General features: G+C 38.3%; 1 protein-coding gene across 1 annotated transcript; it reads right to left on the bottom strand.

Annotated features, from left to right (window-relative positions):
* Positions 1 to 16,314: 16,314 nt before the first annotated feature.
* On the bottom strand, positions 16,315 to 52,824 carry TNFRSF17 (TNF receptor superfamily member 17). The gene is made up of 3 exons (XM_044088898.1): positions 52,500 to 52,824; positions 51,010 to 51,168; positions 16,315 to 17,428 (listed from the first exon to the last, which is right to left on the bottom strand). Exons 1-3 carry the CDS (start codon positions 52,822 to 52,824, stop codon positions 17,076 to 17,078), a joined length of 837 nt encoding a protein of 278 aa, XP_043944833.1. The 3' UTR covers positions 16,315 to 17,075.
* Positions 52,825 to 72,089: the final 19,265 nt, after the last annotated feature.

Raw genomic sequence — 72,089 nt, 5'->3', positions numbered from 1 at the left:
GTAGTTTTTCTCCGTTCACTTGGTACAAAACTTGTATGGAGGCTGAGACTGAGCAGTGTTGTTAGGGGTGTGGCTGAGACTGAACAGTGTTGTTAGGGGTGTGGCTAAGACTGAACAGTGTTGTTAGGGGTGTGGCTGAGACTGAACAGTGTTGTTAGGGGTGTGGCCGATGCATCCAGGGATATTGTTAGGACCCATCTGTGTAGTATTTTTAGCTTTTGATAGCACTTTTAAGACTTGGTCTTGTATGGTAGCTAGAGGTGAGCCAGTTTCAGGTATATCTTGAGGGACAGACAGAGGGAAGAGAGGAAGGGGTAAAGTTAGAGCTGAATTTATCAGCCAGTAGGTTAGCTATATCTTCAGACTCTGTGTAGGTAACATAGTTCACAATCAGCTCACTGCAATAATTGCTGGAAATTATTTTTTTAATTTTTTTGAAAACATACTATATTTCCCATCAACATCATGTTAAATTAACTGCATGGGTGAACAGTCTTATCATAGTTTTCCATTAGGTACTCACATATTCATAAGTATAACAATTAGTTCCTGCGTACTTGAATTGATTGATTATGTAAGGTCATTTCAACTCATTTGTATATACTTTAAAACAGATCATGTAGCAGAACAGCTAGTGTATAAGTGTGATATAAAAAAACTTAGAATTTCAAAGTATATTTGGAGACTATCAGTCCTGTTTTGGTGTTTCCTTTTGAACAATACAGCTTACAAGGGAAGCCATTCTCTTCAGATCTGATGTCCATCATTCCCACTGCTGCAGTAACCCTTAGGCTGTATGTGTTTAATACCAAATCCTACCATCCTGTGATAAAGACAGATATAGAGCCAGGAGTCCCTGGAGAATAGTCCTAAGAAAGTTTGACCTAGACCCAGAAAAATAATCCATTATGTAATGCTTTGTAAAAGTGCAGTGGATATAAAAAGTGTACACACCCCTGTTAAAATGCCAGGTTTTTGTGATATAAAAAAAATGAGACCACAATAAATAATTTCAAAACTTTTCCCTCCTTTAATGTGACTTATAACCTGTACAATTCAATTGAAAAACAAATCTGTTAGGGGAAAAATATAAAAAATAAAAAACATACAATACACTGTTTGCATAAGTGTGCACACCCTTAAACTATTACTTTGTTGTGTGCGCACACCCTTAAACTAATAGTTTGGTGAAGCATCTTTTGATTTAATTACAGCATTCAGTCTTCTTGGGTACACACCTGGCATCAATTAAAGAGACTGATTAACCCCAAATAAAGTTCAGCTGTCCTAGTAGGATTTTCCTGACATTTACTCATTTGACTGCAGCAGCAAAAGCCATGGTTCGCAGAGAACTTACAAAGCATCAAAGGGATCTCATTGTTGAAAGGTATTAGTCAGGAGAAGGGTACAAAAAATGTCCACAGCATTGGATATACCATGAAACACAGTGAAAACAGTCATCAAAAAGTGGAGATAATATGGGACAACCATGACGTTGCAAAGAACTAGATGTCCCTCTAAAACTAATGAAAAGACAAGACAAAAACTGGTCAGGGAGGCTGCCAAGAGACCTGCACCAACACTGAAGGAGCTGCAGGAATTTATGGCAAGTACTGGTTGTGTACTACATGTGACAAGAATCTCCCATATTTTCCATATGTCTGGACTATGGGGTAGGGTTGCAAGACAGAAGCTTTTTCTTACATAGAAGAACATCCAGGTCCAGCTAAAATTTGCAAAACAATACATCAAGTCTCCCAAAAGCATGTGGGAAAATCTGATGAGACCAAGGGTGAACTTTTTGGCCAAGATTCCAAAAGGTACGATTGGCGCAAAAACACTTCACATCACCAAAAGAACACCATCCCCACGGTGAAGCATGGTGGTGGCAGTATCATGCTTTGGGGTTGCTTTTCTTCAGCTGAAACTGGGACTTTACTCAAGGTGGAGGGAATTATGAACAGTTCTAAATACCAGTCACTTTTGGCTCAAATCTTTCAGCCGTCTGCTAGAAAGCTGAAGATGAAGAGGAACTTCACCTTTCAACATGACAGTGACCCCAAGCATACATCCAAATCAACAAAAGAATGGCTTCATCAGAAGAAAATTAAAGTTTTGGAATGGCCCAGCCAGAGCCCAGACCTAAATCCAATAGAAAATCTGTGGGGTGACCTGAAGAGGGCTGTGCACAAGAGATGCCCTCGCAATCTGACAGATCTGGAGAGCTTTTGCAAGGAAGAATGGGCAAATATTGCCAAGCCAAGATGTGCCATGCTGATAGACTCCTACCCAAGAAGATTGAATGCTGTAATTAAATCAAAAGGTGCTTCAACAACAAAGTATTAGTTTAAGGGTGTGCACACTTATGCAACCAGTGCATTGTACATTTTTTCTTTTTTTATATTTTTTTCCCCTAACAAATTTGTTTGTTTTTCAGTTGAATTGTACAGGTTATAGATCACATTAAAGGTGGGAAAAGTTTTGAAATGATTTATTGTGGTCTCATTTTTTATATTACAAAAACTTGGCATTTTAACAGGGGTGTGTACACTTTTTATATCCACTGCATGTCTAGAGGGCATGTAAATGCCTCTAGAATACGTAGTCTTTAGGCTACATGGGTTGTTTTCTGCCCAGGAAACAATGACCAGCCAGCTTGAAAAAGCTCTGTTTCCCCTACTTCTTCATTCTGACTACTGACTGACTAATCCTGTGGAGGGATGACAGCAGTCAGATCGAAACTTTCAGTACTTTCTTGCTGTCTTGAGACAAAGCATCTCTTGGACGTTACAGGAGCAGCAATTGGCTAAGAACATTACTTCTGGCAGCTAAGTCCACATTGGGGGAAACCCTCCACACAGAAATTATTGTCCTTTTATAAAAATATAATTTTATCTATTTTATGACTAAAAGTAGTATTTCCCCCTTAGAAAATGCATATTTTTCACAATATTGGAAGTTCGTGCCGGGGATCACTATTTTTATCTTAGCATGTTTATTAAGGGATTTGGGGTTAATTTTGTGAAAAATGTGTATAGCTTGTGTAAACTTTGAGTTTCGTGGAAGAAGAATGTTTATGGTGAAACAGGCTTGGAACTGGGTATCATTGTAATGTTTATGAAGATTCGTCTCTCCAAAAAGCCCTTTTACCCAAAACAAGGTGATTCATTATCTGGAATTTTTCTTAAACTTTTCAAATTAGTCTCAGACTTTTGCAAGAAAATTTCTCAGGATACTAGAGTTCATGTCTTCTATGATTATCATGATATCTTTTGCCAGATTACATATGAAAAAAGGAAAAAAAACATGGACTCAGCATTTGCATTGTCTGGAGTACCATATTCCAGTTTTTGGCCTTTATAAAAAGGGATCTGCATTGGTGGGTACAACATATTCAACTAAACTCAGGTCTCTTCTTCTTTCATCAGACCCCCAAACCAGTCTGCCACCACAGGTGCAACAGATTTTACTTGAAGAGTTACCAAAGGGGTAAAGGTGCAAGCTCTGTGGAATCCTTCAAACAGACCAAACCACATAAACTAAAAAGAGATATTGGCTGTGATCCATGCCTTGAAGTTTCTCCATTACTTTTGGTCCTCAGGACCTCTTCAAGTGATTACAGACAATACCACAGTCATGTGGTACATCAACAAACATGGAGATGCAAGGTTGTACCTTGTATGCAAGCGGGCATTTCTGGTTGGGGTTAGATCTTGAGCATTTCTTAACCCTCCAAGCATCTTACTTTCCATCAGAGTAAAACATAGTGCAGACTAGCTGAGCAGCATCAAGCAGACCCAAATGAACAATGGGGTCCTCCAGGAACTGATCCAGTTGTGGGCAACTTCTCAAAAAGATCTGTTCTCCTCCTTTCAAAACAAGTTTTGTTCCAGGGCTTGCAAGATAGATGCGTGTTCATTCCCTTGGAAGGGAATGTTCTTTTATGTGTTTCCACCTTTTCTACTGATAGCCAGGGTAAATTCTGAAAATTCAAAATGATACCCCCAAAATAATTGTTGCTAGCCCCTTTTGCCCTGGACAACATTGGTTCTCCCTTCTTATGGAATTTTCCAAAGGCAATTACCACAAACTTGCTCACAAACTGGATCTAGTCATAGAAGACATGGGAAGTTTGATACACCCCAGTATTAATAAACTTCAACTAACTGACTGTATGATTCAATTTTAGTACATTTTAGGCATTTATTTCACAAGGACATGCAGCAGTACTAAAGGAAGCAATAAAGCCTCCTAATAGAAAATCCGGGTTTATATCATGACATCAAAGTAGTAAAAATTTGAATGTTATAATATGGAACCCAAAACAGCGAACGTTGAAAATAGTGAAGCTGCAGAACATTGACTTCTTTCCTAAGGAAAGAATTCGGTGGGCTGTTTCTGCTGTGTCATTATTTTCTCCACTGTGGTGCGAAGGTTATGGACCGGGTTAAGGTAAGTGTGCGAACGGACCGGGTTAAGGTGAGTGTGGGAATGGGATAGTTAGGACCTTAGGGTTAGGGAACGGGTAAGGTGAATGTGTGATATTTAGGGGCCTTAGGGTTAGGGAGCGGATAAGGTGAGTGTGCCATAGTTAGGGACCTTAGGGTTAGGGAGCAGGTAAGGTGAGTGTGCGATAGATAGGGACCTTAGGGTTAGGGAGCAGGTAAGGTGAGTGTGTGATAGTTAGGGACCTTAGGGTTAGGGAGCGGGTAAGGTGAGTGTGCGATAGTTATGGACCTTAGGGTTAGGGTTTGGGTTAAGGTAAGTGGATAGATAGTAGTGTATGTACGGTTTAGTGTAGGGTTAGAAGTAGGATTTTAAGTGTATATATGTGGATTACTTTTTTTTTTGTTGTGCTTGTGTTGTGTGTGTGTTTCTCGGAACAGCAAATTTTTTTCCCTGGGAAAAAGTTCACTGTTCTGAGCTTTCGATTGTATCACATTTCGAAATTCAAAGTTTGAGCTTATAGTGTTCGATATTTTGGGATTTCGATTATGTGATATAAACCTGAAAATCCTATGTTGTTAAGTGAATTTCTTGCTGGAGCCTAACCCATAACCATGGGCCTGTCAGGGATTTTGTACCACTGGTGCTCAAATATCTGTGTGAATTACTTGGCTCTGACTTTGTTTATTTCTCTGTAAAGGCTCATCTTGCAGCCATTTCAGCATGCCTACCCATGGATCCTCCTCTTTCTTCACTGTTTGTTGTAAAACAGCTTCTGAAGACACCCAAACTCTTCGCATAAACACGTTGCTCCTCTCTGGAATCTCAACTATGTGCTGTAGAAGTTGGCTGTGTCACTTTTTGAACCCGCTCATCAAGCTGATTTAAGGTTCTTGACTGTACTCATCATCACTCTGTAAGGTTCTTGACAGCACTCATCATCACTCTGTAAGGTTCTTGACTGTGCTCATCATCACTCTGACATCTGCAAGAAGAGCATCTGAGCTGCACTGTTGTAGTAGCCTCAACCACCCTCCATCCCTCTTGTAAATAATCATAGTTGAGATATAAAGCAGGGTTTTGGTTGGTTTCTACTTTATATAGGTTCATAGGTTAGTACTAAGCTAACTGCCCTTGCGAGCCATTTTAAGCCTAGCCAATTATCCCTTGTGAGGCTCAAACCCTGCACCTTGTGTTTGCAAGGCAAACACCTTAACCATTAGGCCACCCTCTTGTTAATATTGATTAGTTATTTCAGGATGTTAGGTTCTTCTCTCATTTAATGGATAAGAAAGTCCTAAAAGTAGCTTCACTCTAACTGCCTGATTTTCCTTCATGGGATTAGGCAATCAGCACCCAGAGTGAAGGGGTGGGGCAGAGATTTTTGAAGTTGGACAGTCATCATTTCCTGGGCAGGAAACAACCCATATAGCCTAAGGGCTACTGCAGCAGTTAAGAATTCAAACACCTACTGTTATGGGTAACCCAATTATACTTTACTTATGGAATGTTCATGCTGTTGGGTACATTTCTGTGGAGATTTATTTTTCTTCCTCAGAATGTACTACTTGTATTACTATTTCAGTTAATATCCTAGCTAATTTTTGAGGAGAAATGATTAAATTCTATATTTCATGGATTGTTCTGTTTAAGTCAGAAACATAGTAAAGAAATTTTGCTCATAAATTCAGTAATCAGTTATGTATTCATGAATATATTCTCTATGGAGTTTATTCAAATTGTGAGATTATGTAAAGCCATCTAGGGCCGAGCAGTTTTGTTATAAATATTCCTTAGGTAATTACATATTCATGAGTATAACTAGTAATTTGTATATATATGAATTTACTGATTATATAGGGTCATTTCAGCTCATTAATATTTATTTTACAACATGTTAGCAAGCAAAATAGTGAGAGCATGTGTACAGGAAATGACTGCAATATTTTTAGTATATCAAGAAAAACTCAAGGGATTCAGAGTATATTTGAAGTTTATCATTCCAGTGTTTACATTTCATTCCTTTTAACACAGTGTGGCTTATAAAAGAAAACCTTCTCTTCGCATCTAATTTATATGGGAGGTTCGTGCTGTCAAGCATATTTCTGGAGATATTTTTTCTTCTAAGAATGTATTACCTGTTTTATCATTCTGATTAATGTTCTAACCATTTTTAGGAGAAATTATTAAATTACATCTCTCAAGAATAATCCACATTAATATATTTACTGATTAATTATGTATTCATGAATGTACTCTCCAATATGTCTATGCAAACTGAGATTATGTAAATCCATCTATGCCTGAAAATCTTATCATAAATATTTATTAGAAAGTTACATATTCATAAGTATAACCAGTAGTTCTTGCATATATGAACTGTTTAGTTGGGTTATTTCAAATTGTTTGTATATATTTTGACAGTTGTCATCAAACAGAGCAGTTAGTGTATAAAAGATGGATATTCTTTCTTTGTGTATTATGTCAAGAAAAACTCAGAGTTTCAAAGTATATTTAGAGTTTAATGTTTTTGTGTTTCCTGCTGTTTGAAGCAGTGCAGTTTATAGGTGAAGACATTTTCTTCTTGTTTGCTCTATATAGAATATACTATCAGGTGCGTTTTTATGGAAATTGTTTTCCTCAGAATGTACTACTTGCATTAGCTTTCTAAGTAATATTCTAACTGATTTCTGAGGAGATATTATTAAATTACATCATTTATGAAGTGTCATATTTAAGTCAGAGATGTAGCAAAACCATTTCTGTCTCATATACTCACAAATCAACCATGCACCCATGAGAATATTCTCCAAGGTGTCCGAGCAAGCTGTGAGACTAAGTATATCCAACTTAGTATGCCAGTTGCTCTTTTTATAACTTTTAAACCATTTCAACATATTTCACTACAATATATTAACATATCAGAATGTCTTACCCTTAGTATCAGAAGAAAAAGCTTTAGCAGGCAAACATTTTATTTGTAAAATGTACCTGTCAAAATATTTCATTTTCATATCAACTAATTCACAAGAGTTCAATCTCATATGTATGTATATATAGGACTTCCAGTTATTTAATAATATTTCTTTTTTCTTACAGTCTAACAGTATGTGATGTTCTTATCTCTTCTTTCCAAAAGTGTTAGAATATCAGTGCTTGCTTTTTCCTTAGATGCTACCATAGTCCAGTCCTCTTTATCAGATGTTGTATTAATTGATGTCTGTGATCATTTCACTGAATCACTTTCTGGTATCGGTTTATGGTGTCATACATAACCAGCAGTTTCTTCTAGTGAATTAAATGTTTTAGCATCTGCTGCCGACTGTATTTTTATTTTTGCTTTGAAAAACAGAATGAGTTTTTTTATATTTTTTTTCAATGTTTTCACCAAAGGCTAAGCAAGTTTCCTTGGTTCTGTTGTTTTCACTGAATAGTCATTATCAAATCTCACAGCATTTGTAACAAGTATTATGGGAGGGCTGTTCAATACAGATTTCACAGTTATGCTTCTAAATATAGAAATTTAACATTTATGTATCTTGGTCTTTCATTTCCTTTATTTGCAAAGATTGATCTTATAGTTCTGTGATCCCTTTCAATGCCTCAAGACAGTCTTTCAATCAGTTTTAGTGATTCGAGAATCCATTTTAGAAGGCTTACCATATAATTCCATTAAAAAAATTCTGATATGCTAATATTCTGATATTATTTCATCTCTCTGTTTTTAAGTCTTTCATCTTCTACATTAGTCACGTATCTTGTGTTTAGTAGAAATTCTGTTGGATGTTCCTTGTCCTTAACAAATCTATCCAGTTCATTTAACGCATGTTCTATTTCTTTAACTATGTATCATGCTGAGATGTTATTTGCTTAACAGTTTGTTTTGCATTATATAGTTTTGCTGTAAATTGTTTATTTTTCTCTTTTTGTATTGTTGGTTCTTATATTGATGTAAGTAGTTGTACATTTTTTCTTAAGGTACACTCTCTTTGTGATAATTTAGTTGATCTCATTCTGTCTGCCAGTTTTCTCATTTTCTTTATAAACTCACAGGAATGTTACTTCTTTTTAAATTATTTTGTTCCATTAAAAACACTGATTCAGTCAGAATACAATATTTTACTACCATCTAGACAAATTTAGTTAATTTGTATAATGTTTTACATAAATTTTCATACCAATGTAACAATTTTGCTGTATAAGTATTACATTATAGGGGTTTAATTTTAAATTTATCATTATATTTGGTGCAGGCAGAGACTGCCTTATCAATGCAACTACTTAATTGGGAATAGAAGTCAGACTCAATGGCTGCAGCTTTAGCAATGAGATCCATCAGAGGAGGTTTACAGTAAAATTTATTTAGGTCATAAAGTAACTGAAGAAGGTTTGCTTTTCAGAGGTCCCTAAACACAAAGGTTTTATAAGTGAAATATCACCACTTTCAAAATGGAAAGGTCACTGATTTATGGTCTGATTTTACAAGGAAAAATGGTACATATGGAGGTGTGCAAGAACTGGACTTATTTGTGACTACAAGATAGGACCCCTAGTAGGATTGTTAGCTATTTGTATAAGGGAGCATTTATAATGTCAAGGAAGCATTGGGAATACCAACCGTTGGCAGTTAGATCAGACAGGTTATTGATGGATAGATGTAATATCTCAGCTGAAAGGCAGGTGTGTACCCAAGATGACTGAATGGTGTAGTTAAATCAAAAGGCACTTCAACAAAGTATTAGTTTAAGGGTGTGCACACTTATGCAACCAGCTTACTGTATGTGTTTTATTTTTTATATTTTTCCCCTAACAGATTTGTTTTTCAATTGAATTGTACAGGATATAGGTCATATTAAAATTGGGAAAAGTTTTGAAATTATTTATTGTGGTCTCATTTTTTATATCACAAAAACCTGGCATTTTACCAGGGGTGTGTACACTTTTTATATCCACTGTATGCAGACTGCCTCAAGCTCTAGTCAGCAGAAACTGTTACAATTAACACAGCCAGTTTTACAGTCAACTCAATTATTTCAGAAGAGGTTGAGTATTATTTATATAGCTACAGTTTTAAAGTTGACATATATGATAATTTTATCATAAGTTGTATTAGTTGTAAAAAGACATTTAACTTACTGTTGACTTGCCTCTTCTGCTCTATTACACTTGGCTTAGTTTTCATTCTTATAACTAGTATTAATTTCTAACCTTTCTCTGTAGAAGTCTTTGCCTTATTCTTAGCTTGTTAAAGATTTTGCATTCTGATGGGTTATGAATTTTTAAATTTTAAAATACTGTGAGTAATACTGGACCATGTCGTTTTTTGCTTTTTGTCATGGAAGTCATTGTTATATTGTTTTTGTTAGAATTTCATTAAACAGTTTTTGCGAATTATGTTTTCGAATTGATCTGGGTTTGTAGAAACCTTATTTTAACACTATAACTAGGAAGGGTTAATTATATGACTAGTTTTTTATTTAAATATCTCTTATCTGTTACAAGAAGAGTATAATCTTAAAAAAAGTCAGCTTAATGACAGAAAAACTGTTTTTGGCATGGCGTGCATTTCCTCAAAGGACCTTAAAGATTGTTTGCAAAATCACGCAGGTAAAACATATGAATGTGGAAAGACGTTTAACAGCTTCTTATTTTAATGTTCAAGTGTAGATTTTTTATATAAGACAAATGGGGCCAGAAGTTATAGTAAGAGGATTTATTCTCTTTCTAAGTACATTATCTGAAGTTTTTTTTTTTTTTTTTTAAATGAGACCTGGCACATTATGTTATACCAGTTCACTTCCTCTTAAGCAAAAATTTGAAAGTAAAACACTTTGTGTCTCTAACAGTTATCAAGTAAAGACAGTGAGTCAGTTTGTACCTCACTTTGAAAGTGAGAGGAATGAAATAACCCATCTGCAGATGTCAGTTTTTTAAATACATTTCTTAAACATTGACTCACTCTTTGTGGTAGATTGTCTATGTCTAATAATTTGTATTTGAAATATCTAAATATATGGTAAGCTAAAGTGTGCCTCAAAATGATTCTTTATCATATGGAATTCAGTTATCTTATAGCACAGAAGTAGCAGTCTGATTCTCAAAAATACTTTTATTTTATTTTTTTTCTAAGTCCATCAGGAAAACAATGATGCTAGAAAATCCTACTGGGGAAATTTTTCTTGTGGATATATTGCTGTGGCTCGTGGCTCTGTCTTTTTACCATGCTTTCCATGGGATCCACACTTGCACTTTACATTGTGATTGTTGTATTTTTCATGAAAAAGGGGCTGTATTTTAACCCTCCAGAGAGGACTCCTGTACACCTCTGGAATTTGAAATTTGTTTCCAAAAACGTGGCAAAGTCTGCCTTTGAATTGGTGTATTTTTTTTTTCCTTTTAAATTCCTGTCTTGAAAAACAAACATTTTTATTAGCAGTTACTTCAGCAAGGAGGAGTTTGGAGATATTGTTCATTATTTTCTGTGATCCCTGTACCATTTCCATAAAAAGAGTAACTCTGTCTAATAATCCTTCTTTCAAGTCTAAGTTTAATCTGGATATTACCTTAAACTGAAAGATTTGATTCATGTCTTTTTTTTCATCTTAGGTTTGAAGTGAACACATTTTTGCATGAGCTGAATCTCCAAAACCAGCCAGATGCTTATTTTTCCAGAACTAAGGTCATCTGAAATTCAGATCCTTGTTTTGTTTCATGTGTTCCAGCAGATGATGTTATGCTGAGAGAAAACAAACCATCTTTAGTTTGATATCTGCATGCACAGGATTTTGTTATAATTTCAGAGGTAAATCCCTCCTTGAGGTAGTCAAATTACAATCCACTAGACTAGATCAGTGATGCCCACTGCTGCCTTTTTCAGAGGAGTGAATACCAAAACCATTTGAAGGGTAGGCATTTGGTTTGAAGTCCGTATCTTTAGCAAGCACTACAAATTAGAAGTGCTGTCCAAAGCCAGAGGTGTTTTGCAATATCTTTTGCCTTATGCACGATTGCTGTGGCCTGTACTTGAAGTGTGAATGTATAGCCTGGTAATCTGCCTAGCCAATATCTGTGCAAACAGGAGCTGCTGAAATATCATTGCACAGCTGAGTGAGGTACTCACAGTAACATTAGATGACTGAAGTGGCCCTGCCTTCAAAGTAATGCCCCATATTTCTTCCAGATGTATGTGCATTTGTTTTGCTTACAGGACTGCATGTTTTATGTTGTTAAACCCATCCAAAAAAAGTAATCTTTAGAGACATGAATCTGATGAAATAATAATACTCAGCTTTGATAAACATGTGGACCACAACCAGGAAAGTATGACGGGATTGGTCTTTTGCCAAGTAAAGGTCCTAATGGGCAGTATAACAAATGGCTTCAGCTTATCTGCAGTGCTTCACCAGGACAGTATGGTCAGTTAGTCTTTTACCTGGAAAAGGTCATTATTTGCTGGCAGACAAAGTGTGATGGCTATTGTTTGGTCTGCCTAAGCCATTCTTAAAAAGTATGGTTGGATTAGATATGTAGTTGATTCTTTGTCATTCGCTACAGTGGTCTGCTGTTTGCCAGAAAGAGACTATTCCCCCACCCAGATACTAAGTAAGGAAGTTGCAAGGACTGACATGCTGCAATTTCTGCCTCGCATAAGTTTGCCTAGACTGGTGTTAGCCTTTATGACTTCAGATTCTGCATTTAGTGAACTACTTTTGTGTATATTCTATATGCAGCCATTCGCAGCTCAGGAACCGTATATTATGGCTCATCTAAAGGAAAAGCCGAAAGAAACAACAACAGCTGCTAATGGAAATATTTTTATGTCAGTATAAGACATCTTTGAAGGCATTTGAGTACTCATCTGTTTACAGTAAAGATGGAGACATTTCAGCTGTTATAGGAGTACCTCATAGACATGTACATGTGAGTGAGTGGGGGGGTGAATGAGTGATGTGTCTGTAAGTCTGACAGACTTTTGGGGTGTTTGCTTGATGTTGGGTGGATGTGTATATAGCTGGAATGACTGGAAGATAGTATGTGCATATGTGTACGTGTGAGTGTGCGTGTGTGCATGTGTGTGTGTGTGTGTGTGTATGTGTGTGTGTGTGTGTGTGTGTGTGTGTGTGTGTGTGTGTGTGTGTGTGTGTGTGTGTGTGTGTGTGTGTGTGTGTGTGTGTGTGTGTGTGTGTGTGTGTGTGTGTGTGTGTTTGTATGTGTGTGGGCACATGTGAGTGCGCAAGTGTGTGTGTGTGTGTGTGTGTCTCTCTCTCTCTCTCTCTGGTTGTATGTGTGGCAGTGTAAGGGTACCTTTGCCAACCTGATGTGTAGGCCACCAAGGTAAACACTACAGCTGGGACAGCACTAGTTTCAAGAAATATGTTAATGAATCAGCATTAAGGTCTTTCTCATTGTGGCCATAGCTGTCTCTGAATCACATTTTCTCGTGGTCACCTAACTTGGCCTACTGACAATGGACAATTTACACAATGGACAATTTATGTAAGTGGTGAGATTCTTTTTGAATCTTGGGATATATGCTTATTATCAATCTATATATATATATATATATATATATATATATATATATATATATGTATATATTTACACTTGTTTACACTAATCAAAAATGACCTTTTACAGGTATAAATCAGGTGAAATATGTTACAAAGATGACATAAGGTATATAAACGACATTAAAACTTATTAAAAATCATTGTACATAGCTGAAAACAGTATTTCCAACAGAGTGAGAGATGTGAGTTTCCCCTGAAAAAAAAGTTTTTGTAAATTGTCAAAAGGTGTTTCAGCATTATTTTTTTTAGCTGCCTGCAAACAAAATGGCTGTATATATATATATATATATATATATATATATATATATATATATATATATATATATATATATATATATATATATATATATATTGGTCTATGACATTTCGCCAAAAATCCTGACATAGGGTCCAAATCACCAAAAATCCATTTAGCCAAAAATACTACTAACTTTTCCCTAATTGTAGTGTGATCTCAGAGTGAGAATATTAAAGTAGGGCGGGTGTGGGGGGCGTAGCCCCACACCTACTCAGCTTATAAACTACTTACATACATTTTAATAGGGATTGGACAATATCAAACAGTACTATACAATATTAACTGTACTGGGTGGGAGGCTGTGCCCCCCACACTCCCCTACTTTAATATTCTCACTACAAGATCGCACTACAGTTGGGGGAAAGGGCATATACACTGTCAGTAGTATTTTTGGCAAAAAGGATTTTTGGTGATTTGGACCCTCTGTCAGAATTTTCGGCGAAATGGATTTTCAGTTAAATGACACTGATACACACACACACACACACACACACACACACACACACATATATATATATATATATATATATATATATATATACATATACATATATGGGTCTATTTTACATGATCGATCTTTAAATGTTCGACTTTCATATCTCTGAGACCATATGACGAATATTTAAACGTTCAAACATGTTAAAAAAAAGAAAACAAACAAGAAAATAAACTAAACATTTCTAGCAGGGGAGCAAGCCTCCCTGCATTGCGGAAAAGAGAAATCTTCATGTTCCGCGCTGTATGGAGATCCCTATTCAGACCGTTCAAACTTTTAAAAGTTCGATCATATGGTCTTGGACATATGAAAGTCGAGCTTTTAAAAGTTCGATGATCTGAAGGGGACTTCCTAAGGTGCCTTACATACGTTATCATCTCTCCATTCTTATCTACTTTTTCTATACCTCTATATTTTCTTCAGTTTCTCTCTTCTTTTCCTACACTGCTTCCCATCTAGACCTCCTTCTTACTCTCTTTTATTCCTAACCTCCACACTATCTTTTCTGCTTTCTCTTCCCAGCCCACCTTTCCCTCAATAACCCTCTCACTTTTTAACTGCTATCCACATGAATTCTCTTTGTAGTATATGTTCATATGTTTGTCTTTTCCTCTTTGTTTCACCTGCTTGTTCACATTTTATATTGCAGCGATGCTTGTATTAATACCTACTAATACTTATTGTAAAGTTTTATACCACTTTGTACTTGCTTACGAAATGTGATGTATTTGGAGTTTTCCTCCCTGGGCCTCCACTGAAAACGGGTACTGTGGACTTTCCCGGTAAACAAATGTCAACAAATAAAACACAGACATATATATGTAGTGGAATTTAGACAGCAGCCATTCACAGCATTTTAGTTAAAACATATGTTTTATTGTGCAAAACATGAACATTCAGGCCAATTTCACCAAAAAGGAAAAAAAAATAACTGGTGAAGTCTTGTCATTCAGTCAGTCGGTCACTCTTTCTGGTAAAAGTGAATATTACATAGAATTTTGGTACTTATAAACATAGACTAAAACTTAGCAGCTGATAACCTCAAACAGTACTTTGGTACTGGCAGATTTATAAACAAACCATAAAGTATCTCACAAGTGGTCTTTGTTTCATACACAATTTTTTTTTACCAAGACTTCCACTGGCATAACAGTCTGTGCATTCTGACCCAAACTCAGAGCCATCTCTCTGACCTTGGTTTGAGTCTCCTTCAAAAGGTATACTTTAGCCTTCTGTTGACCTTCTCTCCAAAGACCTTTGATTCCTTGTCTCTGCCATCACCATATGTAGGTGCAGGATCATACCTGCAGCCACTCTCATCCTTGTTCCAGATGTTCTGCCAGGTGTTCTCCCTTAAAGGGCTTTGTTTTCCTTCACTTTTCACTACAGTGAGTTACATTCAGGAAGTGCAGACAGGTTTTCTAACATTATCATCAGGTATATTCCACATTCCACATCAGGTACACACTGGTAGACTAGGTTTTGTTATGTTACTGTGCACATATATTATAAATATATAGATGTGTGTAACATATATATGATTCTATTGTTTCATCAAAGGTACACGACTAAATCACACATGGTCAAAACATGATTGAAAGTACATTTGACTGAAATGCCATTTCATTGAAAACATTCTAAACAACATGTAGACCATAAAATGTTTTTTGCAGGGTGCAAGCACCCCTGCACCCCCATATCCCCCTTAATTATATAGTCTAACTTTAAAGTCACACATCCATGGAGAAAAGAGAAAACAACTCACACATCAATGAATTAGTTATGGAGCCCAAACAAACATCTACAGGTCTGGGCGTACAACCTAATGGTGAGCATTACCAAGCCACACAAAATCTTCTAAATTACTAACCTTACAACTTCCATACTCAGAACCACACCATAAATAACATATCTAGGCTTTTATAGTTTTCAACAAAATGGCTTTTCAGTCAAATGGCTTTTTAGGCCAGTTTACTTTCATTCATTTTTTTTCAGCCATATGTGATTCATTCGAAAGATAATGGAACTATATATGGGCCAATAACTAGTAATAGTTGTTCCACACAAATGACAACATGCTTAACATCAACACTGCACTGCTCATGCTCCAAGGCTAATCCTCAGAACATGTAAAAGTAAAAGAGTGTTTCCATAGCCCTTTGCTTTTGTTATATGTGCACTAACTCCAGGACCGCACGATCCTTGGGGAAGGGACTTATGTGTAACTGCTGACCATAGGCAGTGTTAAACAAAGTAAGTTGACCATAAACAGGTCAATCCTAGCCACAATTGACAAGTCTGATAGAAATATATGGTGTCTTACATTTTGACAAGTTACAGTTTCTTTGAACTGCACCTCAGTGATGAAAACAGAGTCACGATGCATTGCCCGCAAGTACTGGAGTTGCCATCCCCCCAGAGGACCCATTTTAGCTCTCATTATCTTGGTTCTCTGGGGTGTTTGTTTTTTTTTTTTTGTTTTTTTTTTGTTTTTTCCTTTTTTATTGAGATGAAGTTTAGTGATGCTGAAGCTTGAAGAAACTATTAATAAAGATCATATAAATTATACATGCATGCCTGTACCTATGCTTATACACAAGCTTTAGTACATGCCAGAAAGTCTTGTCTTCCTTGGGGGTCCATACTGTTCAGCTGCCAGCTAAGCCTGTCTTCACATCCACATAAGGAGAACTTCTGTTTGGCATTTTTATCCTTCACCACATAGCTGGCAGGGTCATTCTCTGGTCCATTCACAAACCCAGATTGCTGGTGTGAAGCAGTCTTTATTTGCTGTGCAGAGTCTTTAGGTGAGCTGTCAGTATGTGCTGTTTTTCTTAGAAAAGAATATTACACACAAAAATACATATATAAGTACATTTTCTTCATAGCAGTAGCAAATAAATTATCTTAATTTTGATAGCATATAATGAAGTATAGCATTAATTTTACATTCTGTTCCAAATGTTATCATTATGCAGATGTCTGCCTTTTACTGTTTATTTTGTTCTTAGATTTAAGTATGACGTTTTTAGCTAATAAATGTTGAGACACAGTTTTTCTTTATTTTTGTCCCAGGGACATGCACTGGAACTTAAATGAAATTAGAAAGCATCCTTGTTCAGCTGAAATAGTTTCTTTAACCATGACAGTTTGCTACAAAAATACACAATATATTCACTGTTTTGAATGTATGTTAGCTTGATATGCTGTTGTTGGTATTTTGCTTAGAGCAGGCCAGAATGAATGTGTGACCTGCACATTTTGTTTAATAGGTACCAAAAATAGATGTCCAGAGTCTAAGGAATGCATCGTTCTTGGCATTTGGTGTATTGCTGCAGTACTCATTTGTTTTTGTGGTCACAAGCACAGTGGCCCCCTCTTCAGTGGCAGGCAAAGGAAATGATGTATCACATACAGAACTGTGAACAGAGGTGCTGGACTGCAGTCGTTCTTCATCTTGGCATGTACAAATTTCAACTTGGCAAAAGACAGCAGTTTCTGTTTTTTCTGTTTCTTCTGTTGTTTCCACATGAAACTCCTTTGGCACATCACAGGAGATATTGCTGTTGTGAAGTGTTTCACCTTCACCTGTCGACATATTTACGTGTAGCTCTGGATCTGTGGAGCATTTAAAACAAAGAAGAGGCAGTTTAGCTGCATGGGTACTCTTTTTAGTAGATCAAAGGCAATAAAGTACTTTAATATTAATCAGTTACCCTGGTTTTCTTGTCTGTGGAATATGTGGCAGGCCATTGTTAGAATTGTATAGCTCTTTAACCTGCGTTATAATATTTCTTAGATTCTACATGACATATCAAACTGTAAAAAGTATTCCTCATCTGCCTGTGTGCCAGCCACCTCACTGGATCGTAACAGGTTCAAGTGGCTATAACATCCTAAATAACACAAGTGAAGAGCAAACACCAAGAAAGAATAGTCTGCGGATCCACCAATAAGTGCCACACGTCCTGAATGGTAAAAGCCGATTTATTGTAACAAAGAGAACTAATCACGGACTTGCTAAAATGTAAACTCCGAGAAATCAGAATACATACTGTTGATATAATACATTCTATGATAAACTGTTAAGCGCTTTCACCCATAGCATCTGGACTTCATCAGAACTGAACGCCAAATAAAAGAAAACGGTTTAAATACCTTTTTTGGTGTGAAAAAATTCAAACTTCTTAAAGAAACAGTTGCGCTCAGTTTTCAATGGCGCTAAATTTCTAATACATATCATCCTACAGTTGCAAAGTATAAAACAGATCATACCTAATAATCAACAATCAACAATAACTAAACTCCACTTAGTAATATGTAAACTTGTTTTAAAAACATATCTGTTAAAAAATACCTTTTAAAAAGTTTGTTCAAGAACATATGTACATAATTAAAAAATGTGACATTTCCTGTAACTTCAGTGAAAATCACATGTACCTCCCAATACTAAAAAAATATATTGGAAATAATAGTGAAGAAATAACAGTAAAAATTTTAAATCGAATGAAATGAGTATGTCATATTAATATTTACATAATAACTTCATATCATAATACTCTAAGACAGCAAAAATAATAATACAATAAAAATAGATACATCCACTGAACTCTGATTAACCCACACAACTGCAATACATATAAAACCCTGTAAATATGATTTTAAATTGTTAAAAATTGTTGTAATATAAACATATACATGTATAAACAAAAGTATGCTAATACACTAGTAAAGCTAACAACATAATGATATATATATGTTATATGTAAAATATGAATATATATATAGTGTATACAATATCATCATATTAATAATAGAGGTTTGACTGATATAAATTCATTAAGACCAGTTGGAGTGGTGGCATTTAAAAATATTTGCCACCACACTTTTTTGTAACTTAGTAAACTTTTAAAATCGCCACCCCTAGGGTCAATAAAAATACTGTCTAATATAATAAATTTGAACTGATGTTCATCGCCTTTTATTTCAATATGTCTGTATAATGCGTTAGTCTTATCTCTCGTTCTAATACTGTAGGTGTGATCATAAATTCTCTTCTTAAGACTCCTCTCAGTCTTACCTACATAGAAACTGGGACAAATCTCACATTTAGCCAAATAAATCACCGTTTTTGTATTACAGTTGCCATTCTTGGATCTTATAAGGGATCTATGTCTGTTTTCCAACAATATTTTGCTCTCATTTGACATGTATTTGCACTGATTACAAAATCCACATTTCTTACTTCTCTTATTGGGATCTTTAAAATCTTTCTTTAATTCATTATATCTTTGTTCAAGAAGTTTGAATTTTTTCACGCCAAAAAAGGTTTTTAAACCGTTTTCTTGTATTTGGCGCTCAGTTCTGATGAAGCCCAGATGCTATGGGTGAAAGCACTTAACAGTTTATCATAGAATGTATTATATCAACAGTATGTATTCTGATTTCTCGGAGTTTACACTGTAGCAAGTCCGTGATTAGTTCTCTTTGTTACAATAAATCGGCTTTTACCATTCAGGACGTGTGGCACTTATTGTTGGATCCGCAGACTATTCTTTCTTGGCTATAACATCCTAGGAATACGTAAAGTGATCTTGGAGGTGAACATAATTAACTGCTTTCAACACAGAAAACCCAGGAAGATGTTGAACTTCTATCACTGTTCAGAGGATGGTGTCATTCTGTAGTAACTACTTTATATTTATACCATAATGAATACTCAACATTGCTTTTTATATTGTAAACTTCATTAGTATTATTTCTTTATGTATTGTTGGAGCTTTTGCCCCTTGATCGTGATCATACATTTGGCCAAAAAGAACTTGAGCAGTCAAAAAAGTACAGTCAAGAAATAAAGTACAAGATATTATTAGCAAAGAAATGTAGAATTTGTGACTTTAAAGAAATTACATATCACTGACATAACATCGAGTTATGGCTGAAATAAAGGAGGAGATCCAGCCTTATGTTTTATGAGCTATATATTTAATGCACAGTCATGTGACCAGAATTGATTATGCAAAATCTACCAAAGACTGCTATGTCCTGGAATGTAGTCTCTGCTCAAGTCTCCTTAAATTGAGAAGTCCTGGAATGTTTGTGTTATTCCTGTATAGCAGAGTTACAGTATTGCAACCAGGTTTTTCTTTTCATCCATGAGGGTGTTTCTGGTTTCCCAATGTCTGTATGACTGTGGTTAGATCTTACATGAACTAGCCACATGTGTTCCCTTGCTTCTTGTTATGATTGTTTTACTCCTGTCCTGTGCATTCTTGAATTTTTCCTTTGCTTTTAAACCCACTTCTTCCTCATGGAGGCTGTTCCATATATCTGTCTCTGATTTTGAGAAACCTACTTCCTTGGACAAACTAATAGTAGAAGTGTCAACAGTGGGCTCATTTAGTGTAGACGGATAAAACCCTGACCGTGATTCATACAAGCAGAGTTCCATTAGCATATCAGGTGCCTGTTAAAGCTGGAGTTGGGAGGATTGGTGTGCCCATCCAAGGGGGGGGGGGGGACACTCCAGGTTGCAGCACTGCCATGATCTTCTCAGAGGAGAAGCAAGTATAAATCCAGGGTATGCATTCAGCTCACCAAGCCACGTTTGCATGGTAGCTTTCCATACCAGTGTACAGGAATGTGCATTTGCATGAAAAATACATAGATGTCCCTGCAGTGAGGCTGGTTAGGGCCAAGCAATGAAGCCCTTATTGCCAGGATGCCACTAAGATTGCAAATTATCCCTGTGGCTGCCTGGATGACAGCCCTTATTCACAGCTTTCAGCCTTGTGCTAGAGATACCCCGTATGAGGAAATGAATGTGCTAAAAACTGATTAGGGGAGACTTGACAGTTTGCAAGCATGAGAGCAAGAAAGCATGTAGATAATAAATAAACACATAAGCGAACAAATAAATACAGCAGAAACACGTGACAGATACATCATGCAAGCCAGCCCAGGATCATTCAGGAAGCTTCTCTTTAAATTTAGACTTCAGTCTGTCATTAACTTGGTAACCATTTGGACCTTCAGTGGTGATTCCCGAAATATGGAGACCAAATGGCCAAAAATCTGGACTTCCATATACTAAATCAGAGATTACAATTTCTTAGAATATTAATTTTTCTCTGAGGTATGGTGATCTCAGAATTGATTATACACACACACACACACACACACACACACATATATATATATATATATATATATATATATATATATATATATATATACACACACACACACACACACACACACACACACACACACACACACACACACACACGTACATGTGAGTGTGTGTGTGTGTGTGTGTGTGTGTGTGTGTGTGTGTGTGTGTGTGTAAGTTCAGGGGAATTGCACCCCCCCCCCCCAGTCATGGAGTGCACAGTGGCAAGTCCCATGTAAAAAAAAGAAATTTAAAAAAGAAGAGCAATGTTCTTCCTTTAGTTGAATCTCTTTAGGTGCACATCCTGTACCATTTTACCTTTCTTTCTCTGATTACTTCCATCCTTTATTTATCAGAGTTGAAAGCTTCAGAACTGCAGATGTATGAAATTCCCGTGTCTGTCTAGGTGGTGTGCCAACAACTTACTCCTTTGAGATGGTATTGTATGTAATTGCATCATTATTCTTTCAGGCCCTCTTACTGCCTTTAGAGACACTGTATTTACCGTTATATTGACTTATACTTTGGGAGAGAACGACAATGGGATTTAATACATACTCTGGTGTCCCAGAGCAGATAAACCAGAAACTCATTAATGAAATACCAAAGAATGTGTAAATAATCCTTTTGTGATTACCACCCAATCCTTTACTTTATATAATTAGTGGAAAGTTTTTTCTTGTACAATCTACTATACTAACATAGAAGTTTATTTCTAACTTGAGGTAGTTGTCAGTGGCAGACTACTAACCCATGCTGTTGATTACATTAGAAACACACTTCTAATTATTAAAACCAAACCAAAATGCTTCTTATCACTATTAATTCAGGTAATGAATAATAGAATCTCCACTGGAGGCAGGAACAGAAGTACCAGAACTGTAAGTGAGGTGAACTAGGCACATGCATCATCGCCACCATCATCATCATCATCATATGAAAACTATTGTGGTTAATTATAATGAAGCCTATCAGTGGGAGAACATGATCTGCCAACTGTTTCAGAAAAAATACATAGAAATCAGTATTTTTTTTTTCTAATTTTTTGTGTATATCCAGCCTGTGTGGTCACAAAGCATCGATGAAGTCTAAAAAATGCTATAGGAAATGGTCATGTGAATGCTGCTATTTTAATAAGTGAAATATGTTCTTTGCTGTACTATAAAAGAAACCAATGTATAAATAAATGGATGCAACAGCATACCTGCATCATATGATTTGGTTACTTTGTTGGTAATGCCTTTGTAGCTGTACTATGATGACAGTGACACACAGGAATATATGATAATCCTTAAAAAATTAAATCTTAAGGAGTGTAGCAAACCTTCACATTTCAGAACCATAGCATGCTTGTGAAGAGACACTATTTATTTCTATTTATATTAATGCATTTTTTTTACCCAGGTTGCTTGCCTGCTACTAGAACTACCCCCGCCCCCCATCTCCTACTCATATCTTATAGCCCTAATCCAGTTCCTGCTTAGCATGCACAGTGGAAACCTACACCTGTTTTGCTGTGAATATGGCATGTGCTGTAGTAATGCAGAACTAGCCTTTAGTAACAGACGGAGGAATATTCTTGCTTTTTGCACCAATAAAGGACATCTGTGAATGTCCACATCATGTGACAGTGTACAAGAGCACACAAACATGTCCCAGTAATATCACCACCTGGAAACTGGAAGCTGTTATTTATGGCTATAGATAGTAAGATACAAGCAGTGAAAATGTTTTTAGTCCCTTTAGTTTTATATCTAGGTCAAGCATATTTTCATCAACCAGTGGAGAAATTGTACAAAATAATTAATAAAGAGATGAAGGAATTTATCTGTAAGAAGAAGAGTTAGAGGAGAAGTTGATCCTTCCAACAGAACAGGTTGGTTTAGGATTACCTGATTTCAAGGGATATTTTACAGCTACACAGTTAAGGCTCATATATAACACAAGCAGAAGGTTATAGTTCAAAGTGGAAAGGGATAATGATGAAGTAGGGGGAAGCGTAAGAAACAAAGAGAGACTGGGATTTTGGATGCAGATCCTTAAGAAGAAGAATAACAACCATGCATAACATTGCATTCACAAAATAGCATAACGTGTTGTAAGAACTAAGCCAAAACGAGAATGGTGAAAGGACATTTTGCCAATGGGGATGACCGCATGTAGTGGTATAAAAAATAGGCAAGAGGGGGCTGGAATTTACTGGAGAAAACTAGAAAAGGAATCAAGGTCGTGGGAGCAAATAACTAGACAGGGATAGGTAAAAGAGTGGGAGGAGACCAAGAAGACATTTCAACTGCAGGTTAAGATTGATATCAGAGTATAAGCAAAGAGAAAGGGACAGGGGGACTCCTAAGTGAAAGTCCTGCTCTGCTACAGTTCCTTGTTTAATGTAGAGCAGACATTGCTGTAAAAAATGGAAATATAAATGAAAATTGTGGAGACGCTGTTTATTTCTATTTATATTAATGGAAATTATTCTTTTAAGTTGTGATACAGGGTGTGTAGAATAATGTTCAAGGGGAGAGGGGCTTAAGAGAAGGCAGGAATTGTTCCCTCAGTTTCCATTTATTTCTATGTAATTTGCTCCTTCCATTTTCTTAAGATCCCACTTCCAGTTCTTTTATCTCTTTACAATATTCAGTAAATCAATTATAGTTAGTTTAGACTTTGGTTTCCATTTTTCTACTAATTGCTTTTTTATAATAATTAGAAATAAACTTAAGAAGGCCTTACTATTTCTAGGCAATTCAGATCCTGTATCCCAACTCAAAATAATAATTTCCATAGTTACATCCATTTGATCACCCAATATTTCTGACAGAGTACTCTGTAAGGAATTTGTAAAATCTGCCAACTCAGTACACGCCCAAAACATATGTCCCCAGTTATCTCTTTGTTCACATTATACCTTCAACATTTGCAGTCTGCCTGTGGAGAAATTCTTTGGAGTCTGCTTGGGGAATAAAAATACCTATGCAAACACCTCCAAGCAAAAATCTTAAATCTTCTAGACTTTGTTGCATATTTGGTTGACATACGTATATCCCCCCATTGTTTCTTTGTGAATTGCTTATCCAGTCTAATTTCCCAATCTCCTCTAAATGATTCTTACAAGTTATCATGCAATATTTAGTACGCTGTACTAATTATTCCTTTTTTAACAGCAGCTTCTGTTCTAGAGTCTACTAAAAACTATACCAGTGCTGGTCTTCTGCTTAGTTTTAGTTTTTTGTCTTTTGGCTTTTCCCAATTAGGGGCCGCCACAGCGGAACTCCGGTCCACTAATGATTGGCAGTTGTTTTTTTATGGTGTCGAGTTGCCAGCCTGACGCCCAACCTTCAATGAAGGCACGCCCATTCAACGCATGTCTTGCGAACGCCTACTCGACCGTGGGGAGGACATGCAGACTCCACACAGAAGGCACTCCCAACCCAAGCCATGAATCAAATGGGAGAACCTCTTGCTGTGAGGCAACAATGCTACTGCTGCACCACCATGGAAATTGCTGGTCTTCTGTTTAGGATCCCCTTATTTCTTTCTCTTTGCTTATACTCCTAAAAACCTTTCTTATGTCCAGTTGAGCCTATGTCACATCTTACTTCTTCATTCTCATATTGGCTTAATTCTTAGAATGTTTTTTGCTACTTTAGGAATATAATATTCTGTAAAGCTGTCATTATTCTTCTAAAGGATCCTCATCCAAAATCCTACTCTCTCCTTATTTCTTGAATTTCCCATCTGCTTCATCATTATACCTTTCCACTTTGAATTATAACTTTCTGCTTGTGGTATGTATATGAGCATAAATTGTGTAGCTGTAAAATATCCTTTCAAATCAAGTAATCCTAAACCACCTTGTTCTATTGGAAGGATCAGCGTATCCCACTTAACCTTTGCCCTCCACCCCCTCCCAGATTAATTCCTTCAACTCTTTATTTATTGTTCACAACTTCTCCACTGATTGGTAAAACTATGCCTGGTCTGTATATAAAACTAAAGGGACTAAAACATTTTCACTGCTTGTATTGCTATCCATATCCATAAACAACAGCTTCCAGTTTTTTCTGTTTTATGTTATTGTTTGTTTAGTCTCTTCCCACATATCCTTAGCTGCTATAACAGAAGCATTTTTAATGAATACTCTTAAATTCTTCATCTTATTGTGTCCCCATAAATATGGGTATTGCAAAACCAGTTCATGTGTGGGTGCAGAATTTGCAGCTATAGCCTTTGTTTTATCTTTGTTAATTTTATACCCCAGAAACATTTGAAACCACCTCAAAATGTTCCACTGCACTGAGATGTCCTTTTCTTGATTTATTAAATACAAAATAATATCATCTGCAAATTAAACCAACTTTTCTTGATTACCACACCAATCATATTATTGAATTTCTGAATACCTTACTTTTTGCCAGTGGCTCAATATATAGAGCAAATAAAGGGGAAAGAGGACACCTCTGCCTGGATCCTTTTCTCAGACACAACGTATTAAAGTGGAACCCTCCCACTTTAATTCTTGCCTCTGATCATTTATATATCCTGCTAATTAACCTTATTATTGCATGAGGGAATGCAAATGCTTGCACTGCCCTGCTCATAGAATCCCAGCTTACTCTGTTGAATGCTTTCTCTGCATCAAGATCCACCAACAACAGTTGTATTTTCTTACATTTTGCTTTCCTCTGAATCATCATTGTTCAATTAATATTGTCAAATGTTTGCCTCCCCTCCACAAAACCACATTGATCCATATATATTAATTATGGCAACACCTTTGCCATTCTTTTAGCTAGTACAGACATAAACACTTTACAATCAAGGTTTAAAAGTGAAATGAGCCTATATGAAGCTGGGTCTGATGGGTCTTTACCATCTTTAGGTATTACAGCCACAATAGATTTCTTCAAAGATGTTGGTGCTTCCTGTCTTTTTCAAATACTGTTAAACAAAACCTTCAAGATGTTGATCACTTTCTTCCCTCCTAACTTCCAGACTTCTACAGGCATGCCATCTGTGCCGGAGACTTTCCTGCAGATTAATTATACATCACCATTTTTATCTCATCTCCTCTTATTGTAACTGTTAATTGTTGATCCTTATCTACCGCTAACCTTGGCATATAGAACTCTTCTATAAATATGTCCATTTGTGATGTTTCTTGATTTTCACATTTCTCTGCTTTATATAAAGTTTCAAAAAATATCATTAATACCTCTACAAGATCTCTGGTTATTCTTCTTGTTATAGACTCCCTAAGTTTGATGACAACCCTTTCTACTTACTGTTGCCTATGTCATTGTACTAAACATTTTTGTTCTCTGGAGTTATTATCAAAAAACAGTTGCTTAAAAGCAATCTTTCTAAACTCATGCATATTATCCAAATACTTCCTTATTTTCTCTTTAGCACTCTGAAATTGCACCTCTTGTTCTCTGAGATTTCCCCTTAGTCCACAATACTTTAACCTTTGTCAGCCCTTTTAAATAATTTGTATTACTTTCTAACCATATATTTCTTCTTTTACTTCTACCCTGTTTTTAAACTCCATTTTCATTTTATGCCCCGCATTAGTTATAACCTCTGAAGAAATTTATCTTTCCTAATAACTCCTTGATAATTTCCACTATTCATTCCTTACATTCCTCTCTTTTAACAGATAGGTGGAAAGTGCCAGTGTCTCATTTTTACTTCATTACCTTGCATTTTATTTTAGTTTTTATTGGTGCATGATCTGAAATAGTTATTGGATGTATGTCAGAGCTTTAATTAAATACACTTGTTCCCGCAAAATTCAATTTCTGTCTAGTCTAGCTCAGTTATTATACCTTGAGGAATATATGCAAATTCTCTATTAGTTCCTACCACTGAATTAATGTCTTCCATGCCAATTTTTTTCATAGATTTCTTCAAAACTCTATCCTTTTTTGTTACATTTGCCTTCTTGATCCGCCAGCTACATTCTCAGTATTGCAAATTAAGTTCCAGTCCCCATCTATAAATAATATTAACTGCTGAAAGCCGATTATTTATCCCCAGATTTTCTTAAGCTCCATAATATGAGTTTTTGGTAGAATATAAATACATGCCAGCTTAATCATCCTCCCTTGCCTTGCCAGTAGCAATTAATATAATTGTTCCCCTTTTCAATTGCCCCAGATATTCTGCTGAGTATCCATAATGAAATCCTTTCTTTACCAAATTCATATGCTCATTTCTTTCCAACTGTGTCTCCTGCAGCATTGCTATTTCCACTCTGCATTTCTTAGCATAATTCAATCCTGGTACCTTTTTGTCACCAATAGACATTACCTAACCTAAAATTAAGGTTATCCGTGCTAAAGTGCATGCTACAGCCTGTTTTCGCACTTACACCAATTGCTGTCTATTCTTTTCTCATCTCTGCTCCCCTCCCAGAATAGACAGCAATTGGTGTTAAGTGTGAACACAGAACAGGCTGTAGCATGCACTTCAGCATGGGTAACCTTAATTAGTGCTCTGGCTACCTTTAAATAAAACTGAATTATACACTGTTCTATTAAATGCACTGAAATATTAAAGCTGATAGGGAAGATGCTGTCTCTTATTCATTTCTAATAATTTCAGACTTTATTTTTTACTGAACTGCTTATCCTTGTACCATTACATTTTGCATTTTCCTCAGCAAACAATGTCCAGAACTCTAAAGATTAATTGCACTTGCAGACAGCTTGTGTCCATGAAAATGTAGCCAGTAATGAAAAATGGGAGTTTTTGTAAATTTCACTCGGAACAAAACAGAATGTACAACTGGCTGCAGCTGCAGACTTCTTGTCTCCCACTGAATAGTTACTAAAGGAAAAACAAAACAAGCTAATACATGCAAGAAACTTATCAATTCCCATGGCATTCTTCATGTTGTCTTATTTTTCAATTATAGAAAATATTTGTTTTTAGATTAAGCCAAGGGCATAATCCAGACATTCACCTATGTAAAAATAAGAGAAAACATCTGAACTCTACAGAGGTATACACAAATGCCCTGTATAAACACCGATACAAATGTATGGACTCGGCTGTATCTGAATGGATCAAAGCAAGGCCCTCACAAAAAAACAAGCCAACCTGGTAGACGTCAAGCATAATTAAGTTATATATACAACAAGAGGAAGAAACTAATGTCTAAGAACAAGAGGGAACTGACTCAGCAGAGGAAGGACACCATCCACAGCTTGAACAAGCAAATTAGATATCTTGCAAAGCCCTCTAAAGCCAATTACGAAGCTAAGCTAGCATCCCTAGCTAAGGATAATCACAAGGCATTCTTTAGCTACATCAGAAATCTAAAAGGGAAGGCCCAACTTCGTGCCAAACTAGTAGTGGACAATACCACTCATATTGACCCTGAGGACATTGCCAATCTGCTAACAGATAGATATGGTGAAACGTTATCCCCCCTGTCCCCACAAACGTACCCCAAAGCATACCTGTCACCAGTCATCTATCTAGTATCTCCAAGGAGTAGGTCATAACCGCACTCTCCATGGCCAAAAATACATCCTCTATGGGACCGGATAACATCCCAGGCTGCCTAATAAATGGTCTAAAACAGAACTTAGTGAAACTACTTGGCTCTGTCTTCAACCACAGTCTAAGTACTGTCTTTGTCCCAGAAGAGAGGAAAACAGCAACAGTAATTCCCTTGCACAAAGGGGGTTCATCAACCAACCCTGGGAATTATAGACCCATAAGCCTAACCAGCTTTATCTGCAAGGCCATGAAGATAATCATCATCTTATCAAGAAAGACATATGTGACCTTCAAACTCTGGACCCGACGCAATTTGGCTTCATTAAAGGTAGATCAAGCTTATTAAACCTGTTGGACTTCTTCAAGAATGTCACCAATGCCCTGGATGAAGGTAAAACAGTATATATAGCCTATTTCGACTTAGCCAAGACTTTCAACACAATTCCTCACTCAGGCATCATTGAGATACTCACCCAACTGGGAATTAATCCATATGTCACTAGATGGGTAGCCAGATGGCTCACTGATAGAATACATACAGTCAAATTTGAGGATTCCACCTCTATCAGCAGACCAGTTACCAGTGGTGTACCACAAGGATCTTTGCTGGGCCCCCTACTGTTTGGAATCTGTTTCACAGAATTCCAGGCAAAAATAGATGGCCTGCGGCTTACCACGTTCGCTGATGACTGCAAACTGGGTGCAATCATTGAGTCCCCCAATGATGCTGACATACTACAAAAAGGGCTTACACAGGCAAATGATTGCTGCCAAAGTCACTGACTTAAACTAAATGCAAAAATATGTGTTATCCCTTTTGGCAAAGGGGAAGTCCCTGCAAATTACAATGTTAACAGTACCCCCCCCCCCTTAGCGCAAACCCTGTGGTGAGAGATTTGGGAACACAGGTTGAGAGCAACCTTAACTTTCAATCACCATGTGTCCACATTGGTAAGGAAGGCCTTCTATATTTCACATCTTATAATTAAGGCCATTGCATCCAAAGCTAAGGATGTTATAACTCCCCTGTACTCATCCCTCATCAGGCCACTAATAGAGTACAATGCTCCCTTCTGTATGTACCTCACCAGACACCTGCAGCAGCTGGAGAGACCTCAGAGGTTTCTCACCAAGAAGATTCAGGGCCTTCAACACATGACCTACATGGACAGACTGAAATCCCTGTCACTGTGCTCTGTATCTTATAGGCTGCTGAGAGGTGATTTGTGCCTGGCCTACAGAGCAGTCTTGAACCTTGTCCTAATGGAAATGCTGCACATCCACCAGTCAAAAGGGACAAGATTCACTCACTCTATGGTGGATTTTTACCTAGCCTGCAACATTAGCAGGACATGCTATAGAGACAGATATGTCTTCCAGAGATTTCTGCTCTTCTGGAACAAACTCCCAGTTCACGTAAAACAGAGCTCCTCAATGACCATATTTAAGCATAACTTAGACAACTGGATGGGAGGTTGTAAATTTACCCTAGGGTGTCATCTGTGTCCCTCTTATATAAGGGCAGCTGGTGCTGATCATAGACTTGCACTGCAAATATAGACCATACAACTTGGTCAATAAGGGAACAAGGGTATAACATGGCTAGTCTTATAAAGCCCCTATGGCCAATAGCTTTGTAACCTCCTATGAACCTATATAATATAATCAGTGAACTTTTACACCACATCTACACACCAGCAGCCCAAGATTATAGCATATTAAGTTAAGCTTGCTTTTGTTCAGTCTTTCTTATCTTTTCACATTGTAAACCCTGTATTTCCTAAAAGTTAAAAAAGTACTTGTTTACATTAATATCTTTATCACATATAACAATCACTGAGAAGACTCACCCTCACCCTGTCATTTAAAATTCCCCTAACTACATGCTACACAAACTTATTTACTATATAACATTTAGTTTATATACAAAATGTTTTATACAAATACTAATAAGAACAATAATTATTTTACTTAGTTACTTTGTTCCATTTTAGTGCCCTTCTAAACATTAATGAGATAGAATAGGGTATATGCTTTACAGTCCACCTTCAAGTTTAACAAACTCAATCAAAAAGTCCAATCTTTCTCAGCCACTTTTTCTTACAAAGCCATATTTCACAAATGTGATTGATGCTTTATTTATTCACTAATTTCAGTGTTGCTTGTCTTCTTCCTGTTCATCTCCATCTCCTAAAACCAGACTCTGGTACAAGTCCAAGGTTCTCCTGATTCTTCTAGTCAACTCCTGTGCTTTTTTCTGTCAATCAAGCATTTTCCTTTGGGACATCGGAAAAGGTTTCACTGGCAAAATCTCTCTGTGAGCTTTATTGTCAGAAGAATGAGAAGCAGCATCCCCTACTGTTTGATAGCTTACATTTTGTTGGATACATTTTGTACTTCTTCCTCAGGCTGTTCTCCATCAAAAATATCTTTGATCCTCCATGAGAAAATACTCTGAAGACAGCTGGATACAGCAGCCTGAATTTCACACCTGCCTCTTTCCATTTACTGAGTGCTGGGATAAACTTGCTTCTCTTCTGCCTGGTGGACAGTGAATAATCATTTTCTACAAACTCTCTGCTGTTTCCAGTTTTTGATACTTTTCTCTTCAGCCACAAATTTGTCAGGATCAGCTTTTTCTGTTGGCATGATTGCATCCTTACTAATACAGGCCTTGGCTGCTTTCTCTTGGCCAAGTTTGGAGCAAACACTCGATGTTCCCTTTCAGTTAACAAATCCTGCTGTGGAATACCAGTCCAACTGGTTATTTCTGCATTCATAAAATTAATACAGTCCATTCCTTCCAGTTTTTCTGATACAGCAGAAAAACTCATGTTTTCTTTGACTGCTCTGTCTTCTAATTCTACTAATTTTTGAAACAGCTCTTCTTGAGAAGTCTCATATGCAGCCAACATTTTCCTCATTTGGCCCTCTGACTTTTGCAGTTTTATCAGTTCAGCTAAATATCTAGTTAAAGCTTCTTCTATTTTCCACCCTTCTGTATTTGAGTTGATATTCTCCTTCAGTGTTTCATCTGTTTTTATCAGCTCTGAGTACACTTGATTTATTTTTTCCTCTAAATTACTGGACACCATCTCTTGTACCAAAACTGAAGCTTAAACTGTTTTTTTTTCTGAAGAACTGCAAGATTCTTCCTAGTCCATGTTTTCTCTTTACCTTTTTAATTGATTTTCTTTCAGGTTCTCTAAATTTCTTCTTTGCTGGCATCCAGGAGTTATATTTATTAGCCATTAACTGAATTATACTCAAGCTGACAGAAATACTAGTTCTTATTTCTTAGTTTTTTTTTTCAAAGTGGGATAGTTGAAATTAAGGTGCTGGTTGGTTGTGCAGTCATCTTGGACATCTGTTTTTTAGAGTGTTTAGTTGAATCTGGAACAGAAGCTGCTGTAAAAAACAAGATAATTGGTAGGTCATATAAAATATTACATGATGACTGTAATAATCAGTCAGAGGAGGTTAGAAAAGATTGAGAAGAGAGACTGGAAAAGAAATTTAAAATGGAACAACAGGAGGACATAGGTATGTTTCTCGAGTATGCAACAAAGTCCAGAAGATTTAGGATTTTTGCTTAGAAGTGGGTACATATGTATTTTTATACCACAGTCAGACTTCAAAGAATTTTTCCTCATAACATAACAAATGTTGGAAATGTGATGGGAAGAAAAACAGTGTAATGAGTTGGCAGATTTTAAAAATTCCCTGCAGAGTACTCTGTCAGAAATATTGAGAAGAGCAAATGGCTGTAAATAAGAAATTGTTTTGAGCTGACACGGGATCTGAATTGATTAGACATAGTAAGGCCTTATTAAGTTTAATTCAATTGGCTGTCAAAAAAGCAATTACTAGAAAATGGAAATCAAAATCTAAACCAAATGTATCTAAAGTAATGAATATTGTAAAAGAGATAAAAGAACTGGAAATGAGATCTTTAAAAAAGGGAAGGGCAAATTATATAGGCATAACTGAAATTTATAGAAACAATAAATACAAAGTAATGTTCAAGAAAAGGAGTGAAATTTAAGGGAAGGCAGGAATTGAGCGTTTTAATATTGGACTAAATGAGAGCTGTTATAAAGAAAGAAAGCAGATATGTAGTGTATAATGTATGCAAATGAAAAAAAAACATTAATGTGGGTTATTTTCTTTTCTATTAACGTATGTGTGCCCTTGTCTTAAGTGATAATTGATAAAGGTGTTTTAAAAAGTAATAATTATCAGATTCATGTCATAAGGCTGAAGACCCAGAAAATGAGTCCTTTACATTTACAGCCACAGGATTTAAACTGTACAACCATATAGGATAGTACATTTACAAACAAAACAAAAAATAAAGAAATAAGACAACAATGTTATTTGCTCTCCCCCTACACACCCTTATTTAGCTCCAGGGTCACAACAGCAGTGGAGAAATGACAAAGCACACCTACATTGCAACTCCATTCCTCCCTCTTGATGCAAAAATGCAATTGTAAGCACAGCACAAATTAGCATGCAGCATTCCCTAACCCTAAAATCTACACTGTCAATTGATGAAACAGTGTAGTATCAATGAAAGAATCTTCTTATTCTCCTTTCGGCTACTCCCATTAGGAGTCACCGCAACAGATCAGCGATTCGCAGAGCAAGGTTTGACTCCAGGGTCCAGTCATGGAAAAAAGGTAAAGAATATCTGCATCAAAAGTCCATCCCTCTCCCTGGATGCAAAATTGTAAACACAGTTGTGGTACACATATAACATTCCTGAACCCCAAAACCTACACTGTGAAATAGTTGACGGATAAATGAAATAACAGTTTTCAAAAATAAAGAATGGATAGATAGACAGACACACGGACAGACTGATTAAAAGTTAACTAAGTGGATGAAACTGACATTTAGTTTATTTGCCACTATCAAACTGTGTCATTGACAGAAGAATAAGCTCCCTTTCAAGCTGCTGAAATTGTGAGCATGTATTCAGTCTGGAGAATGCAGCCTCGTTATTTTGCCAGTTCTAATTACTTTCATTCAGAACTTGCAGGTTACCATTTTCACTGCCATTTTGGACAGGCATGTTAAGATCTGTACTCAGGCATGCTGTTTTATATCAGTTTTAGTAAATGACATTTCATGTGGCAGAGCACCTTCAGTTTTGTTTATTATAGCTATCCATCCATTCACACTTATTAGTTTCATCTGACTCCATTAACTACCCTGTGAGCACCTGTCACCATCCATGACTTTACAGCATATTAAATGAAATGAAATGTATGTACCAGTGCTTTGGATAGCGGGCACTTCTTTCTTTTTCAGCATTGTAATAACACTATAGACCTTTCAGACTTGTTTTTCTAGGTCCATGTACTTTTCTGTCTGCCTTTTGGTGGAGATGGAGACATGCCGTACAATGGTTAATCTCGCATAAATTCTCTTTCAGAGTCACGCAGCCAAGTGTTCTGCTCCAAACTGCCCTTTTTCACCTTTTGCTTTTTCTTTCCATTAGAAGTTCTAAAAGCATAGCTCAAAGTACTGCAAAACACACTCTGTGAGTCATTGTCAAAGAGAAGTACAGTCAGAGCAAGAGCAGGTTTTTGACATAAAAGGTGTCTCTTACACAAAGAGCACTCATCTCTTGAGTAGATGAGTCGCCTAAAAGATGCAGTTTTCAAGTATAATATTTTATCAAAAAAAAATCTGCTAGGAAATGACATATTTAACTAACAGAATAACGTGTCTGAGTAATCTGTACCCTACAAAGGACATTAACTCTGGAGTGGCATATTTTTGTGGTTATATCTCTGGTGATTTGATTCATTTATTGTCAGATACCTTGTACTCTTCATGCCTATCCATCTTTTATATTTTTGCATTTGTGTTTTCCACACAGTCTTTGCAACTGTAAGTATATACCTGCTTCAACAGCAATTTAAGAACTGCTTGCTTTGGTTATAGTAAGATGTTAGTGAAGAGAGTTGCTTTTAATATACACAAACAAAACTGTACAAACTCACAATGAATTGAATTTTGTAATGACAGATGTGGTTTGCCTTATTAGTTCAATGGCTCTGACACCTTAAAAATGAGATTTCAAGAGTAGGTTGGCAGTATCGTTGTAGCACAACAGCTTACTGCTTTACTGTCCCAGGAACAGGAACGAACCTGGGCCTCTGAGGCATGGCTACATAAGAATGTGAGTCCTGGTTAAAGTGGATGCTTTTTGCTTCTAGAAAGGGTGGGTCACATTTTCATTGACAGCTTGGGTGTCTAGGGGACAATATTCTGTATTTGGAGGTATACAGTATGGAGATTTAGAGGTATGGGTGTGCCTGTCACTGGTAAGAGCAAATACAGCCAGACAGTAAACATAAACATGGCACTCAGGTTTCCTCACAGTCATGGAGATATGGTGTCTCCCTGTACCATCAATAATCATTTGATAGCCTCTCAGGCACTAAAAGTTCAGCAAAGGGGAAAGTTGTCTGAGCAGCCAGAACCCTGCTCTCTGGGGTGGGGAGGTGTACTTGAGGCAGCAGCAGCAGAAATAAGTGAGCTTTCCTAAGCGTTCAAGCATACAACCTCTGTAAGATGATGCAGGAATGATTGCATAAGTATATAGTGTGTTTTACTTACATTATTGCCCTGAAGACTAATGGCAACAGTAATAAAAATAACCAGCAACTCCAGCACGAGTGGTCACTACCCCCCCCCCCCAAAATGACTCTTGCTGTATAGGCAGACACATCAGTCAGACACCCAAAGACTATTCTACCCTGAAGAGCAGGTACCCACTCTGTGATGGAAAATGCCAGCTACCATGTCTGCTGGTATAGTGGAATGAGTGGATCAGACCATCCCTTTTTTGTCTTACCTTATTACAAGCTTTTTGTTCTCCGTTATTATCTTTCATTCTTATTTATATCGGTTCATGTTTGATCATTATAACTTCATTAAATTGCACTTGTGTTCCTCTCTCTTGATCGTTTTCCAGCTGAGTTTATTTTCTACCGATTCTATACAAAAGATTGCCTGTCCTCCACTGTGGTGCGGGAGCCACAGACCTTAGGGTTAGGGCGCGGGTCATGGTAAGGGGATAACTAGTAGGGCTATCCCCTTACTATGACCCATGCCCTAACCCTAAGGTCCATGACTAGCACACCACAGTGGAGGACATAGCACGTTTTCCTACTGTCCTCCAATGTGGTGCGATACGTTCGTAGAAGCAGAGTTCGTGAAAGTGCACTTTTGAATAAGTGCACTTTCGCATAACTGAGCAGTCTACTGTTCTCTTTCGAACACGTGGTATTCGATGAAAAGCAGTAGACCCATATATATATATATATATATATATATATATATATATATATATATATATATATATATATAGTTTGAAAGATAATGGACAGCCTGTGTCTTGCAAATGACATCTTCACCATCGGATACATCTAGGAAGGTGAACCTAATATGCCTGGGCAAACCTGCAGGTGGCAGTATGTATGAGGGGGTGCTTTTACTTTGGCACATAAGCCTTCAGTGATTAAGGCACTCAAGATAGCTGCGATTCCTGCACTGACACTGTGTAACATGTGATATCCAGATGTATGAAAGAATATCTCAGTACAAGTCTTTATGTTGCCAGCTCATCCACTTTACTTTCAGACTATGCAGTAGTGTGCAGGAAACCAGACAGCCACATAATTCATATGTTGGCACTATCTGTGTGTGTGTGGGGGGGGGGGGGCGGTAGTGGGTATCTGTCTTCTTCTTCTTCTGGCTTTTTCCCGGTTAGGATTCACCACAGTGGATCATCTGTCTGCTCATGATTGGCAGAGGAGTTTTACAGTGTCGAGTTGCCAGCCCGGCGCCCAGCCTTCCACAGAAGGCACACACATGCACGCACTCATGCCTGGGCCAATTTTTAGAGTGTCCAATCCACCTACAACATGTCTTGGATGTGGGAAGAAACTGAAGCACCCGCAGGAAACCCACACGACCACAGGGAGGACATGCAGACTCCACACAGAAGGCACCCCAGCCGAGGATCGAACCGGAGAACCTCTTGCTGTGAGGTGGCAACACTAATGACTGCACCACCGTGACCACCCACTAGTGGGTATCTATCTATCTGTATGTATATATACACATATATAGACACACACACACACACACACACACACACACACACACACACACACACACACACACACACACACACACACTAACCCATGGTGATACAGCAGTAGCGTTGTCGCCTCATAGCAAGAGGTTCTCCCGTTCGATTCTCAGCTGGAGCGCCTTCTATGTGGAGTCTGCATGTCATCCCAGTAGTCAAGTGGCATTTGAAAGACATGCTTAAATGGGCATGCCTTCATTGAAGGTTCGGTGTCGAGCTGGCCCCTCGGCACCGTAAAAATCTACTGCCAATCATTAGCGGACCGGAGTTCTGCTGTGGCAACCCCTAACTGGGAAAAGCCGAAAGAAGAACAACATATAGACACACACAAACACACGCACATACATACACACACACGCACACTCACACACACACACAATATATATATATATATATATATATATATATATATATATATATATATATATATATATATATCAATCATCATCATCATTACTATTTCCCTATTTTTTTCCTAAGCAGTGCCAGAGTGTTGTGTCATCTGTCACTACCTCTCTCGATTGAGCACTGCTCTCCTACCTTCTCCAACAGTCATGCTTGACTGGCACAGCTCCATCAAGTCTACTTTCCTCAGTTGCCCTGCCTTCACTGCCCATGTTTCTGTGCCACACAGAAGTCCTGGCCATACCACTGTTTTGTATACCTTACTATACAGTTTGTTTAGCATTCTTCTGTCTCAAACTACTCCTGACACTCTGTGCAGCTGCAGAGTCGGATACAGCACTAAGCAACCTGGGCAGCTGCCTAGGGCCCATTGGCTGGAGTGGGTGCTGGTTGGAGGACTGCCACAACATTTAATCAAACAATTAAAAAATGAGTTACATTACTTCTTTAAGGACACAGTGCATTCATGTGATTTCATTTTTAAGGATGCATTCTGTATCTGCGTGTGCATCTTTAGTACAATGCACATGGATTTAAACATCGTAACTTCATGCTTTTGTACAGGAGAACTTGCTACCATGAGAAAGAACTGCTGCTGTGAGAGGATAAGACATTCCATCCTTCGGTGTGTGAATGTGTGTGTGTGTGTGTGTGTGTGTGTGTGTGTGTGTGTGTGTGTGTGTGTGTGTGTGTGTGTGTGTCAGCGTATATATATATATATACATATATATATATATATATATATATATATATATATATATATATATATATATAAATGTTTAAGAGTTCATATTATATGACTGAACACTAGAGATGGCGAACGATCTAGTATTAGTTGATCAAACCCTGTACACCTTGGTTACAGGAGACAAGAGACTGAATCCTCTACACCAGCTACCAGACTACATCAGGTGTACATTTTCAAGGAATTATGAGCTTCGATAGAATAAAAGTTTACTGTTGCTCATGCTAATTCTGAATGTGCAACTGTTTTGTTTAGCAAATGGCCATCTGTCTTTGAGCTATAAAATTTGAAAGCAGTGTGAAGTAACACAACAGGTAACATACTTACTTTTGGTGCAGAAGACTGTGGGTTCTACTTCCACACCATGCAAATGGCTAATACTGCGGTGCATTTTAAGGAGGGATGGGGTGCTGTACTCCTGAATGTGTCCTCCTTTTGATGAGATGTCTAGTGAGTATGCATCTGTTGTCAGTTTGCCAGCCATTCTTTATTGCCATCCTACCAGCTTACCACTTTTTTTAATGTACATAAGCAATTTATTCTTCAAGGGCAGCAGGCATTGAATTTGTGGATGAAAGAGTGAAATGTAATTTTTTTTTTTTTTTGCCAGCAGCAACATCTTCATTAGTTACAGATCTTTTTAATGTGAAATTATTCAGATGACTTTTACTTCTGCAGAAATTCTGCATATTGACTAATATTAGAGGATTATAATAACAGAAGTTTGAGTGGTCTTTTATGGTTGAAATGTTCTGAAATGGGTAGTTTTGTCATTATTGGTTCACACATTTTATGCTTTATGGCATTGAGGGATGAAGCCCCGACTATGATCAAGATGACCCGAGTCTAAATAGCAGTCAGGAAGCTGGAAAAGCCAGACAGAGAGTTGGAGTGAGCAGCTAAAGCTGGCTTTCCCATCCTTTATGGTGGCCCCACCCAGGCCAACTCGCTGTGTCATGGTAGAGGCTTGCACAATCTCCTTGGCTGCAGGACCAAAGGGACAGGGGCCTTGGCAATCCCTTACTGGTAGTGGTGGTAGCCCTAGTAGGCATGTGTGTGAGTGTAATATAAGGAGTCTGGGTAGAAAGATTGGGAACGTCAAGCAGTGATACAGAAGGAGTGGGTAGAAACTGATACTATTACAGAAACATTGGTCAGGGATAACAGGGGGTGAGATATGGAGATGCCTTGTTTTAAGTTGTTCAGGAATGACAAAAAAGGGAGAAGTGGAAGTGGTGGAGGGCAGAATAGCAGGTTACACAAAGGGGGGCATCAGCTGTAAGATGAAAAAACAGGAAGAGCACCAAAGCAGTAATACATTGATGGTACTGCTGAGGTTAGAAGTTTGGTCAAGTGCCCTAGCAGGCAAGGCAGAGGAAGGGCTGGAAACCTTGTGGATTGATACAGAGTATCATTCTCCTAATGCAAGAAAGTATTTATAGGCATGAGATCTGACTCTGCCAGGAGCAGGCTAAAAGATTCCAAACTGCATTGTAGAGAAGGTGTGGGGTTGATTGAGGTTCTAGACTATGAGGGGGTTTAACTAACTAGTGTAGGCTAGTACAAGAAAGGATAAAAGTTTGGATGTGGCCTTAGAAAATCTAGGGAGTGTAATGGATGTCAAGGTAAAGCCACCATTATCCAACAGTGATCATGCAATTGTGTGGTTTAAAGTAAGGAAGTGGGTAGGAATGAAACCACAAGGACAATGGTGAGGGATGTTATTGGAGTGGATTATGCCACACTGGGGAGGTGGTCAAGGATGAATTAGGAGACTGAAAGGAAAATGGGGGACAACTAAACTATGGGTATAGGTCAGGGATGGAATACTTAGGACTACTGACAAGGGTATGAGGAAAGGGCAAAAGAGAGGACTAATGTGGCTAGGTAGGAGTGTGAGATTAGTAAATGGGGCAAAAGACAAGGATTACAAGAGGTGAAAAGGAGGGATTGCAGAGACGAAGCAACACAGCACTTGCCCCCTTGTTTTATCACAGTCATGTGTGCTAATCCTAACCCTGCCCCTGACCTTAATCCCAGCCCAACTAATTATCTTACCAAAAACACTTTTCCTAAGAGAGTATGAGTAAACAAGGCAGGTAAAGACACACACACACACACACACACACACACACACACACACACACACACACACACACACACACACACACTACAAATATAACATCTCACACATACACCATACATACTATCACCTAACTTAGCCCTAACTCTAATTCTGAATACCAAGCACTCGCACAAACACAGCAAAACAAACTCACACACAGAGCTAAACCTATCCTCTACCCTAACCTTTACACTAACCCTAACCTGTTAAACCTAACTTGCCCAAACAAATGCACACCTCGCAGAACTACCATACTCGATGATCTGACATCTGATAGCTGACAGGTGTGGGACATTGCACAATTTTCAGGGTAGGGGAATATGCAGTTTCCCACCAGTGTTGTGCAATCTCAGAGTTAGTATATATAATTAGCAGGGGGTGTAGGGCACACTCCTGCCCCATGCTGGTGCAGATGTTTTTTATCTTTTTTTTTTTTTTACTTTAAGTTTTGTGTGTGACAATGTATATATATATATATATATATATATATATATTTGTGTGTCTGTGTCATATGCATCATAAGCCATAGAAGATGATTTTTTTCATATCAAGAATTATTCAAAACTCTTGGAATGTAAAGGTAAGGGACAATGCAAACAAAATGTATCTCATAAGAATAAATGTAAATTGATGGTAATTACGTTAATCGTATATTATTGTGTAGTAAGACATGTGTATATGTATTTGAACTGTTTTGTGTACCTTGATAAATGAAGCAGCTAAATCTGAAAACTTGTCAGGGACTTAGGGACACACATAGATAGTAATCTAGCCTTTGACCATCACGTGTCTACAGTAGTGAGGAAATCATACTAAGTTGCACAACTTATAGATTCCTGTCCCAGAGACTCCCCATGCTTTGGAACAGGATTCCAATCTACATTAGGCAGAGCCCCTCACTAACACTATTCAAGAGAAACCTTGACGAGTGGATGGAAAACAGAAAATTTACCCCGGGGATCACTGCAGTGGCTCTGCTGAACAGAGGCACAGGGAACTAATGGCTCTGCTGGACTGAGGCACAGGGAACTAATCTATGGGGGCAGCGAAAGTCACCACATTCTGGCTAGGCTTATAGATGCCCTCAGACAGATAGCCTAGTACTTACCTATGAACCTATAAATAAAGGTTTGGCATCTAAGTCCAGAGAAGTCATTGTTCCACTGTGTTTGACATTCATCAGACCTATCATTGAGTACAATGCCCCCTTTGGTATGTACCTAACCAGGCATATCCAACAAACAGAATGTTCACAGAGGTTCCTCACTAAAAGTATACAGGGTGTTAAGTAAAATGTCCTATGCAGACCTCTTCAAGGCTCTATCCCTATATTCTGTCTCCTACAGGCTTTTGAGAGGAGATCTACACCTAGCATACAGGGCATTGCCAGATCCCACTCTGCTGGACCTCATGCATATCCACAAAACAAACAGCACCAAAATTACCCATTCTAAAGAGTTAAATCCTCCCTGTGATATAAATAGGACCTGCTGGAGAAACAGGTATGTATTCCAGAGACTACCCAGTCTATGGAACAGGCTCCCCATCCATGTGAAGCAGAGTTCCTCCCTAACCCAATTCAAGTGCAACTTGGACAATTGGATGGGAAACCACAATTTCATCCCTAGTTTGGCATCTATGTCTCTAACGGACACAGGCAACCTGTAAATGGTTCCTCTCCCAGGCCCCTCCTTACACTTATCAAGGGTATCAGAACTTGTCAGAGATTTGGAATGCATGGGTAAGCTTAAAAAGGTCCTTGTGGTCGTTAGCCTAGTAAACATCTATGAACCTTTAAATCTGACATTTTCTTTTCTAATACTTAGTTTATTAATGCACCTATTTTTGGCATGTGAGCTGATTTTCAGTTTAGTGTTGTGCCCTTTTTTTATATACAGCTCCTTTCTAATTTCTCCACATCTTTTGGGTTTCTTATACCGTGATGGGAATGGACGCCATTCCTAAGTCAAAGTATGATTAAAGTTCATGAAATTAGTATTGTTTCAATCTTTGATGTTAGACAAAACTGTTCTTCGTAGCACCCGCAGTGTGCCCAGTAATGACTTCTTCTGCAATTCGTATGGGGTTACATGGATTGGTAACATATCTAAATATGATTGTAAATTTTTTTTTTATAAGACCCATTGCTCCTACTACTATTGAAACTGTCTGGGTATCTTTCTTCCACATTATTCTTGTTGCTGCCTGCAGATCCTGGTATTTTATGACTTTCTGTCTCTCTGTACGCAAGACACTGTAGTCACTAGATGTGCCGATTTCAATGACCAATGCTGCTTTTGTCTTCGTTTCTTGGACCACTATATCCGGTTTTCTAGCATCTGTCTTTTGAACTGTTGGTAATGGGTGATTCCATGCGATATAAACTTCATCATTTTTATGATGTTTTGTGGCTCATGTTTCCAGTGTTTTTCAGCCACTTTGATACCATAATATTTGCACAATCCCCAGTGCAAAAGTCTCTCCACATTATTATGCCTTTCAGTATACAGTCCTTCTGCCATTCGTATGTTGCAAGCAGCAACAAGGTGTGTGACTGTTTCCAATTTGGTTTTACAAAACCTACATTTGTTTGTTTCTTCCACATATTCAATGGACTTTGTAAACTAGCGTGTACGTAGCCCACTATCTTGGGCTGACAATATTAACCTTTCATTTCTTGATTTGAATTCACCTCTCCTTAACCATTCCTGCATTCATTCTTGATCAACATGAGCCTATTCCAGAAGTTTTCTGTACTTGCAACTATATTTATGTTTTTTTCCACATTTCTTGTCTTCTGATCTGGTCTTCCACCGTATATTCTTTCTTTTGTTTTTTGGCACATTCAGTTGCTGCCTGTTTTTTATGTACTTCTGGTTTGATTTCCATTCTTGCTTTACATTGATATGCTTCTGCTAAATTAAGCAGAGAAGTCATCTTAGATGTATTCTCCTCATGTTTCAAAACTTTCACTAAATTTGGATCTTGTGAGGTCAGTAGATATGTGTGGAGTCCCACAACTGCAGATCTATACATGTAATCAATTTTAAGGAAGCCCAGGAGGCCCATCCCTCCTTCGGAATGGGGAATATATAATCTTGGTATACACTGATTTTTATAAATCATTCGGTGAGCATGAAGCATCCTTCTTGTTTTAATATCTAATCTATCCAACACTTTTTGGGGCCAGTCAATCACTCCAAAACTGTACATTAGGACAGGAAGAGCAAACTGATTTATATCTTGGATCTTGTTCCTAGATGTCAATGCTGTTCTCTGGATTAATTTAAGTCTTCTAAAGTATTCCTTGCTGAGTTTTATTGGCATTTGTTCATGTTTTATTGCTGACCCTTCATCAATTCCCAAGTATTTATACACTCCCTCTTGTTTAAGTTCTTTTATATCACATTCTTGTCCCAAACTGATGTTTTCCTGATGCTGCAGTTTTCCTGCTTTAAAGGTTGCTTTTGCCCATATTTCAAGACCAAATGAGATTCTAATATCATCTGAAAAAGTTTTGACAACCTGCAGCTGTGCTTTCAGTTCCTCATCTGATGAGCTATACAGTTTTAAATCATCGACAAAGAGAAGATGAGAAGTCATTAGACTTTGTTGTTTTCTAGGAGCCAAATTGTAGCCATGGCCTAAGATGTTAAGTAAACAGCTTAATGGATTAATGGCAAGGCAGAATAGCAACGGTGACAGAGAGTCACCCTGGAATATTCCCCTTTGAATTTTTATCCTTGGGATAATAATCTGTCCTTTATAATGGCTTTATTGCAAAGTGGTCTGCCATTGTTTCATGGTTACTGTAATGTAGTCAATCAGTGCAGGGTGTATCTTTTACATTTTTAAGCACTCTTTTATCCATGAATGTGGGATACTATCAAATTTTTTTGTAGTCAATCCATGCCATACTTAGAGTCTTCCCCTTTTTACAGTTCTCCACTATAACTTTATTTAACAACAAACGATCCTTTGTTCATATGACTTTCTTTTATTGTCCTTTTGTTCTACTGCCATAATTGAGTTTTCTTCTAAATGACTATAAACTCTGTCAGCGTCAATTTCCAGTGTATAGTTTATATGTCGTCAGAAGGCAAGTTATTGGTCTATAATTTTTAGGGTAGCTTGCAGGTTCACTCTTAAGTAAGAGCATTGTTTTGCCTGTTGTTAGCCAGTGTGGTGTCTGTTCGGGACGTGCATATAAATAGTTCTTACTCATGACTAAATCCTCGTGCAGAGATGTTAATACTTTTAACCAAAAGTTAGGTACTGCATCTGGGCCCAGAGTTTTCTAGTTAGAGGCTTTTCTTAACTTTGCTTCAATCTCTCTGGCTGTTACTTCATCCCATTCCATATCCTGTACATTTAAACTTCTTATTCTTTCTTTTACTTCTTCTATCCATTTAGCATCTTTGTTATGTTCCACAGGATCTTCATAGATAAGTCTCCAAAATGTATCTACTTCCTCTTTTTTTGTGTGGTCTTTCATTTCCTTTTACCTTATTTCCCAATTTTCTATAAAACTTTTTTGGATCATCAATAAATTGCTTATTTTGTGTTTGTCCCTTATATTTATCTGTGCATTTTCCACCTGTGCTGAAATTTTTAGCTTATTTGCAAGAGTGCATGATAGATCCTGGTCTGTTCTGATACTGTGCATTGCTTTAATCACATCTATCTTTCTTAGTATTTTTGTTGATCTATTCCCTCTTCTATAATCTTCTAACAGTGACACTTCTTGTCTTAATTCCTTTATAGTTTTCCCTATTTGATACTTCCATGATGGTATTCAATGTCTCCCCTTTCTTTCCCTCACTACCCCATGTTCTTGTGGTAGAACTTTATCAGTTATTCATTTAGCTGCACAGTAATATTTTCTGTTTACTTCTGTTATATCACATGGATCTCTATTGACAGTCCTAATTACTGTGTTCATTTGTTTTATTAAACTTCTGACTTTTGGAGTTTTATTGACCTTCTGCAGTCTATTTCTCTCATTGATCTTAAAATATCTATCCATGTCCATTAAATCAAGCAACACTTGTCTTAGCTCATTTTCTTCCAAACTGAGGGCACATCCCTTGTTTTCTGCTTCCTGCGAGTATTCTATAGAAAGTTCTATAGCATCCTCCTGTGGCACATTCTCTTCAATTTCATCCTGTGTCATCTGTTGTTCTGTCATATGACAACTCACTAGCCTATCACTCCTCAACATTGACTGCATCAGAGTTTCCACAGTTTCCTGTCCCTTTCCTTCCTGTCTAGCTTCAAGTGAATGTTTATACTGGTTTCCTGTGGAAGGCTCCAAAATATCTTGATATGGCACCTGACCAATTGCTTCCTGTTCCACTGGTTTCCCTTTAATTTCAATATCCATTGCTCTATCCTGTTGTGGTGCTTTCTGTATTCAATTTTCTACACTGAATCCTTCTCTTTGCAGCTGTTCCATAACCTCAATTTCTATTTCTTTGACTTCTCCATTACTAATCTATTTTTCTTCTTTTCCTCTTAGTCTTCTTATCTTTTGTATTGTAAAGTTTTCCATATCCAGATTCCTTTGCCTGTATTTCTCTTCAAATATCTTTGGTGCTGCTCTTTCTGTATTGATTAGTTTTGCTTTCTCCTTTGCATAACTATTATACCATATTACATCTCTTTTCCTTTCCCCATGTCCATATGTCTTCTTCACATGTCTCCTGGTCTCTTGCTTTCCCTTATTCTGGGGACATACTCCAGCATACTGTGATGTAGTCTATCTTAGACCTTCTACATTAAATCCTTCAATTCTATTTCTTTAACTTCTGCTTTACTAATCTTCTTTTACACATTACATATTTGCTCCTGTATGATGCCTGCTGTGTAGTTTCAATAATATTTTCATGCCATCTCTCTTTTATGCTTTCCTCTATGTATAACCCTATGCACAACATCCTATACCACTGCGTTTTCTTCACAACTTGGTTTATGGTATTTTGGAACAACATTAACAAAAAAAAATGGTTCTAGGTATGGGCACACTTTGTTTTTAATTTCACAGTGTACATCTCTGGGTTGTGTACATAACATTGCTTACACACATTTGCTGTTGTGACGTGTTAATTGTTGATGTACCTTAAATGCGCATTGTGTGGGCTCATTTCTGTTTGTCTGCCTTATATTCTTGCTCACACTTTCCAAATATACTGTTCAGATTTTTTAGAGTTTATTATACGTGCTTTGGATGTTTGTCCATTGTGATAACCCAACAGTCGTGAGTGATGGCTGCTGTTAGGGGCAGGCCACTATGATACAGTTTTAACTTTTTAAAGTAGCTGTTTGAAAGGGACAGTTTGCTTGGCAGCACACTGGTGAGTGGGTGAACAGGCCATTGATGGTCATAAATAGAGCATGGAGATGGTACCCTACATAAACAGGCAGAACAGCTGCTAACATAAAATGCAGTTTAAAGATTTTGCTAGTTTTATTTTTTTATTATTTTATTTATGATTGTTTACTTAATATCTTGTGTGTTATAAGAAATACATTAGTACTGTGTGTTTAATCAAGTTCATAAACGGTTAACTCAGATTATTAGGTTGGGGCATTCTTTTTCTCAAGCCTCCGAGGATTCTGTAGTATTGTTTACATATTGTTAATACTTGTCTCTGTCAGGGTTTATTTCAGTATTTTTTGCACTGAGTTGCACTTTGCATCTTGTATGTATATGTATATTTACTTTTTTGTCTTGTTATTAATAGTTGTATGTGTGTCATTTATGTAATTCATACTTGGAGAGTCACTGAAACCAGAGTCAAATTCCTTGTATGCATGCATACTTGGCCAGTAAATGTGATTCTGATTGTGTGTGTTTAAATAAACACATTCATGACAGGAAATGAATTTCAACACTTCAAAACCACTTAAAATGAAAAAAAAAACAGTACAATAACAAATCAGAGAAATTTTCAAAAGTTTTATCACAAAAGTGATGAACAAGAGGAAGTGATCCAGTGATTTCTGTGTAGAGGCATGCTCCCCTAATCCCCCACATTTCCTTATATTTACTAACTCCATGGTCAGACAAACTTGAAGTCTGCAACTCCAAAGTATTATTTCAACATAATACAATTAATTTTCAACAAAAGTGATGGTTTTGCACTTCATTGTTTTGAAACTTTGACTCAAGTGTATATCATTCTAACTCCATAGACTTTGTTATAACTAGCTCTCACTGGAAACACATGCCCTCCAAAGAAACACACAAATACAAATGTTCTAAGAAATGATCTCTGAGTTGAACATTGATCTGGTATTGTATTAAAAGCTTAATACTAAAAAAATAGTATTGTATGAATGGGCAAAATTATACAGTGGTGCATTAGATGTGTAATAAAAATACAGGTACTAATATAATATAGATTTGATACAAAGGCACTTTCGGATACTTCTTGAAACTTTTGCTCAGATATAGCTGGTTTGCTAAATGGTTATTAGAGGTGGATTGAGACAGCACTAGATGATATTTAGACACTGTAGCATACCCTGCATGGTTACCTAGAGGATAAGGGAGTTGTCAGATGAACCTTCTTACGTCTTTGATGTTTTTTGGCCAACCAGGGATGGTTAGTTACAATACCAGATGGTGCATAGCTGAGAGGGCCTTTTAAAGTATGAAAGTAATTCTTGGTTGTTCTCCTTAGACAAACTGGTTGGCTATATGAGCTCTAGTAGAGTTAATAACACTACTAGGTGGTATAAGCTTAGGTAATTGGCAGCAAAAGTACTAGTGGTAGCTGGTGACAATTTTAGATGGCTTACCAATATTATAACATTCCTCAGAAGGCTGTGAAATATATAGATGGCTGGTCAGATGAATGTTCATACCTCTCAAGCGTTCCCTTAGGCACAGACTGTTGGCCATGCAAATGCAGGAGTGGCTAATGAAAGTACTAGGTATCAACTGGACCCTATAGTACTGACAGGAAGGGAGTGGAGACTGGGTGACAACATTCGTCCCTACCAGACAATCAGTAAAACAGCTCACTTTACCTGTTCAGGCATGTCCAAAGGGCAGTTTCAGGTGTACTCTCCAGTCCAACTGGTGAATCTGAGCATTTTGAGGCAATGTTACAACTGCCTCATGTACACAGACAACCCTCTCCTCCTATCACCAAACACTAATATATGCAAGAGATGCAATTATACAGCCAAAGTGGAGGCAAAGCTCTCACAACCCAAGACTGGATCAGACAGTCAAGAGAAGAAGGAAAATACCTGCAACACACCTCCAGTCTCACATAGACCTACTAAACCAACACCGGCAAATAACATACTCGGAGGTTCTAAATAAAAATCTGCAAAAGCAACAGAGACCTCCAAAGCAGACACCCAAGCAACCTCCACACCCCATCACAAACTATGAAACACATACTTCACATAATCAGTGTGCCACGCAATCGCAGCCCTTAAGGCAAAATAACATACCCAACACACTAGTAATAGCTGACTCTATAGTCAGGCACACTGATGTCCCACTAACTAGGCTGGACAAGGAGAAGGTTACAGTTAGCTGCCTGTCGGGCGCCAGGATCCGCCACATAACACAAGCACTCAGGTCACTCCAGAAAAAGTACAAATACGACTCTGTCATTGTCCACGTTGGTGTGAATGACCTGAGACGTACCTCCTTGGACTACATGAAAAGAGACATGGAAGAGCTCTCTGATCACATAGCCCAGGCTGGTATGACCCTGACCCTGAGTAGCATCCTGCCCTCACCAAGAATGATGCCACAGTATAAAGAAAAAAATGATCAATTTCAACAATTGGTTCAGGTTTTGGTGTCATTCAAAGGGAGTCTAGTATCTGTCCGCCTGGGATGACATGCTAAACAAACCACGTTGCTTCACAAGAGATGTCTTGCACCTGTCACCCTTAGGCTTTCGAATACTGGCCAAGGCTTTTGCCGCCCCCATAGTGCCTTTTTTAGGCAAGGCTCAAAAGGCAAACCCACCAGTGTAAATAGCACAATTAACCAAAAATTGAGGGTAATGCTACTCAACGCCAAAAGTCTAAACTTCAAAATGCATGCACTCGAGGCACTCCTCAGTATGGAGAACATCGATATCTGTGCAGTAACAGAAACCTGGTTTAAGGCTCCAGAGAGCACCCCAGCACTACCAGGTTATAACTCATACCATACTTTCTGGCCACAGAACCGGTACAAAAACACAAAAGGTGAGGGTGTATCCATATTCATCAAGGATACTCACACCGCCAGGTTAGTGGTGCAGCACAATGCCTCAGAGATCATCCATGTGCAACTAACAACGGGCAAAACTGCAACTCAAATTGTAGCTTGCTACAGATCACCCACCATGACCCAGGACCACCATTCCGCATTTCTGGAGACACTGGAAAATATGAAGGTCCTACCAAATGCCCTAATATTGGGTGATTTCAATTACCCAAACATTAACTGGGAGAACTACTCAAGTACTAAGTCCCTTGCCCAACGCTTCCTAGAATTTATAAACTCGAATGCCCTGGATCAACTGGTTAACACCCCCACCAGAGGTGACAACATATTGGACCTAGTCATCACCAACATGGGCGACCGGTGTTCTACACAGGAGGTCAACCCCTCGCAGCCCCGCTGGTTAGATCAGACCATAGACTAATCACTCTGGATATCCACATTCCGTCCCCACCCCCAATCAAGGAAACCACCGTGAAAAACTTTTCAAAAGCAAACTTCACGTTATTTAAGACCGAGGTGGAAAGGTTAACAACCCCCATGCTAAAGGACAATGCTGTCCAAACTGCTGAATCCCTTACAAAGGCACTCTATGAGCACCTGCAAGAATGTATGGACCATGCTATCCCAAGCAAAACCAAGACTCAGTCCTCCAAGAAAAGTAAACCAGTCTGGTGGACCCCCTGCCATAAACAAGCTATACAATAGAAGGAGGAAACTAGTACAGAAAAGAGTAAAATCCCAAGAAGGAAAGACATCCCTGATCAGTATCAGCAAGAAACTACGATCCCTCATAAAATCACCCAAGGCTAGCTTTGAAAGAAAACTTGCCAAGGACTCCAAAGATAACCACAAAGCATTCTTTAGCTATGTCAAGAACCTAACTGGAACCTCTCAGATCTGCTCTGAGTTAGTGCAGAATGGCACAAAATACACTGAACCGACTGATATTGCCAACTTTCTGGCAGACAGGTTTAGTGCAAACTTCACCCCCCTCTCATCCCCTAAAGGGCCCATAACCATACCAGAAGAATGTAGAGCCCCGGCAGTCACTGACACACAGGTTAAAACAGCCCTATCCAAAGCCAAAAACACAGCTTCAATTGGACTGGATGGTGTCCCAGGCTGTGCATTGCACATGGTCTGTTTGCTAGAAGGCTGGCAGAGGAGAAGGGAGTGTTTATTAAACTGGCCAATTTGCCCTACTTTGGCAGAGGTAGGGAAACATCACTGCTTCTCAGAACAAATCTTTGGATTCCTGAGAATCAAAATGTGACAGTCAGAAAAGCACAAGTATGTCAGACGGCTCCAACAGTACCGCACAGAGCTGTGCATATATAGATGCTTTGCACAACCACATTTTGGCAGAGGGAAGCTGATATTTGGATAGGCTTTAAAAGACAGAAACTCCATAACTGTGATATAAAGCATGTCATTCTCACTACTGTCTCCCTGTATGTGGGATTAAATGGGAAAGGGGGTACTCCACAAGGAAGTGGCACTCAGAAGCTGGCAGTGCCTGACAGAAGCAGTGAACAGCAAAACTAACCAAAAAAATACAAAGCTAGGTTAATTTCACCATTGTGATAATACAGTGCAAGGTATGCAACAACTTGGGGTCCTGACTGTTAGGTTTAAGTTTTGGCATGCTATGTCATGGCATTTTGATAAGGAGAAACATGCCTAAGGTTTGTGCATACTGCTTAGTACTGTTGCTTAACTCTGCTCTCCTTTACAACCTTTCACATAATCATTGTATCTAGATATATGTTGTGTCTCTTTTGAGTTTCTACATTGATTTGCAAATTTCAGATAAATGTTTTTTCTTACCTGTTTCCTTTGCAGCATTCTTTGTTTTCTGTCGCAGTCTTTGAAGTAAGGCAGCTAATGCGATAACCATGAAAACTAAAAAGACAGTGGTTCCTAAAATTACCCACATAGCCCAGTGGGTCTCTGTTGTCTGGATCACCCGACTTGTAGCTGTATCAACTATATAAAGACAGAGAGAGAGAGAGAGAAAAATCGCAGATCAGAAACTAAGGAAATTAGCTTTACTGAATAAATATCTGAATGGTAAAAAATATAAATATGATGTTTTCCATTTCATTATGCATCACAGATGGGTCTTCGGGTCCATCCTCGGATCCAACTCAGCCATTTCTTCCAGACATATGATCCAAGCCTCAAACCCCTCCCTCTCCCATAATGCCTCACTCCTCTTCAAACCCTCAGATTTCATTTGCTGCTTTCCAGCACAGATGTGATTCCGAGCCTCCATTCAGCTAAGTAACATTTTTCATTTATTTTCTAGTATTATTAGCTCTTTTTCTCTCCTAGTTAGTTTATAGCTTTTTTATCTATAATGTTCACCTCTCCTCCCTTTTAAAGTATTTTTTCCTGTCTGTTAGATTTTTTGCTGACATTAGGGTTTTTTTCTGCCTTCCACATCTCCCTTCTGTTTCCCTATTTCTCATTCACTATTTAAAAAAAAAAATCCCTGTATCTTTCAGTTAGTAGTCAGCTTAGTGTATAGTGTGTGTGTGTGTGTGTGTGTGTGTGTGTGTGTGTGTGTGTGTGTGTGTGTGTGTGCGTGTGCGTTGTGCTTGTGTGTGCTATCTCTCAAGCATGTCTGACAAGCTTGCAGGTTCCAACAAACCCCCTGGTTTTAATAGGTGTGCCTCTTGTGGTCATAAGATTCCCAGATTGGATGCTCACAAGGATTATGTGTATTGCCTGGATCCGGGTCATGTGAAGAAGCCGTGCGATATCTGCTTGGCCTTCAATCTCCAGGCCCTCACTGATCGGCATAATAAACTCATCTTGTGAGGTCTTCTCCCGGCTTCTGGAGCCCAGACCTCTGTACTGATGAAGCGTATCCCCTCAGTTACTCCAGAGACAATGGCTTCTGCTCCCAAGAAGCGTAGGAGGCTGTTGGATCCATCGTCTTTGGATCCCTCCTGCTCTCACTTCTCTCCATATCCGAGAGGGCCTTTGGATCCAGTAGAGCCAGTGTCAGCTAAGCCAGCCTCTCTACTGGACCCTTAGACTTCAGGTCCAAGCAGTCAGTCAGAGCCTGTGGAGACAATATGGATCCACAGCTCCTCATCTCTGGTTCAGACATGCCAGGATTGGAGGTCCCAGAGCCATACTCCATGTCAGAGTAAATCTCCCTCACCTGTCCTGACCATCTGGCCCAGCCTGTCACCTGTCAGGTCGACCCATTCCTCTGTCTCCTGTAGATCCCCCCCTGCTGTCCCACTCTGATATGGATTGGATGATGATGAGTTTTCTCAAAGTCCAGATCCAGCTGGAGATTTCACCTTCTCCAACCCATGCTGGATCCATGAGAATACTAACCCTGATACACCAGCCTCCTCCTCTGATCTGACCTTCAGCTTCAGTGCTGCAGGGCCTGACACTCTCAAGTAGACCAGAGTCAAAGCACAGAATATCCCTTTCTTCAACTCTGACAGTGTCCCTGACTGGCTCTGCCTCGATTCCTTTGGAGGAGAGTGGGTCCTGGATCTGAGACATTGGCACTGGTTCCTCAGGGCTGCTGATGGCTCTGACATTGTCAGAGGCAACCCTTCCCCTGGGGGCCTTGGCCTTCGACATCTCAGGGTCTGTGCCTTCTGTAGGTGTCATATCCGGGATGACCACATCCTTTTCTCCCTTGATGGCTTTGGCTCCTGGGGTGGTAGGGCAGGTTCTCCCAGCATCATTGGCCTTCCAGGTGGTAGAGAGAGCATTCTTTACACCTGGAGAGATAGTCCCTCTTCTGCCAGGCCCTACACAATCCCCTGTGGATCAGGGCTTTGCTGCCATCCATCCAGTCCATCGTCAGCCCCATTCTGGAAAGCTTACAGCCTACCCCTCAGCAAGGGGTCCCTCTGTCTTCAGAGTCCTCTCCCGAGTACCCCACAGAGGAGGTTCATCTGAAGTGCTAGTGCAAGAGGAAGTACCTAGACTCATCTTTAGAGTCATTGACAGAGGACACTGCTTTTGACGAATGGGAAGGGTCCCCATGATATCCACCTGATATTTCCTTCAGAGATATCTTAGAAATTCTGAAGCAAAAGGGTGTCTGGTCTTTACAACCCCCTTCCCCAGAGGAGTCAGTGTTCCTGGAGGCATTCAGGATGGGCCCATCTACATCCTGGGTGACTCCCCCATGGCAGACCAGCTTATTGACCTTATCACTTGCTGAGCTTTGAAGGAGCCTGACACCATGGGGCCAATTCCTAAATGTGAAGACAGATATCTTGGTCCCTCCAGTGACCACCCTTTTTGGAGTAAAGGTGTCCCAGATAATGCCACAGTAGTGTCAGCCACCACCAAGAAGGAGCTCACTGAACAGAACTCCACTGTTCATCCCCCAAACAAAGAGTCTCAGGCTTTGGGCAGACATGGGAAGCATGTGTATATGCCTCACCTTAGCCACTTTTACGCTGAGAGCATTGAATTACTTGGCACACTTCACACACCTTCAGAGAGTTCTGATTAATGAAATCTCTACCTCTCTGATGCAGTCACTGTCAGAGGAGGACCTTAAAAGGTTTCTCCCCAGCTAACCACTATGTCCTCCATTGCTAACTTCTCAATGAGGTTGATTTCCCACATTGTGGAAGGAACCTCATGAGTGGCAGGTTCAGGCATAACCCTCAGGAAACATGCCTGGATGAAGCTGTGTGGCTTTGCAGACCCCTTTAAGGCATTGTTCACTAACTCCCCCTTTAATGGTTCCTCCTTGTTTGGGCCATCAGTAAAAGAGACTCTCACCTGCAGTGAACAGGAAGGCAAGACCTTATCTGCCACAGGGATCAAGTTTTCTTCCTCACAACAGACCTTTTCCAGGAACCAACGTAGTGGGAAGAAGATGGTGTTCCTTAAGTCCCAAGGGACATTTCCTGAATCACAACAAGAATCTTCTTCTAGTGGCAGAGGGAGAGGATTCAATAGTAGATGTCACCCCAAAGGGACAGGGCGTCTACAAAATAAGGGCTTCAGGGAACCTTTCTCTGATGGGCCCTTTCAGTGCTCCTAAAGCACTGCCCAGCTATCCTACTCTGAAGCCAGTCGGAGGCAGACTTTTGTTACACCAAGAAGCCTGGACAAATATAACAAACGACATTTGGGTGTTAAAGATAATTTCCAGAGGTTACTATATTCCCTTTGCCCTTCCTCCTCCCAGTTCCAAGACGTATCTCCCTGACGTGCCATCCAATCAGAGGGAGAATGCCCTTCTAGAAGTTCAAAAACTTCTAGACGAAAGAGTCATCCAGCAGGTCCCAATCGAACAGCTGGGATGCAAAATTTACTCACACCACTTTTTGGTGCTGAAGAAGAGAGGGGGCCTTCAACCCATCTTGGATCTGAGCAGTCTGGATTTATTTAAAAAGAAGTCGAAGTTCTGTGTGGTTACAATACAGTCCATTCTGCTGCTTCTGTGCAAAGATGACTAGATGTGCTCTGTAGACCTCCAGGACACATACAATCATATCAAAATAGACAGGCACTCCAGGAGATATCTGCTCTTCAGGCTGTGGGCCAATCATTATCAATTAAGAGCACTGCCCTTTGACCTCACAACTGCCCCCTGGATGTTCACCAAATGCAGGTAGTGGTTGCAGCTCACCTCCATCTGCAAGGATTCCAGGTCCTGGATGATTGGCTCCTAATGGCACCTACAAGGCATCAACTACTTCAGGCTATTCAGGTTATGTTGCACCTGTTCCATATCTGGATACAGCTATCACCTACAAGATATGAAATTCATATGGATTCAGTTGAACACAATCACACAGATAGCAGCCCTATCCCCCCAGAGAATAAGATCCTTGAGACAGCAGGTTCAACATTTGCTAGACACCCTGACACCACCAGCTCGACTGGTCCTTATGCCCTTAGGATCCATGTCAACTACAATTCTTCTAGTGCCCATAGTCAGGTTCTTCATGCGAGTTCTCCAGTGGACCCTAGCCGTACAATGGTCTATTTGGTGGCATCGTTGTCAACCCCAGTCAGGCTAACTCAGATTTGCAGGCATCAACTGCAGTGGTGGATCCTTACACACAACCTCCATCTTGGAAGACCTTTCATTCTTCTCCCTGTTATGGCCATGGTGACCACGGACACTTCCCTTTTGGGGTGGGGGCATTTTCAGGGAAAGATGGTCCAAGGCACACGGTCCATGACAGAGACCAAACTGCACATAAATATACTGGAGATGATGGTGGCCCGTATCACATTGCAAGCCTTTCAGGACTGCCTTCCTGTGGGGATAATTGCAATTTTGACAGACAATATGTTAGTAGTTTGGTACATCAACAAGCATTGGGGAACCCATTCATACCCGTTGTGCAGGGATGCCATGAGGGTTTGGGAATGGGCGATTTCTTCAAACCACTTTCTCCTTGCAACATACATCCTGGGGGAATCCAACGTTCTGGAGGACAGACTGAGCAGATCAATCTTAAGTCCACCTGAGCGGTTCCTGAACCAATCAGTCGCAAATCAAATATTCAACCACTGGGGCCAGCCTTGCTGCGACCTTTTTGCCTCTCTCCTCAGCAGCAAGTGCAGCAAGTACTTCACTCTGCTCCCCACCTTGGGGGTGTCACCCAGGGATGCCCAAGTCCATGATTAGCCCTGGGTCTCCTCTATGCTTACCCTCTGATTACCCTGATACCCAAAGTTCTACAGAAAGCCAGCAGGCTGAAGACCAAGCTAATCCTCATTGCCCCTTAATGATCTCTTCAGGTATGGTTCCCCTTCCTGCTGTCTTAGAGCAAATATCCTCCATGGATACTGGATTCCAATCAGGATCTGATTTCCCATCTGTTGGAATCCCAGATTCCCAGTCTTTGATCCCTCAAACTGACTGGTTGTATTCTCCATTTCCAGTAATTCCATGAAAGTCCAGGCTAGCTTCCCTAGTCCAGGAAATTATTCTTGCTTCTCAGAAGTCTTCCACCCAAAAAGTATATCATAGTAAATGAAAGAGGTTTTCCATTTGGGCTTCACAGAGGAATACTGACCCCTTCTTTGCTACAGTCCTAGACATCCTTATGTTTCTTAGCTCACTTTTCCGGCATGGAGCTAGTTTTTCTACTATAAAGATGCAACTTGTGGCTATCAAGAATTTTCATGTAGGGAAGGGTGATAGCTTTCCCGCTACTGTTTTCACTTCTAAACTATGTCGAGCTTTTATGAAAGGGTTTTTCATCTCAGACCTCCAATAAAAGATCCTTCTCCTCCTTGACATCTTACCTTGGTACTACAGGGAGTCACCCAGAAACCATCTGAACCTGCTAGCTTATGTGAGTTAAAATTTTTATCTTGGAAGACTGCTTTTCTGGTGGCCATTACTTCAGCTAGAAAAGTGTCAGAATTCCAAGCTGTGTCTTCTCAACTACCATATATAACTTTCTTCAGAGATAGAGTCTCACTTAAAACAAATCTGTCCTTCATTCCAAAGGTTGCTTCAGAGGCAAACACTAACCAGACTATTCACTTGCCTGTATTCCTCCCTAATCACTACAGTAAAGGCAAATATATGCTGCATTCGTTGGATGTATACAGACAGTTGCGTTTTTACTTACACATGAATAGATCTCACAGGAAATCTGAACAGTCGTTCATTGTTTTTTCTCTAAATATGTTAGGTCAGACTGTATCCAAGATCACCTTAGCCAAATGGATTACGGATTATATTTCTGCAGTTTATTCTTAACAAGGCAAGCAACTCCCCTGTCCAGTTTCTCACTCTACCAGGTCTATGTCTATTTCATCTTCCTTCTCTGCAAGGACTTGTGTTCATGAGATTTGTGCTGCAGCTACTTGGTCCACACCTCATATCTTTGTATCTTACTACAAGTTGGGCATTATGTCTAGAAACAGAGCATCTTTTGGTTCTGCAGTGCTCAGGCATATCCTTCCTTGAGTTCCTCCCAGAGTTTGTGTAGCTGGAGATTCTGACCCACTCATGATGCATAGTGAAATGGATAACATCAGATTAGAAGTTATGCACTTACATAACTTGGCATCTGTGTTGTTCAGTTTCATTATGCATAACATCCCATCATCCTCCCCCCTTCCTTTTACAGCTGACAGTGATATAGAGGATAAGGGAACCTACTGGTTCCTAGTCTGGCTCCGTTTGGTCGCCTTCTTTTTCTGTCCAGTACTATTATTTTGACTATCTTTAAGAAGGGGCAGCAAATTTGATCTGAGGGTTTGAAGAGTAGTGAGGCATTATGGGAGAGGGAGGAGTTTGAAGCTCAGATTGTATGTCTGGAAGAAATGGCCAAGTCGAATCCGAAGACAGATCTGAAGACCCATTCGTGATGCATAATGAAACTGGTCAACACAGATGCCAAGTTATGGTAAGTACATAACTTCTATTAACTCAAGACCTTTTTAAAGTCAGCAAATATCAGTATAACCAAAGCACCATGTCAGTGGTTATGAAAGGGGTCTAATGTGAAATACAGAGGAATTGCATTAAAACTGCAAGTCTTACAAAAATGGTTATTGAAATGAAGTAACTCTGATGACTAATAATAGTAATAAGGTACTCATGGTCATGAACAGTGACAGAAATAACAAAGGATAACAGTATTTAGCCAGTCTGCCTTCAACTCTCTGGCTAGGCCATGACAGTTTTGCCTATATCCCTCAGTATCCACAGATAGTTTGACCTGGTTGTTTACCCATAGTACCATATACCCTAGTACTGTACATGTTCAAATGTGATATTTCATAAACACACATATATGAACTAGGTGAGTCCCTCTAATCTCAAATAGTTATGCATTTGTACAGTAACAGTTTTTTGTTTTCCCATTGGGTATGCATAGTAAATGAAAAGGCAGTATACACTCTGCTTATGCTATGCCGATGAGGTCATAACAAGGCCGAAATATGCATATCCATAGCTAGTGGGGTTTGGCTTTATTGGCCTGAAATTGTCCATTAAAATGACTTCAAATGTAAAAGTCATGGGCAATCAGAATCGCCATATAGCTGAAACACCTGATGTTCATAAGGGTCATCTACATATATCCCATGTGCCTCTGTTACAGGAGGTTTGGGAGGTCACTCATTGGAAGTTCTAGCTTGGCTGGAGTTTTCATTTAGTTTTTCTGATTGTTTTTTCAGTGTGTCCTCTATTAATTACGGAAGAGAAAAGTAAAGCTGGATAAGCTTCTGCTACTGTTAACAGTCCAAGGAGGAGCTGCTTTAAATCATGCGGGCATTCAGCTGCTTGCTTTATTTATGCTAGTTTATAAAAGTAAAGTGTATAGGAAGAAAACGGAAGCAACCCGATCATCCTATTACTCATGAGCTAATTGCCCTATTGACAGGGCTTTGACAATTGGAAAAATCTGTATCTAATCCCAGGGTGAGGACTAAATTAACTAGAAAATGTTATACTTTTAATGAACAACTTATCGAACAGTGTTTTACAGCACCTGCTGTCTGTATAACTTCTGTTTGGGGAGTGCCACCATCATTTTTGGACAACCGTACAACTATAACCAATCTAAGATTACAATGAGAAAGCATTGCATGATTGTGTATCTAGGTCATTCATTTGCAAAATTACTGCTTGAATGCCATTTGTACAATTAGATGTTTTTGTAGCATTACGTGCAGCGTGATTGAAATAAATGTGTTGGAGGGGTGCAAGGCACCCACACATCTCCATGCTGTGCTCCTACAGTCCCATATTTTATATGAACAACATCAATGTTGTTGCAGCTCAAGGTAAGGGGGATACCCCTTAATCGAATTACACTTCATTATCACAGAGCTGGCCATTGCACAAAACTACTACCCCCCCCGAAAACATCTCTTCACTAGACTTGGCATTCGCTCACAGTAAAAATTTGGACCTAAGTAGAAGCAGAATGGATTTAATACTAGTCTTTTAGCAAATAACACAGTCCTGTCCATCCTTGACAACCATGCACCTGCACTCTCTATTAGAATTAAAACAAAAGTTGCCCCCTGGCTCACTGAAGAAACCAAACTAAAGATCATCCAAATAAATAATGCCTGGAACAACTGGCACTCCTCTAAAATCCCACAAGATCAACTCAAATTTCGACAATATAGGAATGATGCAAAAAAATCCATATTACTAGACAAAAAAACATATTTCTGCCATCTACAGCAGAAACACCACAACAAGCCACAGAAGTTCTGGGCAGGAATTAACAAACTCCTCCACCCAGGGCAATCCACAACTCCAACCCCCTCATCCCCAATCCAAATATCGCCAGAGTCCATTGCCAACACCTTCAACAGTTTCTTTACAGAAACTATCCAGGCCCTTGCTAGCAAACTTAAACCCACTTGTCCTAATGCTGAAACCCTTAAACCCAGTGACATTATCTCCTTCAGCTTCCAAAAAGTTCCGACTTCACTCATTAGAGCCCTAATTAAAAACCTCAAACCAACCACCCTTTCAGCTGACCTCCTCCCTGCAGACTACCTGCAAAAAGCTGCTGATGTTATAGCGTACCCTGTCTCTATTTTGATAAACAGAACCATAACTGAAGCCTCTATCCCCTCTATCTGGAAAATATTACATGTCATACCATTCCACAAAGGAGGCAGCTCCATTGAGCTGTCAAACTACAGACCAATAGCTATCCTTTCACCTCTGGCTATAATTATGGAAAAGTGTATCCATAAACAAGTCTTACACTCCCTTATTCAACATAATCTTCTCGCCAACTCCCAGCATGGATTTAGACCACAGCACAGTACAGCCTCAGTTCTCCTCTCCTTTCCAATTCCAACCATAACAACAACAAACCTGTTTCTCAATCTTTCCAAGGCCTTTGACATGGTTAACCACCAGCTACTCTTACTTAGCCTAAATAAAATATCCCTAAACAACCATGCCATGCAGTGGTTTCACTCTTATCTTAGTGGAAGACAGCAGGCTGTCCTTTGGCAGGACAAACTCTCCACCCTTCTCCCCATTACCCTTGGTAACTCTCAAGACTCCATATTAGGTCCCCTTCTTTTCTCCCTCTTTATCAATGACCTCCACACTGTAATCCCAGATGTAACCTGTATACAATATGCCGATGACTCCACTATGATTTGCTCAGCCTCTACCCCTACAGATCTCCTTAGTTTAACCCAGAAAACCTTTAATACAGTGGAAAACTGGATCTCTAATCAACAGCTGATATTAAACCCTAATAAAACAAAGCTATTGCTCTTGTCCCCTACTCATAAATCCTCTCAACCTTTGTTTACTATAACATCTAACAATGGGACCATAATCTCACCAGATATGTATACCAAACTCCTGGGTGTTATAATAGACAACAACCTCAAATATGATATGCACGTAAACCAGACTATTAAAACCATTAATAAAAAACTTGGCTCCCTACACAAAAACAAACCTTTTCTCACTCCTCTAACTAGGACTGCCATTGCCCGTACCCATCTGTTTTCAACTCTGCTCTATGCCTCGCCAATACTCACTAACATGAACAAAACTGATCTCAGCAAACTCTCCAGCTGCTATAATCAAATTGCCAGGTTTGCCACAGGAAATCCCTACAGGACACACCATTGTCAAAACCTAAACCTCTTAGGATGGCTAGAACTCCCAAGGCTAATTCAATATAATTAACTTACTGTAGCATTCAAGGTTATTAACCATCCAGAATAAACACCTTCCCTTAAAAACATTATCCATCCCTACAAAAATGTTAGGCTACTTTGTTCCACTACAAAACTCTTGGTTCAGTCTGTTAAAACTAACAACCTGGCTGTCTGGAGAATCTTTGTTTGCAAATTCAGTAGGCAAAACCCAGAATTTGCTCCCATCTGACCTTACTCTGAACCCCTCCCTTAATCAGTTAAAAAAAATCTAACCCAGTATTTTAAAACTCACTGGTTATGTCCTTGCTCTAACCCTGACTAAAGCCTCATCTACTTCCATAGCCCTGCAATTTTTATTCACAGCGATTTACCTCTTACACTAAAAGGTTTGAAAAGAGAAATTGTAACATCTTTGCAGATACTCTGTACACAGCTGCACCTATAGGTTTGATAAGAGAAATTGTAACATATTTGTATATATTTCTGAATATAAACTGTATTCTTCATAGGCCTGAAATGTGAGACTAACTTGTATGTTAATACAATATGTTTGTGCATATACTGTAACTTTCTTGTCTTTATCTGTTTGTAAGTTTGGAGCTTTTCTCCCTGGGCCTCCGCTGAAAATGGACATGTATCATTGGACTATCCCGGTCAACAAATATAAAATAAAATATATAAATAAATAAAGATATCAGCAGTTAGTCTAAGCTGACAAAATATGTAACATTTAGCTTTTTTATTAAACAGATGAAGTTTGCATTCAGACATTCACATGATTTTAGCATATGCATGAATATAAAACCCTAACTTTCACTTAAAAATAAATATGATGAAACTGATAATCATTCCAAATTAGCATTGCTAAAATTTGTGGGATACCTGATATTAAATCTGCCTGCTTACCAGGTGGATCTGAATTCTACTTACTTGTCAAGGAACACTGTCCTAGCATAGAACAACTCACAGGAAGTCTCAGAGGAGGTATATTTTTTTTCTTCTTGCTCTGGTTTCACCCAGATGTATGAATTGTGTTATGCTACACTAAACTATTAATGTTTTAAAGTCATAGTGGTGCCCTTTATGTAAAACTGGCAGCCACTGCAGCAAAACAGAACATAAGTGCTAGATGGCCACTACAAATCAGTATTTGCTCAGTTTCTTTTTAGCAAGAACTTTTCTGGATTTATAAATAAAGCATCTATTTGAAATATTGGCTGGGATTCAGAAACACAGTAGATGCGGTCACTGTCAGCCCGCCACTGTTTACCTTTTTGCGTGATGAAGCTTGGAGCTCATAAGCAATGAGGACCAGGTGAAAGTCAATGTAAGAAGGTGAGATTATTAAATATTCCACTTGCGGCTCCAACCGAGTCTGTGGTAACACCACATACTACTGAAGTACACCCACAGGGAAAGATGAGGAGGAACAGCAAATGTTGCTCTTGTCCATGTCTCCAAGAGGCTCTGGGTGATCACTTATTCAAACTAATGGCAAGAAACAGAAATCATGCAGAAGCCTTAAATGGTCATTATACAGGTGTGCTCATCTATTTTTAACCAAATTAAAGGGTGTAAATGGGAATATAGAAAAGTGATAAAAAGGGGAAGCAATCAGGGGGTATAATATAACATGAAAATGTAAGGAAAGAGCAGGATGGAGGTGGGGATGTGGGGTAAAATATTTTTGTGGATTGGGTGCCCAATTGTATGTATATTTAAAGAGAGTTCATATCTATCAACTGTCACTTGAGAATCAGGAGTAAAGCAAAAAAAAAATGTTCCAGTTCACAAATGAAGATCTGAATTTAACTGCTGGTCATGTTAACTAAGAATGACTAAACAAGGTCTAGTTTTAACAGGGATGGAGCAGAAATGGTGTAACAATTTAAATGGCTCTTCATATGGTTTACAGGGATGGAGCAGAAATGGTGTAACAATTTAAGTGGCCCTCCATATGGTTTACAGGGATGGGGCAGACATGGTGTAACAATTTAAGTGGTCCTCCATGTGGTTTACATTTGAGAGGTATAATGACAACGTAAGTGGAGTACGTAAAGGAAGTAAGAGGAAGGTAAGAGGGTTAGGGCAGGTAGGAGGGGCACACAAACACAGAAGACAGGGGAGGTAATGACACAATGAGGAAGGGGGAGCACAATGGAGAAGGAGAGAGTGGACAAACAGAATGTCGACAACGATGTTTGGGATTCCTGAACAACAGCCAGCATTGGGACTATATACAAAAAGAAGGATGACACCAACATAGGGAATAGGAAGCGGTTGCACAGCTGTCACCCTGGGCTCCCTCATCACTGGGCTCTGGTCAGGATAAACTGCAGCAGGAGGTTTTGTAGATGGCCAAGGCAAAAATCTAGCCACTAGTCACTTAGCTCCCCCATGATGTCTGTGAGCTGCCAGTGGCAGGGACAACAGGCCCAATTTCTGGTGCAGAGCTGGTTGGTGTGCTCGCTGCAGCTAATATTACATGTTCAGAGGTGACCATGGTAGCCTAGCTCACAAACATTGTTGGACTAATTATGTCATATGTGGGGAAGGGGGGCTGACAGGTCTTATTGGAGCAATGGATGGACGTATAGATGCTGTTGCATAAAGCTGTGAAATAAATGGAGAGAAACAAAATAAAAAACAAATAAAGGTATTTAATACAAAAGATAGTGAGAAAGAGGGTGGGGGGAGAAGTACAGATACAATAAAAAAAATGCAGCTGATATGTATGTCTTCTGTGATAATGCTGTCATTACTCTACTTGAAACACCACCAACAAACACTCATACCAAATATCCAATGATGGTGTGATGCACACTCAAGGGGAGAATTGAACCCACAGCCATCAACATATGCAGTCTGAAAGTCAAGGCTTTAATGTGTTGAGCTACTTTTACAATCCCTATAAAGCCTGCCATTGAAAACAAAGTAGCATCAGACATTCATACTGCAACAGATGAACTATGGAAGTTAGTACAAACCTGGGCATACAGGGTAGAATGTACTGTGAATGTATGTAATACAAAGGATACTGAGAAAGAGGGTGGAGAGACAAATGTACATATGGAATGAAACATTGCATTTCATACGAATGCTGTACAGATTGCTCAGAACTACAACAAATACCTTCCCCAAATTAACAATAATAAAATGATATGCAACCAAGGGGAAAATCAAACCCACACCCTTCACCACATGCAGTCTAAAAGGCAAAGCCTTGATGTTTTGAATTACTTGTACAATTCCACTAAAGCACTCCTGTATATCTATATTTATGCTATATTTATATAGCATAAATCACTCATACTGCTACCCATGAAGTATGGAACTTACCAGACAATTACCACCAATGGAAAAAAATATAGTCTGGAAGGCTGCACCTATACTTGGTCAACAGACTGTTAACATTTAAATCTGTACTGTGTGAAGCAGGTGTAATCATCCTGGAGCTCTCAAAGATGTTCTGCCCTCCTCCTGGGTTCTATACAGGACTGTGCATGATATAAGATATGTGGGTGGCACACACTGCTAGGCTGTATCTGTAGGTAAGACCAGGGTTACTTACAGTATACTTGTGGTGCTGCAGCTTTAAGCTCATCTTCCCATTAGCCAAAGAGGTCTGGATGGGGGTCACTGTTTGTGTCTGTAATAGTAGCGACATTGCTCCCCTATGTGCAACATACCCCTTACAAGTGTAACAGCCTTGCCAGAGCATTCCAGGCCTTGATCTTGTATTTGGGGTCTTCATAGTCCTCCTCCAGTAGCCAGTGGCTGTAGTTAGTGTAGAGGAAGTAGAGGAATATTTTGGACTCCTCTATACATCACCTCTGTGCCCTGAAAGGTGCACCATCTACTCCCTCAGTTAATATGACTAACCAGAAATAGCAGACAAATATGGATAGTACCTCATGGCCATCCCTGTATTCCATTTAGCCGAATGGCATGTAAAGTGGGACACTTCTTTTACATGACCTGTGGTGAGACAGATCTACTTCACAAGGCTGAAAGACCATAAAACTGAAACTGATTTAGCTGAGATGACAATACCAAAATTAAAAATGCCGAACACCATATTTTTTCACAGGGCAAGTAAACACTTGCCCAAAACTATATTATAACAAACCAAACTATTTGAAACCCACCTATGTGGGGGACTGCACCACCTACACCTCCCTAACTATATATACCAACTCCGGTATCGCACCACAATGGGGAAACGGCCATATTTCCCATCTTGGTTTGTGATTTATTTATCTTTAGCTTTATCTTTATGGTAAAAAATAATGTGCTACTGCCAGCAATAGTGAGTGACGTAAAGTAATTACAACTTTTGTCTGGCTTGTAGAACTTGTATGGTCAGAACAACTTACTGTACTTTATTTAGTTGTATATTGCTGGTGTGATTTTTTTGTCGTATAAGTTGATTTAAGTTCTCTTTGAATTCTCTGGTTACTGATTTTGATCTTTTCCTTTGTAATATTGTATTCATTTGAAGCTGAATATGGATTCCTTAAATGAGTATGCAATTAATGATTTGCTAATGCACAAATATCTTGTACAGTGTAATAAATGATATGTATATTTAAAGGTAGTAGCTGATAACACTGGTGATCTGTGTTCCTCATGTCAAAAGTTGAATGATTTACTAACCATTGTTAGAAGTAAATCTCGACCTAATGATGATGATTGCACTTGTGCAATTGGCATGACTTGGAGAACTGTTGTTTCATATATTAATGACTGGACTGGTGAATTAAATAATGTTAGGCACAGAACAAATAGAACACATTTAGAAAATAATGCATCTATTTTTCTGCAAAGAACATTCAACTTCTATGAAACATGATGAGGTCCCTGAGAACTATGGAATTGTGGATGCAAGTACTCAGCAATCTGAGGATCTAGTTTGTTTAGAAGGAAACAAAAAAAAAGAAAGAAAAGGAAGAAGTTCTCAACAAATAATAAGGAAGAAAAAGAAACTGACTAATGACTGTAAAGGAAAGAGAATACGCAGTAAAAAGGATTCTGCTTTGTTATTTAACACACTGGTGACAGGGAATGAAGATATCAGAAAACCCTCAGTCTACAGAAAAAGGCATCACCTTCCCAATAGAAAAGGTAGAAAAAAGAGGCAAGGGGCAGGTGAAAAGGAAGAAATCAAAACTGAACGTGGAAGGATTGAAGAACATTACTGTAAGAAGAAAGAGAAGAAAAACAGATGTTGACTACATGGTTCAAGCTGTGGATTTACAACAGCAGCTGGATGAGAATTTAATACACAATGAAAACAGTTGGGATTAATAAGACTAATAGTGATGAAGATCTATCCTTTGTAACAATTGATAGAGCAGATATTATTGTATTAGAAGCTGAAGATTCTTCGGAGCTGGCCAGCAAAGATATTCTTGTAATTGGATATTCAATTATTAGAGGAACTGATGCGTATATTTGCAGAGATAATAATAAACACTGAATAGTGTTATGATTACTAGGAGCAAAAATAGAAGATGTGAGACAAGCCTTGGAAGGCTTAATGTAAGGAAGTATGGGTCTGTTTTTATTCATGTTGATACAAATTATGTCACCCACAAGGATTCTCTGACTGTTAGTTGGGAACTGACAGCCCTCCTAGATAGTATAGCTTGTACTGGTGTTAGGGCATATTTTTCACAAATCACCTATAGAAAGGATAGTCAGGTCTCTGTGAATGAAAAGATTTTGGGGGTAAATACCTACATGGAAAAAATGTCCTGTTTTAAAAAATGGAACTGTGTAGAGCATCCAAGCCTTGTTTTGGGCACACGTGTTCAGAGAGGATGTTGTGCATTTGTCCAGATCAGGGAAGAGAATTTTTGCAGTAGATATTTTGCAATATTTGACATACAGTGGGCAGGATTTTTGCCATGTTGGAAATTTAATAGCCCAACATTTGATGCCTCTGTGATGGTTGTTAATGCTAGGAGCATTAATAATAAAGATTTTTTATTGGAAAATTTGTTACATTCCCACAAGATTGATGTTATTGTTTGTGAAACTAAAGAACAATGACTGGAAACCAGTTCTGTCAGGGTATAAATGTTTTTACTGTAACAGACATTCTAATAAAAAATCAGGTGGAGGTGTTATGATAGGGATTAAAGATAGATATGATACCTGTGATTACTACATGTTCAGTGATAACACCAATACTATAGGCTGTGTAACTGTAACAATAAAGACAACCCTGGAACATATAATAATTGTTGGAGTGTATAGACCACCAAAGTCAAGTGCAGATGACCTAGAGAAATTCATACATTTCTTCAATGAAACACAGGAGGGAAGAATAATATTAGCTGGGGACTTAAATTTACCAGAAACAGACTAGAATAATATTGATGCAACAACATTAGTAAGGAAATTATTCACAGCGTATATTCAAGAACAACAATCAGTAGATGGAACATACTAGACATTGTTTGCGTTCCCAAAGAAATTACTGTAACTTCAAGTCAAGTTTTACCACCATTGATGCACAGTGATGATGAGCTTATAAAGGTTAATTTGTTGCTAGATAATTCTGCCAAACTGAAATTTAAGCCAATGCACAGAAGGCTAATTAGATTATATGGAAGCAAAACAGTTACTATATAAAACTAACTGGAGTGAGATGTTCAGTAGAAAAACTGCAGGTGGAATGTGAAAAGTTTTGAAAGAAATTGTTTGAGTGCAAAAAATCAAAAAAAAGTTTAACATCAGGATCTAGGCATACAACATCAGGCGGATATATTTCCATGAGAACAATATATCTGATTAAGGTAAGAGACAAAAAAATATAAGAAATGGAAGAGAAGTCGAACTACAACTTTGAAAACTGAAATAAACAAACTGGACAAACAGATTAAGCATAGTGTGAGACAAGATCAAGAAAAACTTGAAGAAAATGTATATATAGATATTGAGTATAATAGGAAACCTTTTTATAGATACATAAGATGTGGAAGGAGTAAAGACACACAATTTGATAAACTGTGTGCAGATTCTAAAATGTATCCTCAGACACAACAGATTATAGATATATTTATAAAATCTTATGCAAAACAGTTGGGCTCCACAAAAGGGGTGGTAAATTGTCCTAGTGACATCCAGGTAACCCCAGATACTGGAATCAAATTAGATTATATTGAAAAAGAACTGCACAAACTGGATCCAAACAAAGCACAGGGATGAGATGGAGTTAGTAACAATGACCTGAGAACACTTCAGCAAGAACTTACAATACCATTATATCTATTACTCACTACGTCATATAAATATGGGGAGATTCCTTAAGATTGGAGACATGCTTATTAAACCTGTTTTTAAGGGAAAGGGGAGTAGGACAAATCCAGTCATATAGACCCTTAAGTCTACTTTCATGTTGTGGAAAAATAATGGAGAAGGTAATACTGGATAAGTTATTTTCAGAACTGTATAGGTTGGGACTTGAAACCATACATCAGCATGCATATGTTGAAAATAGATCCATTACCACCTGCAACATGATGTTCTATAACAATATAATAGCTATGAATGAAAAATTGTTTTGTGATGTAATTTATATAGATATAACTTTAGCATATGACAGGGTCATACACATAACACTGATCAATAAATTAGTACAACTAGGTATTGATATACTCTTGATAAGATGGATAGCTGCATGGCTTACATATAAGACATGGCAAGTATCATACAGCAACTAGACAGGTGAAATCATTGGTTATTGTCAGGGTGTCTCACAGGGCTTTGTCCTAGGCCCTTACTTGTTTAGATTGTACTTTTCAGATGTAACTTTTCATCTGAGGTGTTCTACAGTCTATATGCAGACGACCTGAAATTGTGTAAACTGATTACATGTGTTACAGATAAGGCATGTCTGCAAAATAAATTGACTAAATTGACCATTTGGGCAGATAGGAGAATAATATGCTGATAAATACATAAAAAACTAAGCATATGAGATTTGGTAGGCATAAATTGAAAGGTGAATATTTAATACAGCACACAGTAATTGAAACTGTAGACTCATTTAAGGACCTGGGTATATGGGTAGATTCAGCTATGAGTTTTTCTAATCATATCAACCAATTGGTTAATGATAGTTATAGAACTATAGGTTGTATAAAAGGATTTATAAAGTCTAGGAGATAAAAAAAGAATGGAATCATTGTTTGTTAGTTACATTAGACCCAAACTTGAGTATGGAATAACAATATGGAAACCCTATAAGAAAATGAGCATAAATAAACTGGAAAAAGTACAACAGAAATATACCAAGGGTATCCATGGATGTGAAAATTTAATTTATTATGAAAGACTAAAATATCTGAACTTGTACAGTGTTTCTTACAGATATCTAAGAGGAGATCTTATTCGTGTATATAGGGCATTTAGTGACAAGTACCTCTGGGAATGTTTGTGATTAAGAAAAAGTACTAGAGAATCATCAGATAACCAATGTATGAGATTCTGTAGGAATGAGAAGTACACTAACTGGTTCTCTGACAGAGTAACTGATGCATGGAACAGACTACCAAATTACATTAAAGCAAGTACTAGTTTATATATTTTTAAGAACAGGCTGGATACTTATAGGTTCATAGGTTCATAAGTTCATACTAGGCTATCTGCCCTAGGGCATTTATAAGCCTAGCCAGAATGTGTTTGGCTTTCGCCACCCATTTTAAATTTATTTTGCTATGCCCTTATTATGGAAAGAAGTGTTTTGGTATATTGGCAAGCTAGAAGGGCATTAATGCCCATGCTCGAAATATTTGTATGTATGTATACTTTTCCATAACATCGTAAAAACTCTTGTCCTGCTGTATCAAATGCATTGCTAATGTCACCTACTGTAAGTTTCACGTCCTCCCATTTACTTATATCATCCAGCATTTCTCACACAACCAATAATAATTCTCGACAGCCCTTCCCTTTTATACCATATACGCTTTCATCCATAATATCCTTCATCCTTCCTTACATTCACCTTTGTATTATTCTCTATAATATATGTTATGCATTGTGATGGGTCTCATCTTTCTTCCATATAAATTTTAATATCCCACTACATAAATCTTCATAAACCCTTCTGTCAACCACACATTCTATACATTTACAAGATACTGTCTTTGCCGGTCCATTAATTTCTTGTACATTCCATATACTATACCATCTGGGCCTGATACTGAGTCAACATTTACTTTCCTAAGTACTTCATCCAATTCATTAATAATAATTTATTTTTCAAATTCTTCTTAACTCATTCTGGAATTATTTTTTCCTTCTTTTTACTTTTATATATATTTTCCAAATGCTGGACTACAGTAGTAAAAATTTGCTCTTGTGTTCTTTTTACCTCTCCTTTTACATTTTTTTCATTTCCCTCATTCTACTAATATCCTCCTTTGCTATTTCACCCAAATATACAGATACTTCCTCCTGTCTCACTTGTAATTAATATCTTTTCCTTAACGGTAATGCATTATTTTTTATCTGTTTCTTTTATATATTTCCTTTTCCATATCATAATACTGTCTTGTATTATTCTCCAATACATTTCTATATATTTCTCATACTTCACTTTATCTTCCTTTCTTACATCATCCTGCTATTGAAAAATACTTTTTTTTATTTCTTTTTAAATTTAGTCTAGAATTCAGACCAGTTTTTGTAGAAGTCATTTGCGGTTATATGGCCCTTCCTTAACTACAATACTTCCCAGTCTCCAGTTTTATCCCATAATTTCTAATTTATTCTTTTTATTCCCTTTCTTATTTTAGGGTACTCACGTACATTACCTTCATCCATATTGCTAAATGGCCTGGAAAACCTGTCACAACTGTATTATCATCTCTACCTGCAACCCTTCCAATAATACAGAATTATTTCAGATCTAAGTGGCCCATTGTATAAATCCATAGACTTTTGTTCCACCCTGCTAATTTACCACATTTTTCTCCTTAAATCACAATTAAAGTCCCCTGCAATTATGATGTTCTTGTTAACCACGACAGTCTGTTTGACTAAACAAACTCTCTCTTTCCTTGTTAGTTACATATGCATATTATTATATGATCCTTTAAACGTTCTCTCCACCTTACATCCACAACAGTTAATATTCCCATCCTTACTAACATTACATCTAGTATTTCCAATATTTTTATTCAGCACTGCCATTCCAAAACAAAATTCACTTTTTAAGTTCCATATTATATTTCCACCCCACATTCTTTCTATTTGCAGCCTTTTTCACTTGTCAGGAGTCTTACATCTTGCAAGAGAGTAACATCCACATCACATTTAGCACATCATTCCAGTATCCCTGTCCTTCATATAGCATAATAACACTGCTCAGTTTTACTTAAAGTACTCTAAAATCACTGCTTTTCCTTTTTAAAGTTAGGGGAAATTTATTTAAATTTTCATTTTATTTTTACTCTTTCCCCAACTGAGTATTTTTCTTGGGTTTACGTACAAATAATCATTGATCCTCACAATCAGATTTCTTACTGGCTAGAACTTCAAAAAAATTAAGTTTCAATCCCTTCTTCTGACCTCTCTTCCTGCATGCACTCTCTCTCTCTCTCTTCATTTTTCCTCGCTATATTTTTTCTTCTTCCTAATGTGTGACCTAATAAAAATGATCAACAAGCTTTTTTCTTCTTCACCTAGTTCACCATCTCTCCAACCTCTTGTTGTCCTTCCTCGTGTATTTCTTCCTTTTCCTGTTCTTTTTCATTATATACTGTGTGCTCTTGACAATTCATCCAAAACTGTCTTTCTTTTTTTATACAATCTGCATTTAGGCACATGCCTTCTTGCTGTATGTCCTTTCTCCCCACCCTGGTTACATTGTACCTTGCCACAATCATTAATTAAGTGAGAAATGTCTCCATCAAAGGTTCATAGGTGTTTACTAGGCTAATGGCCATAAGGGCCTTTTTAAGCCTAGCCATGCATCCCAAATCTCTGACAAGTTCTGATACCTTTGACAAGTGTATGCAGGGGTTTGGAAGATGAACCATTTACAGGTTCCCTCTGTCCATTAGAGACATAGGTGCCAAACCAGGGATGAATTTCTGGTTTCCCATTCAATTCTCCAAGTTGCACTTGAATTGAGTTAGGGAGGAACTCTGCTTCACATTGATGGGGAGCCTGTACCATGGATGCGGTAGTCTCTGGGATACATACCTATCTCTCCAGCAGGACCTATTTATACCACAGGCAAGGTTTAAGTATTTAGAATG

This window comes from Protopterus annectens, chromosome 12.part0, assembly GCF_019279795.1.
Source record: "Protopterus annectens isolate FY-2018-M chromosome 12.part0, PAN1.0, whole genome shotgun sequence".
NCBI lineage: Eukaryota > Metazoa > Chordata > Ceratodontiformes > Protopteridae > Protopterus > Protopterus annectens.
Note: the sequence above shows the minus strand (reverse complement) of the source record. Positions and strands in the feature narration are given on the sequence as shown.

What these genes read in the sequence shown, in the direction of transcription:
- TNFRSF17 (XM_044088898.1), bottom strand. Translation starts at nt 52,824, where the DNA reads ATGACACCTACAGAAGGCACAGACCCTGAGATGTCGAAGGCCAAGGCC. An exon ending in TCCAGCATGGGTTGGAGAAG is followed by an intron (nt 51,169 to 52,499) that starts GTGAAATCTCCA and finishes GTCTTTATATAG; the next exon opens with TTGATACAGCTACAAGTCGG. An exon ending in GAATGCTGCAAAGGAAACAG is followed by an intron (nt 17,429 to 51,009) that starts GTAAGAAAAAAC and finishes AATGCTCCACAG; the next exon opens with ATCCAGAGCTACACGTAAAT.